General features: G+C 42.6%; 2 non-coding genes across 2 annotated transcripts; both read left to right on the forward strand.

Moving 5' to 3' along the window:
• The first annotated feature begins 23,222 nt into the window (after window positions 1-23,222).
• On the forward strand, window positions 23,223-23,295 carry trnac-aca (transfer RNA cysteine (anticodon ACA)). The gene has a single exon. It is a non-coding gene; the product is annotated as a tRNA-Cys (tRNA).
• An 18,746-nt stretch (window positions 23,296-42,041) lies between these two features.
• On the forward strand, window positions 42,042-42,133 carry trnar-ucu (transfer RNA arginine (anticodon UCU)). Its single transcript is given in 2 exon segments — window positions 42,042-42,078; window positions 42,098-42,133. It is a non-coding gene; the product is annotated as a tRNA-Arg (tRNA).
• Window positions 42,134-70,518: the final 28,385 nt, after the last annotated feature.

Raw genomic sequence — 70,518 nt, forward strand, 5'->3', positions numbered from 1 at the left:
CAAACCTAGCCCTTCACTCTTGGCCTCCAAATCGACTGGTGCGTGATCAGCGATAGCTATATTCACAACTTTGCAACACACAATAGAATGCAGAAGGGCGAGAGAGCCAGGAAGAGGCCAATCCTTGCGTGACATTTTTGTTGGTTTGAAAAAACGTGAAGTCCCTGCTGGTAGGCTGAAGACATCTCCAAATATCCACCAGCCCCAACTCCTCGCATAAGCCAACCACCTGTTTGGCCTGTGAAGAAATAGCTGGGGGCCCACAAGGCATCCTGTCCACTGTCGGATTCAAAAGAGCCATTATCATAAGCATTGCGGATCGAAAATATACTGATGGCTATTCAAGTTGGTTACTATACTAACTTTGCTATAGCTGGTGTTCCTGGTAAGTCATTCTATCTGTCTAGTGAAACAGTCTGAACTGAATTGATTCTCATGATATGAAAATTTTGCAAAAGTGCAAGTCAACGTTTTCATTTCCAATCAACGATTTCATTCCTTAGGAATTATAACTCGCAAATTACTCAATACAAATTGCTCATCAATATGCGAGGATGAAAGAAACTGTTCTCAACCTTCATGTTTCACTCAGTAAGTCACTCAGTCTGTCGATCGAACTGAATTGAAGCTGATGATATGTAATTCTTTGAAATGTGCAAGTCAACTTTTTCAGTTCCAATCAAAGATTCCATTCCTTAGAATTAATAACTAGCAAATTATTTTTTGCAAATTACTCCCCACTATGCGAGGATGAAACACACTGTCCTCAACCGTCTTGATTCATTTTCTCCTGCACAGTTTACGTCTCCATATCCTCCACACTCGCCAATCCTGTCCACTACCAACATTATGACATCCAGTCTTTTCCTCAGCCTCAGCGCAACTCCTGAATCAACCCTCGTTTGTGCCTTTGTTAATTCCGGATACATCTGTGTCAAGTCCCTTCTTACCACGTGTCCATTATGAAACAATTACACTTGAGATGTTAAACTTGTTCTCTGCACAGAATCTGAAAGATGGGAAGACAGTGTATGGTGGTCTCATCATTGGCTCATAATCTAGAGTCACATAATAATAATCTGTGGATATCGGCACACCTCGTGCTCTTTCGAGAAAGCAGTGGGTCACCCTTACTTGGTCGGGTCTCAGTGCGACTGCAAACCCACAACACTGTGTTTTACTCTTTTCTGCCCTGTGGAACAACTGAAATAACCACTCAGTTCAAGATCGGCATAAGATGCTGCTCTGACCAGGTCTGCACACATCCCGTGATGGCAAATCAAAAGGAAAGATCATTCCCTTCCTCTGCGTGTATCCCATTAGATCTTCATTAGAACTATCTTGCAAAGCAAGTTGTTTATCTTCTTAAACATGGTTTTCCTAAATGCCTCTCAAAAATGAGCAGTTCCTGAGTACTTTGCAGGCAGAATACTTGAAAGAATTTCATTCTGTTTGGAATTATTTGTTGCATTTTTAATCTACCGGTTAAAGTCTCCAATCGATGAATGCAACTGAGAACATCAGAGTCAACCTCACACTACTGTCAGAGGAGGGGAAGATAGAATCGTCTCGCACGCTGCTCTTGAGCAAATTATCAATTTCAAACAACCCAATGCGTGCAACCAGTGGGAGTGTAAATGAAACAATTAAACAGAGCCCCGTTCCAACTCTGGGAATCTTCAGAAACTATGTGAGAGGGGAATAAAAGGTGGACTGACCGACTGAGCAGAAACTGTCAAGGTACCTTCCCCTTCTTGCAGGAGCAGGGACATGAACTCTGATATTCTCGAGGCATTAACTGATCTGAGACATTGAAAGCATTCCCATCAGAGCTGCTCAACTCTCACTGTTATCAGTCAGGAACAAGAAAACCTGATTCTCTGACTAGGCACCCAACTCTGGCCGCGATGAGAAAACACCCACTCTTAACCAATACACCAGATGTGCTGCCTCCCAAACTGTGGGACTGCTTCTTAATGGCAATACATATGGCGTTTTATTTATCAGGCCATAAGTTTGAGCAAGTCATCGACTGTTTACAGAACGGAAAGAGGCCCGTTATCCAAGTTTTCAGCTCTTGGTATGTACCCTTGTGTTCCTAAATGTTTCAAGCACTCGTCGCAATGCTATTATCCAGTCACGTTTTACAATGTATGCGACTGCAGTTAAATATGGATAACCTGTGTTTACACACCCTTGGTGATCTGAACTCCATTTCACTTACAGAGGCAAACGCACAGACAAGTTCTGGAGAAGTGACTGTGGCCTCAGGAGATATCAGCCAGAAAGTAGAATTGAACTCAATTGGCTTATTTTGTCTCATTTCAGATTTCAACGCCAGAGTCTGGTTTCAGCAAAGAAATGAACCATTCAGCCTTTCATTTGTCCATGTTCCTCCCCGATCTAAGCATTGAGCTACGGAGACAGTGTGCCCTGAGAGAAGGATTCTCATTCATTTGAAACTGCAACATAATAGATGATTGAATAGCCCATGTATTAGAAAACAGTCGTAACAAAATCCAGACAGAACTGAAGGCATCATGTGCAGAAGGATGGGAGACTGTAATGCCGAATCAGTCAGTTTCCAGGGTGAAAGAAGCAGAGACCGTCCCTGGAAGTCTCGTAATTTGGATTACGTTCTCTGACAGCCATGGCCTGCAAATCGTTAGCATTTATTGATACCAATGTGTAATGCTGCCTTCTTAAACGTAGAATTATGACCTGGACATGCAAACATAAATCGTGAAATTGATCAAAATTGATGTATTGTTTCATTCCATATTTGTGCAGCAAGAATAACATGTAAACACTTAGATTATGAATAAAATCCAATATTAAAGGCAGTTACTGCTTTCAAAAAACTACAAAAACAGAGGAAGAGCTGGGAGTCGCATGACAGAAAGAGGCGACTGCTCCTGTTTTCAACCCACAACTTTTCATAGCTTTCGCCCCAAGAACATGTGCAGAAGCAAAAAATTGGCAAACTAATACATATTTTAAAAAAAAACAGAAAACGCTGGAAGTATTCAGTTTGTCTCGCAGCTTCTGAAAGAGTGGTAGAGCTCAACACCATCACAATCTGATTGTATTTACTTTGTATTCACGATAACTAATGTCCAAGTCACAACTCATTCAGATATATTTCCTCATCTTGAAAAGGTATGCACGCTGTCAGTTTGCCATGAGAAACGGTTTGTCAAATAATTGAATACTGACAGGATTGCCGTTTAAAGCTGTGTGAAAGACGTTACAAATGGTCATACCAGACAAAATGAGGTGCCACGTCACAAAATGTGTGTTTCGTTCAGTAAAGCGATAATAGAATTGTTCATAGAAAATTGTGGTGAACTTTCTGCTGATTTTATTTTTTTGATGAGGTAAGAAGAAGTCTTCATGAAGCTAATCTAAAACGATCAGATAAATATAGATTGGCAAATCAAAAGACAAAAGTTCTGTGAGACCATTGTGCCTGAAATCTGGGGATGAAGGAATATAAGGGATAATAGCAATATTGATCACAAATTGGCTGAGTGAAATGTTCCTGATGAAGGGCGCCTGCATGAAACTTCGACTTCCATGCTCCTCGGATGCTGCGTGCCCTTCTGTACTTTTTGAGCACTGCTCTCATGCTGACTCTGATCTCCAGCATCTGCAGTCCTCACTTTCACCTGCGGGAAAGGGAACGGAGTCATAATTAACAATTGTGTTTTGAACTGGAAGAATTTTCCAAGCGAACTTTGACTGAGTGTTGGGATGTGGAAGTTCTGGAAAGATTAGTTTAGCCCAACAGCATTCTATGACTGATCAGTGCCCCCAGCGCGCCCATGAGTTTCTCCGACTGTGTGGAGGACCAATGCCTCCAGCTTGGTCCTGTCGGACCCCCTTTTCTTCGCTGTTGGACATTATACGTCATTAGTTGGGATGGGTCCTGCAGCATGCATCGGGTAACTTGTTGAACATGCTTTCGGCGAGTGATCATTGGAACGAAATGTTGTTGTCTCCAATCGATAGTTGGTGAGTGAGGGCTAAAGGGGATGGAAGCATCAGGTGCTAGAGCCCAGTTGAGCTTTCATGTTTGATCATTATATGAAACTGGGCCCAAACACAGTGTCTCTGGGCTCGCTAATCAAGCAAAAGAGAGTCTGAGTCTTCTTCCCAGAAACAGACCCCAGTCAGCGGCCGCTATTCCTGGCTCAGTTTTATCTTGTGTTTTTAATTTATCAGGTCACTGTTGGTTTATTTATCTTTAGTGTGAATAGAGCTGAAAATAAAACATATTGTTTGAAATCATTGCTGTGGTTCATGAGGAGTTGGTTTGTTTGGGAGACGTCAGACTGTGTAATCGTGACTGGGAATGATAGGAAAGTGTACCCCATCAATCTGTACCTCTGCCCCTTACCTTGCTGTAAATGTTTCAGAGACGGAAATAATGGAGCAGGAAGTGGAGGGACAGAACGCCTGAGCAGGATAACGGGTCTCAGAAGTTTTGGAATTTGGGGTCATTCGGTGCCAATCCCTCAACAAAATTCTGATTCATTGTTTTCTTACTGCTCCCCTTCCCCACCCTTTCCTAACACTCCCTCCACCCAGTAGCAGCAACGTTTTAAAGACGTTTACTTATTTTATGCATACTATGTCGGTTTTATCAGAACATTCAGTAATTTGAGAATTGGATTGAAATTGAGATACAGAACAGCCAGTGTACGAACCTCAAACATTTCTTTGCACCTCCTCGAATTGCTGACATTCGTATGCTGAAATTGCTCCCCGATTGCTGTTTGGTAAGTATTTACAGGATTATTTTTTACATCTAGATAATGTGTCACCGATACCTGTGTCAGTTAAAAACAGTTGATCTTTATCTCCCACCTTTAACAGAATGGAAAAATGAAAAATTAGAACACGACTGGTTTGTTGTGTTATTTGATTCTTCTCCGTAATTCATATGATCTTGGCTGATCCTCCGCACAGTAACCTCCGACCTCTCTAGGCCTACAGCTTTTGATACATCTTGCCCTCAAAACTACTGATATCTTCATCTTGTCAACATTGTACATTCTGGCTTTTAATTACTTTCTGTGGCAGCAAATCTCACTGAGTATCCAGTATTTGATTAAAAAATGAAATCCTCATCTCAGTCTTAAATGGACTACCCCATATTCTTAGAAGTGACGCCACCTCCTCATATTCTATGGTTTGGACGCCCTGGTTATTGAAAACATTCTTCCTGCATTTAGATTATGTGTACCGTTTAGAATTTTATTCCTTTCTGTGATATCCTGCTTGTTAATTCTAAACTTGAATGATTTTCATCCTAACGAATTCATTCTGCCCTCTTACGTCAGTCCTGCCATGCCATGGATCAGTCTGGTAAACCTTTGTTATGCAGTCTCCGCATGGAGAACATCCTTTACCAGATAAGGATTCCAAAACTGCACACAACACTCTCTGTTGTGGTGTCCACAAGACCCGGCACAATCTCAGCAAGTCTTCCCTTCTCCTGTGTTCAAATCCTCTAAGTACAAAGGCTAACACACCATTTGCCTTCCTCAGCTGCTGATGCGCCTGCATGCTTACGTTCAGCGATTTGTGTACAAGAAGACAATATCTCCTTTCATATTTTAGTGTCGTAAATTTATGCTGGCTCTGATCAATTCAGTTACAGTTTTCCATTGTTAGGCTAACTTTTCTGTCATTCCATGTTTTCTCGCTACTCCCTTTTATAAATAGTGGGGTCACAATAACTGACCTCCAAGCCATAGATGCTGTTTCAGAGTCGATAGAATATTGAAATATGACAATGAATTTACTCTATTTAGACTCCACACTCTAGTTACAGAACGCCTTCGCTGCATTTAGGGTGACTTTAAGTACACTGATGTTTGATTCGCAGTTGGTGGAATTTATTGTCTTTTAATCTCATCAATTTCCAAAACACCATCTCCCTGAAAATACTGATTCCCTTCAGTTCCTCCGTCACTTTTTCTTCCCAGCACTTTAGGAATATTACTTGTGTCATCATTTGTGATGACAGGACCAATATACTTATTTCTTTGGTATGCCATATATTTATCCGACATTATTACATCCACTGTTTCTCACTGTAAGGGATTTGTTTTCAATAATCGTTTCTTTCTCACTTCGTTTAACTTCAAGAGCTTTAACAATTCATTATTTGCTTCTCTCTAGCTTACTGTCAAGCGAGATTTCGCTCTGCATTAATTCTTTCTTCATCTTGTGCTGACATCTGAACTGCTCCCAGTCTTAACGCCTGCTGCTATTTTCAGCCACCTCGGCAGCCTCCTTCTTGAGTGCAGTGCTATGCCTTCATATCCCTAGTTAGCCATGACATGGCCACATTCCCAGTTTTCGTTGTGTCTGACAGGAGTGAGAAGTAGTTGTAGTTCCTGCAAATGCGTTTTAACTACTTGTCACCCCTTTAATTTCTGTTCCCTATTTCTTTGAACTCTGCTCACGCTTCATATCAGTGTCATTTCTTCTATTTAGGTTTCGACTCATCATCTCAGTCAGCTCTATCACTCTCCACATTAATGAAGACTTCTCTCACTTACTTCTGCACTCTTCCATGAGGGACCGCATACAGGATAGATTGTCAATTATTCCTTTTCATATGTAAAAATAAAGCTTTGAAATCAAAGTTCACATATTCCCAGGCCTGCTGTCTCGTTAGAGAGAGAGAGAGAGAGAGAGAGAGAGAGTGAGAGAGAGAGAGAGACAGAGAGAGAGAGAGAGAGAGAGAGAGAAGAGAGAGAGAGTTCACGCGAGTTGACTGATGGTGCTTTAACTTGAGAGTCGTTGTGCCTCAGGCAAGGCACAGGATTGAGAATGTGGGTACTTCACTCCTCTCTAGCTCGAGGTTAAAGCAGGTATTCGTTACACTCACAACCTAATCTTCCTCATTGTTCTGAAGCCGAGATGAACTTTGAACTCCTGATATACAGACACGAGAACCTCTTTCAGTACACATCCCAGAGAACATTACAATGTCGCAGTGTCATCAGAAGTGAGGAAGATCAAATATTCCCACACATTACGAATCGGCACTTTTCAATTTCACAGAACCAACGAACCAATCGCTGTGGCTGCTCGAAATGGTAAGGAAACAAAACAAATATCTCAGTCTCATGTTGGTTGATGGAGTGCCGAGGCACCCTGTCCTTCTTTAAGAGGCTGGGACGTTGAATCTGATGTTCGTAGATACATTGTTTGATTCGAAGCATTAAGAGTAATCCTATCACAGATGCCCATGTTGTTGATGCTGAACAAAACTGCCCATACTGGAAATTGACACCGGGACTCAGTGGTAAAAGTAGCAATTCAGAGCCACGACACAAACAGGGACGAGTACAGCGGTCAGATGCACGTAGAGTGGCAGCTCTCAAACGCGTTGGACACGTTCTTGGAAAAAACAACTGCTTGACTGTCCTCATTCCTTTTTCCATCCCTTTGCCTTGTATTCCTTAGCATCACAAATACAGACTGGATGCATCTGAGGGTTGTGCTGATTTCTTCGCTATGAGTTGCAGATTTATCCATCACAATGGTGGATAAATTATTTGCTGCTTATCTACTGAAAACTTTCTGCATGACACATTTAGTCTACACCCCATGGTATTTGACCGAGAAGAAACATTTCTTTCAGCCGAACGTGCCTTAATTGTCATTGTTTTTCACATTTCAATCATGTTTCCTCACAATCACTGCTTCTCCATTGAGATTAGAATAGTGAAACTGATCGTTTAAAAAAAAAGCCATTTGCTGAATACTGCATTGTGTCCTTTTCCTGTGCCTGATGTTCCAGTGATTTCTGGTACATGACATTAAAAATTCCGAAATGAGCACTGATCTCACAACAACAGGATATCAATGGATTGACTGATTATAAGATCCTAATTGTGTGATTGGGTCACATTCGTACAAGAACATTGACTGCAGCTGCACAGACAGAACAACGTCAATGCCAGTGGTTCATTGCCATATGCCTCACTGAAATTGGCGGATGGACCTAAAGCAGGGTTACTGATTGTGGGATGGGGAGAAATCTCCGAAAATGGGTGGGTTTGAATCCTGATATATAGAAAGCAGAGATGTGAAAGGGCCTCATCACCTCGACGAATATTTTCATGTCAGAAAAGATTGATTCCATCCTGCATTTGTTAATGCATGTCTTACTCTGCATAAAACGGTAACAAATGACAATACTGGAAGTCAAATTGGAGATGATCTTCCTGCTGCCACAACGCAAAGCGCTAACCACTGCACGATACCGGCACCACATGGAATAGCATGATGCAAAAGAAAACAGTAAAGATAGTGGCAGAGGATATGTTCTGAATAGGACCACATGAACAGTAGGAATACTTGACAGACAATGAGTGAGACATGCAAGCTCATGGTGAGTTGAATGGTTAACTTCAGTATCTACAGAGCCGATGGATGTTTCCTAACTTAGTTTGTTGAAAGCGAAGATTGATATACTTCTCCAGAAAATGAAAGAGTCAGGGAATGGCGCAGGGAATTGCTGGAATGTATTTCTGCAAAATAAATGCAGTTTACCATTGGCTACTTTACCAATTTCCTCATTCAAGGAAGTGACCACTGCTGTGGAATATTGTATCGTTTCAGTTTTCAGGCGTGGTACAAGCAACTGTGTGGTGCAGCAGAGAAAACTAAACTGGAAATGTGGATAGGGATGAGCTAGTGGATATGGGTTCAGTAGTGACATCAGTGAGTGTGAAGAATATCTCTGAAAGTATAGAGTCACTTGAAATGCCAGGGACTGGGAGCTCCAAAGTTGCGTGGAACAGCTTCTGTTGAGATGGTATACGTCGCATGAGGCTGGGAGCTCCAAGCTCAACTGCAGCAGCTTCCATTGACACGAAACAGGGAGCATTGGGACATCGAGCTGGCATTTCCAACTTTGTCTGGAACAGCTTCTATTTACATCTGCACAGAGAGAAACGGAGGTTTTCTTTCGCTCTCTGAACTTTCTCATTTGACTAAATCTGCTCTGGGCAGCAAGGGATTTTTTTTGCTCATTTCATCTTATTCCATTTCTTGTAAACTCGCACAGGTCGTTAAAATGCACTCAATCTTCGAAAATTAGCGGGAATGTGATGTTGTGATTAGGCATTAGTTTATCACCTGTAATGGAGCACACTCAGTAATGTGAATTTGAACTACATCAGATGAGCGGAGATCCCATTGAATGGTTGAGTAGACATGAAGTGAATGGAAGTTGCATGAGGATGAGTGTTTTTTTCGTAACAAAACTTGCCGCTGCACAAAGAGTGGATCATTGGAATGAAGCAGTAAAGGTGGCTATCTTTCCTGGTTATTCAACTTGTGAACATGAGTACGATTGGTAATGTCCATCTATAGATCACAACTCTGCAGAATGCCAATCTTAAGCACGCGTGCAAGCACAATGTCAGAATGGGTAATGCGCTTGATGACGGTCCAGAGATGGCAGTTAAGCTTTCCACTTGGTTCAGGAGCAAGACTGGCAGGCTTCAAACTCACATGCCTGCTAATCTACCGCATTGTTCCAAAGCCGAAATAAGGTTTGAATTATTAACCTGTTGGAGCAGACATTTCCAACAATTGAATCATGCAAAACTGAGGCCTCTGTCTTCATTCCCCAACACAAACCCACTGCCTCGCAACTGAGTAGAGAGTGTGGTCTTGGAAAAGCACAGCAGGACAGGCAGCATTCGAGGAGCAGGAGAATCGACGTTTTCGGCAAAAAAGAGGCTTGTGAGCCGAGGCGGTAGAAAGACAAATAGGAGGAGGCAAGGTATCTGGGAGTGTGATAGGTGGGTTGAGGTGGGGGTAATGGTGTTAGGTCCGAGAGCAGAGTGGAGTGGATCAGTGAGAAGGATGATGGGCAGATAGGAAAGTTCATGAGTGCGGTGCCAACATGAAACGATCGAACTGGGATAAGATGTCGGAGTTGAAATGAGTAATATATTGAATTCCACATTGATGCCGTGTGGTTGAACGGCCCCAATGTGAAAGATTAAGCCTTCTTCCTCCTGGCGTCGGGTGGTAAAAGTATAGCGATGGTGGATGCCCAGGAACTGCATGTACCTGGCTGAGTGGGAGGGACAGTTAAAGTGCTCGGTCACAGGCAGTGATGTCCCTTGGTGTGGGTGTCCCGGAGATGTTCTCTGAAGCATTCTCCAATTAGGCATCCTGTCTCTCCAATGTAAAGGAGACTTCGTTGGGAGCAACGGATAGAGTAAATGTCATGTGTCGATTTGCAATAAAACTCTAATGGATGTGGAAGAATCATTTGAGTATTTGGACAGAGTTAAACCGAATGTGTGGGTGGATTTTGCAAATCCTCTGATGGAATGGGAAGGTGCCTGGAGGGGAGGGTCGTTTGGTGGGTGGCGTAGAGCGGAGGGAATTATCTTCACAGAAAACTGCTAGTCATGTGGAACGAAATACATGTCTGCTGGTGGTGTCCGTTTGCATGTGCTGGAAATTGTGGATTTCAACGGAGATTGGTGGGGTGGAAGGTAATGACCAGGGCGATTCTACCTTTGTCATAATTGGAGGGGTGAGTCTTGAGTGCGGAGTTGCTGGAAGTGGATGAGATGCTCTGGAAAGCAGCATTGACCACTTTGGTGTAGAAATTGCTTCACCATTGACTCAATTTCTCCTTTACAATTGTCTGAGTCTGAACGAGTCACGTCATGACCATGGTGAGATACCTCCCCAAGTCTACATACTTGTACCTTATTAACATCATGCGGTTCTTCGACGTCTCTGCTCTTCTGCAGCTCAAACTCTCTTCCATTCCTTTGGTCTAAACTATCCTAATGCACTTCCATCCATCCACTCATATTCCCACTCTACTCTGGTCTCACGCCCTCTGCCTGCATGCATGCCTGTACTTGATGGCTGTAGAGTGTTTTATTGTGACTTATCTGAATGATGTTTTTAGCACCGTCTATTTTCACAACCGCGTTCTGCTGCTTTCGCAGCTTTACCTTTCCACACGAGCTCCAACATGGTGGAAGGGAGGAAGTTGCAGACTGTTCACCCAATGATGCAATGCTGAGGTCTTCGAACAAATACGATGCCCGTGGGAGAATTCACAACAGGGGTTGTTCATCCATCACGGCTCAGCTAATTATCAAAGTTTTCGTCAGTTTATTCAAATCTTTTCACTGTCTCCGCTCCATCTATCGTTGTAATGTCCTACAGCCCACTCAAGAACAATTAGAGGTGGTCACTAAATGCCATCCCAGGCAGCGAATCCGACATCCAAGATTTTTTTAAATTATTGCTGTCTCAGATATCTGCATTTCCTCGAATTCCAACCTTTTGATCATACTTGATTTTAACTCTTTTTTGCCTATCGCCCGAAATTTCATGTATAAAATCCATAAAGCACGAAATCTCTTCATTAAGGCGATCTCATAATGCCATTAGGAAATGAGTTACTCACTAAGTGAAGAAGAAAAACTGATACATGTTCAAATCAACGGCAATAACATTGTATCAATACTGCATCGTGCCTTTCATATAATGGAAATTCAAAGGCTTTCCTCTGACTGGAGTTTAAGCACATCTTGATCGCAGTCGTATAACGAGATATTGCGAAGCTGACAAAGTGTTATATCAAACAAATGATCAAACAAGTAGGTTTCAAGTAGTATTTTACACGACAAATCTCAGTTTGCATCACAAACCTCGGTTGATGGAGTTTGTTCTGCGAGAGGTCATCATTGTTACTTCAATGTAAAAGCACCACTTTCGCACATGGCGCTGTAGCTCAGTGATTAGAGCTCGAACCTTGTTTGCCAGTGGCCATGAGCTCGAGTCCCACTGGGACTTTGCTGCGTTTTCGCACATAGACTGCAGCAAACATCCGAGCGTGCTTTCTCGCTGTTGTTCAGAATTAATTCTGATGAAAAAACGTGAAGCCATTTTCTCCAGGGCTAATCTATTTGAGTTTGCAGTTTCACTTCGATGAACATGAGAATAACACGCAGCTAACCCGAAGAATGCTCCAGTTAGGCAGGAAGACCAACATGTGACTGTAGAAGCCGTAGAGAAACGTGGAAACAGTGGCAGAGGAAACGTACGGGTAAGCGAATTAATGATTCTGTTCCTTATGTAGCGACTAAACAACTACGAAGTAAACAGGCAGGAGGCTGCAAGGTCACAGGAAGCCAAGCTGCCTCAGGAGGTTTACTTTCAGCATGTATCAATTCTTCATGTCTGGGCCTGTCCACGAATGGCAGCTGCCTGACTGATTACACCTTTGCTTACGTAAACAGGCTTTGGTTTTAAAGTCTAAAGTGTAGGAAGAAGAAGCCAAATGGTGAAATTCGTCATGAAGTCGGTCTCTCCTGAGGCCTTTGTCACTCTCGCCAGGTGGGTCTGCATATTTACCTTAATAGGTGAAAATGAGGTTCAGTTCTCTTTCGGGTCATGAACAAATCTAACCGAATCTGACTTCTCTCCCATATGTTGTTTCATTAGAGGTTAGTGGTTTGCAGGGAAAGTACCATTGAGATGAACACTTCAGACGCCAGACTGCGGGCCAAACACTGCAAACTGGAAATGAGAATGTATGGATGTTTGATGAGTGGAACTGACATCGTGCATTATTCTATGCTGTAAAACCACGTGTGTCACGAACATCTTTTTTTGGAAGAAACTTCTCATCGCAGATAAACAAAGCTATTATGTTTACAGAAGATGCATTTGCAAAAGCCGTGCAACCTGGTCGATTAGCCTTTTTTGATTCAGCGCTTCCACCATTGTGGTTTGGGTTCATTTTCTGGTCATGGAATCAGGATTTATTGTTCCTGTCACGGAAAACAACAGAAGTAGAGCATCTTTGACAGGGATTGCATTTCACACACGTTTGCATGTGACTTGCAATTTTGCTGCAGGACCACACAGTGGCTCACTGGTTAGCGCTACTGCCTTACAGCGTCAGAGGCCTACTTTGACTCCAACTCGGTCAACTGTAGGTAAGGTGACTACTTCAGGAGCGAATGGAGAGTCATAAGCTAGATAATTGTTTTTGGAGGGCTATTTCCTGGGGGGTTGGTGTGGATTTGTTGCATTAAATGGCCTATTTCTGTACTGGTGCGGCATGGAAACAGACCCTTCGGTCGAACCCGTCCATGCCGACCAGATATCCCAAACCAATCTTGTCCCACCTGCCAGTACCTGGCCCATATCCGTCCAAATCCTTCCTATTCATATACCCATTCAAATCCCTCTAAAATGTTGCAATTGCACCAACTTCCACCACTTCCTCTGGCTGCTCTTTCCATACACTACCGCACTCTGTGTGAAGAGGTTGCCCTTTAGGCCTCTTTCATATCCTACCCCTAGCACCCTCAACGTATGCCCTCCAGTTCTGGACTACCCCTCCTCAGGGAAAAGACTTTGCCTGTTGACCCACTCATAATTTTCAGAGTAGGGCAAAAGTGAGGAATAACAGTCACTTCCCCGTGAGGGATTGATCCATTATGCGACAACTAAATGAATCACCTGTGACTGAAATGGCTCCATCCTCCCTACACTGGTAATGGCATGATACACCATTAGAATGGATTTGCCTGCATTGAACTGGACACAGCATTCTTTCTGAAGACGGACTTTACTGGGATATAGAGACCTGGCAAAACACACGGAGGGATATGCCTGGAATCAGAAGACGTCAGGAAGAATGAATAGCGTTTCCTTGGGAAAAAATATTGCAAAGGAATCCACTGAGATCCTATGGGATAAAGCCATTAGAAAAGACAAGTCGGGGTTTCATGGGGTGGTGGAGCAGACACATAGATTGTGTGGCCTGAAACCAGGAAAAAGGGATTTATGTCCATACGGAAATTTTCCAGATGATGTGAATTTCGTGACAGTAAACAGGAAGAAAATTTCCTCACACAGATGGCTCTACAACTGGAGTTTAGAACTTCGAAACCAGTGATGAATGATAAAGAATGGTTTGGAGCACGGCTTGTTTTTTTTTCATTGTAATGTTTTTGAAATTGGGACTTATTTCTTTTTTTCAGAGAAAATTAATTTCAGGCGCGTACAGACACACAACGAATGAATTTAACGGGGACAGAGGGTCTGCTCTGTAGGGATGGGTTTGTGTTAATTGATTACCGTTAATTGGAAAGTAATTGTATAACACATACAACTGAATACGACTAAATTTGAAAATTATTATGAACGGTTTAGCAGCTCTATCTAAGTGAACTTCTATAAATTTTTAAAAGAACTGAGCTATTTGTTTTAGCTCAGCATTAAAGGGAAGCTGCTTAGCTCAGCCTGCTGCATAACTGTTTTATGATACAAAGTGTTCCCAATATTGTGGGATTAATTCTCGCAACGTCTCATTTTACCATTACGATCCTGATATCCCCACTGTCCAAATGTATTCGACGATGGCGAGAATCAAAGGGATATTATGCCATAGTGAGGTGGAACTGATCTGCTGAGAAACACACAATTTTTTTCATCTGTTGCATTGGACATTTGGTTGCAATAACAGAGGAGGTATTGAGTGAATTTGCTGCTCACTTATCTCACCCAAAAATATCCCGTGACAAGGCTCGAAACATATTCCTGTTTGAATTCTCTAAGCCTCACAGTAGTAATTTTAAAAAATATATATCATTTCGATTCGAATTTTTCCAACAACATTGAAAATATCCAAAGAGATAAATATCATTCTTTTTGTCTTGTTTTAATAACCTGTATGAGTTTAAAGCAATTGCAATAACATGAAACGATATAAGCGTCCTTTTCACAATTTAACACAGTGTTTAATGAGCGGTTTGAGAAATCGAATCCGTCCCAAACATCACCCCTGTATCTCTATTCAGAGTTGGATATTCTCCTCGGGAATATTTCTGTTTGGTCGTATGTAAAGGAGGCATTTCCCAAGGGCAGGCCACTCCACAAAATCAGAAGTTAGATCTTTAGAGTGAATGCTGCTTTATTCAACGTTCTATTGCAACGTGTGTGTGTGTGTGTGTGTGTGTGTGTGTGTGTGCGTGTGCGTGTGTGTGTCGGTGTGTGTGTGTGTGTGCGTGTGTAAGAATTCAGAACGTTGGGAATTGATGGTCAGCCAAATGAATGTTCTTCCTGTAGAATGTGGGAGGCAAAAGTCACGAATAATGTCCCAAGTATCTGCATCTGTGGGAAGTGCATCCAACTCTAGTTTCTTGGTAAGTGTCGATGGAAACTGGAGCTGGACGTTGGATTACTCGGGAGACTGAGGAGATAATTGAGAGGAATTTTCGGCAGGCTGTAACACCTCAGGTATGCTATGCGGTTATAAGCATAGCATACCGTTATAGATACTTTTGAGGGGGAATGACTTAGGAGGGGTAACACATGGGGTACAGGTCTCTCGCACAGAGTTTGTTCCTGTTGCTCAAAAGAGATGGGTGACAGGAAGAGAGCATTATTTTTGGAGACTTCATCGTGAGAGAAACAGATTGCAAATTCAGTGGGTGAGGACACACTTATGACTGGTATGTTGCCTCCCAGCTCCCAGGGCTTGTAATGTCTCGCATCGTGTTTGTGCGATTCTTAAGGGAGAGGGGGAGTAGTCCCAAGTCATGGTCCACATATGAAACTACAACATTGGTAAGAAATGCCATATAAGGCTGAAATTCAGTGGGCCAGAGTGACATCTTTGATCTAGATCAAACAGAGTTGTTCTCTCTGATTTGTTACCCATGACACGTCGTGCAGAGATGAAGAATAGGTAGAGAGCTTTTGAACATAAGGCTACCGGGATGATACAGAGAGGCAGGATTTGGATACCTGGATAATTGTGTCTTATTCTGAAGTCGGTGGTACCTCAACAAATAGGATAGTTTTCACCTGAACCACTGGAGAACCAATATTCTGGGGGTGGTGAGGGGAGGGGGGATAATTTGCTAATGCTCTTCTGGAGGGTTTACCTGAACTCAGCAGCACAATGGGAACATGAATTGCAGGTCAGTTTTACAGGAGGTTTTGAGTAGTGAGGATATAACTAGGTTTGCAAGAGGGTACTGGCAAGGATGAAGGTGGTTCCAAGTGTGTTTACTTCATCGCCAGGAGCATCTGGAATAAGGTAGATGAACTTAGAACATGGGTTGTTAACTGGGAGTTCGACGTTGTGCCCATTTCAGATACATGAATGGAGCAGTGAAAGGACTGGGAGTTCCTAGTGCCACAGTTTTGATTTTTCAGTAAGAACAAGGAAGTTGGCTAAGGAGGGCGAGGTGTGGCATGATTAGCCAAGGACAGCATTACGGGAGTGAAAAGAATATTTGATGAGCACTCTACGGAGTCCACTGTGCTAGAAAGGTCTGATATTAGACTCAGGAATGGGGAGTTCACTGTGAATGGAGTTTTCAATAGCCCACTGAAACATTCCAGAGATGTAGAGGAAAAGATTGCAAAGATGATTCTGAATAGGAGCGAAAATAACGGGTAGTTGTTATGGGGAATTTTAACTTTACCAATAATGATTGGAAAGCTTATAGTTTGAGTAAATCTGATCGGTAAGTTTTTGTCCAATGTGTGCAGGAGGATTTCCTGACATAGCATATAGTCAGGCCAACAAGAAGCAAAGCCACATTGGAATTGGTACAGGGTAATGTACCAATCTGGTCGATGTGGAGGGAAGTGAGCACTTTGGTGATCGGAATAGGTGGGACCTATTCATCTGTGTCACAATTGAAAAAAGGCAATGCTGCTGAGGAGACTATTGTGATACAACCTATTAGAATACACGAAATTAATGTTCGTAAGGAGTTTGTGTTGGCAATTCCTGAAAGTGTGAAAAAAGGTCTGTCCGTTGGGCTTGATGAGATGTATCCTAGGATTCTCTGGGAATCATGGGTGGAGACATTTAACTGTGGACTTTGTGTCATCAGCGTCTCTGTGATTAGTGCGAGAAGACTCAAAATTAGTAAATATTGACCCCTTCTCCAAGAAGAGGAGGAGAACTTTGATAATTGGAGAACATTGAGCCTCAGTTTCGTTGTAGATAAAGTGTTGGAAAAAGTTAATTGAGATGGGATTTATGATCATCTAATAAGGAAAAAGTTGATTCGGGATAGTCAATTCGATTTTGTGAAGAGTAGTTTGTGCTTCACGAACCTGATTGAGCTCTTTGAGAATTTGAGCTATTAGGCGGATGAGGGTGAAGCGATTAAAATGGTGGATATAGTTTTCACCTAGGCATTGATAATATTCCCCAAGGTAGTCTACTGCATAAAATACATAGGCATATGATTGAATGTTTTTTTATTGGTTTGGATCAGAAACTGGCTAGCTGAAAGAAGACAGAATGGGTAGTTGGTGGGAAATATTCGTTCTGGATTTCAGAAACTAGTGGTTTCACAGAAGGTTTCTTTTCCTGTCCACTGCTGTTTGTCATGTTTATAAATAACCTGGAATAGGGCATGGAATGATGGGTCAGTAAATTTCCCGATAACACGAAGCTCAATGGAGTTCTCAACAGTGCCAATTGTTTCTGAAGATTGCAGTGGGACATGAATAATGTGCAGAGCTAAGCTCAGAGGTGTCAAATAGAAATTAATGTGGGAAAATGTGAGGTCATTCACTTTGGAAGCAGCAATAAGAAGAAAGAGTTCTGGGCTCAAAGTAATATTCTTGGATGTTAAGCTGAACAGAGAGACCTCGGCGCTAGTGTGCAAAAAACGCTGCAAGTTACCACCCGTGTTGACAGGTTTGTTTGGAAGGAGCACGGAATGATTGATTAATTGGGAGAGAGGCTGAGTTTCGGAGCCATGAGGTCATGTTGCACTCCAAAATTCTCTGGTGGCCGCAATTGTGGAATTGCATTCAGTTCTGATCGTCACATCATCGGACGGATGTGCATTCATTGGCAAGGGTGCAGAGGAGATTAACTGCGGTGGTGACTTTTTTGGAGGGAAAGTCTTACGACGAGAGACTGCGGGAACTCGGGCTGTTTATGACAGAGAGAAGAAGTTTGAGAGATGATTTAATAGAGACATACAGATGATCAGATGCTTTCTTAAGTTGGACAATGAAGGACATTTTTTTTTACAAATGGTGATGGTTGGCACAAGGGCACACAGCTTTAAATTGTGGCTGATAGATGCCGAGGCACGTTCTCTTCTCAGTGAGTAGAAAAGTTGCAGAATGCCTAGGATTCAACAGTCGGAGATGCACCAACTTTTAGGGCTTTTCAATGATCGGGGATAATCTTTTGAGTCATAATTATAAAATGTCGTTCGGTTTGACATTTGATTAGGAACGCGTTGGGTGTAACATCAAGGGCCAAAGAGCCTTTCTTGTACAGCAATATTCGGTCCTCGAGCTGTTCTCAACCTGATGTTGCAATCATCCTGGCCAATATCAGTGAAATTAGCGCCTGGCGTGGATCAATCTCTCAACTTCGGCAGCTCAGACACCTCCAGTCTGCTATAGAAGCACGGCAACCTGATCAATTTCCCCAATGGAGCTGACATCAGAGGACGTTGAACGGCTCCTGTTCTTACCACTGAGGCCAGAAATTCAATTACTCAATTTTTGCTGTGGATCTGAATTGAAACACACCTCAGAGGTGGTTGTACTGATTATTGATCATCCATTATGTCACATCAGGTTCAGGAAAAGGACAGAGAAAAACGTGGTGAAAAAAGATGTTATTGAATATAATTCTGGATTAGTGGTGCTGGAAGAGCACAGCAGTTCAGGCAGCATCCGGGGAGCAGCGAAATCGACGTTTCGGGCAAAAGTTCTTCATCAGGAATAAAGGCAGAGAGCCTGAAGGGTGAGGATGGCGGGGGCGGGGAGGTATGGGGGGAGAAAATGGCATAGAGTACAATAGGTGAATGAGGGAGGGGTTACTGAATATAAGTTTACCGTGGCTTCCTGCGTTGATCACGGGCAATTTTTGGTTTCTACTGTACTGGGATTTTACTTCCATCAGTTTCAATTCGTCACAGAATTCGATTCACTGACACATCACCAAGTTCCTTTGGAAAGTTCATATGACACATTGACCAACATTGCACACAACGTCAATAATCTTCAGCATTACGACATCCAAGAGTACGTGGCATGGTTTGTATAAATAGTATACAAAGCGCAATGCTATGCAAGATCTAATTGAATTCCAGTTTAGATTAGATTACATTCCCTACAGTGTTGAAATAGGCCCTTCGGCACAACCCACCCAAACCCATTTCCCTTTGACAGATGCACGGAACACTACGGGAAATTTAGCATGACCAATTGAAATGACCTGTATATCTTAGTATTGAGGGAGGAAACTGGAGTACCCAAAGCAAACCCACTCAGTCACAGGGAGAACGTACAAAATCCACACAGTCAGTTGCCCAAGACTGTGACGCAACAATGCTAATCAATGAACCACTATGCCATCACAGTGCAAAGTAGCAAGAATCCAGAGTAATATTCAAAGTGTCAGATATTCACATTCATTACGTTGGCCAGAATTCCAGCCTTGCAAGGGCAAGTCTGCCGCTGAATCCCCAGAATCCACGTGTATGCCTGTTCCATTGGTCCACCTGGAAGCCTCTGTTCAGCCTGACAGAGCAATCAGAAATCTCCACTTTCTGATCTGAAGCTGCAACAGGATTTGTCTAATCCAGCTGAGAGGGCAGCGAGGTACCCGTGAGACCTTAATATTTCTTGATGTAGATTCATATTGCCCTCATTATGTTAGTGTTTAAAGACCTAGGCCAGAAAGAGCCCAGTTAGGACGGAAGATGAGGAGGCCATTCTTCACACCGCTCCTGCCCCGCCCCGCCATTCGATATCATCATGGCTGAGCCAGTATGTTAATGCTTTCTTTTCAGCCTATCAACATCATCGTGTTTCCTACTGGCTAACAGATATAATAATCGAGCTCTATCTTCAATAGACATCGAAATTGTTCATTTTTGCGAATAAAGGAGGTCCGTTTCACGGCATTTGGGTTCCTGCTCCAATATTGCAGGTTTTGCAATGGTGCAGCGGAGTCTGGTCTGATCACATATCAAATCAAGAACTAAACCACGTTTCTGCTGAGACGCATATCGAAGATCTTGGAATGTCAACTTCGGCAATCACTAGGAAATCCAACGGGCTTTCTCTTGCGCCACAGAGCCGCGCAAGCAGGCATTTTTAAGCACACAGGGTTGCCTTTGCCTCGGGACTCCCATCTCACGTAGGTCTGCCTTCATCACGCTTTCCAGTACCAGGTGCTTATCCAAGTGTGCTCTGGCTATTCAAGTGTTTGTCTACACACTACTGAAATATTCTACTGACATGTAGCTATGCCACACTTTCAGATAGTGAAGTCCAGACAAATACCACTGTCTGTTTGAAATTATTTATTCTAAATTTCCGCTTAGCCACTTGTCTCTTGCTTTTAATCTATGCTACTGCGTATTATTACTTCCCAAAACATGCTCATTTCTGACACACATATCTCTCTTCTTCATAATATGTGCACGTTAATCAGTTTCTCACACAGCCTTCTCTGCACTTGGATAAACAGCCACAGGCTGGCTCGTCTACCTTTGCAATGGAAATGTTCCAGCCCTTTGTCATTCTTATCATCTCTTCAAAACATCTTCTCCTGGAATCAGACGCTTCCTGCAACCTTCAATGGAAAAACGTTATCTGAAGAAAAGACAAAATTACTCAACAAAACTCAACAGCTCTTTTACATCTATAGAGAGAAAGGAGAGTTAATGCTTCGGGTCCAATGATCCGTTTTTGAAACTAATGGGACATGCGGGTGCGAAAAGAATGTGAAAGAAGGCGGACGGATCTGAAATGATTGAACTCGATGTTGGGTCCTGAAGACTGCATAGTCTGTCAGTAGAAAATGAGGTGCCGTTTTTCCAGCTTGTGCTGTGCCTTGAAGGAGCACTGCAGCAAACCGGAGTCGGAAATTGTGCCTTGGCAACACAGTGTAATATTGAAGTCACAGGAGACTGGAAGATCAAGATAATTTTTGTTGATTCCATACAGAACGTCGGTGATCTCAGCTTTGTCACTGACTCTGTTTTGCTCTCCCCATTGTGCAGTGATAAAATTCAGAGGAGGAAATACAGTTGCCTGGATTGAAAGTAGTGCTGACAAATCACTAAAAACAGTGTCTGGAAAGTCACACAGTGAGGAGAGGTATGGTAACCCAGCAGGTCCTCTAGCTTAAACATTAGAACGTTACAGTGCAGTTGGCCCTTCGGTCCTCGATCTTGCACTGACCTGTGAAAAAAATGTGATGCCCATCTAACCTTCATCGTTACATTATTATCCGTATATATGTCCAATTCACATTCAGTGAGTCTCCGACTGTTGCAGGCAGGCTGATCCACGCCCGTACTACTCTCTGTGTGAAGAAATTAGCACAGTTATCTGTCCTAAATCAATCGGCATTCAATTTAATGCTGTAGCTCCTCGTGTTGGCCTTCCCTATCTGAGGAAAGAGGCTCTCACTCTTCACTCTATCTAACCTTCTGATAATCATATAAATCTTGATTAAGTCACCTGTCAACCTTCTTCTCTCCAACGAAAACAACCTCAGTCTCCTCAGACTTTGCTCGTAAGACTTTCGATTCACACCTGTCATCATCCTAGTAAACCTCCTTTGAACCCTTTCCAGAGATTTCACATTTTTCCAAAATTCAGTGACCAGAGCTGCATGCAATACTTGGTGGTGCCCTACCAGGTGGTAAAGCCGCAACTTCTGTGATTTTATGGAGTGGTGTTTTCTGGGCAAATGTTGGCATGCAAGGAATTCTGGTCCAGAGGGTCGCGACAGAAAATGTCCTGCATTTTGCTGGCAAGTTGTGGAGTTCAGTGAGATGGAATATTGGTGAAAGTGGAAAAGAATGTATACTTTCCACCGCTTCCAGTCACCAGTAAGCATATCCAAGTCACATTCAGACATTCAGACATATTTCCTCATCTTTAAAAGGTATGCACACTTTCAGTTTGCCATGCGACAGTTTCGTAAATTAATTCAGTACTGACAGGATTACCGTTTAAAGCTGTGTGACAGATGTTGCAAACGGTCATACCAGACAAAATGAGGTGCCACGTGAAAAACAAATGTGTTTCATTCAGGAAAGATAAAATACAATTGTTCATATAGAATTGTTCATAGAAAACTGTGGTGAACTGTCTGCTGATTTTTTTAGATGGGGGAAGAAGACGTCCGCATGAGCACCACTCTCATGCTGACTTTGATCTCCAGGATCTGCAGCCCTCACTTTCACCTGCGGGAAAGGGAACAGAGTCATCATTAACAATTGTGTTTTGAACTGGAAGAATTTTTCAAGCGAAGTTTGATTGAGCGTTGGGATGTGGAAGTTCTGGTTAGATTAGTTGAGCCCAACAGCATTCTATGATTGATCAGAGCCCCCAGCGCGCCCATGAGTTTCTCTGATTGGTTGGAGCACCAATGCCTACAGCATGGTCATGTAGAACTGCCTCTTCTACGCTGTTGGGCATTATACATCATCAGTTCGGATGGGTCCTGCAGCATGCACAGGGTTAATATGATTGGACAGCATGCTTGCGGCGAGTGATCATTGGAACGAAATGTTGTCGTCTTCAATCGATAGTTGGCGAGTGAGGGCGAAAGGGGAGGGAAGCACCAGGTGCTAGAGCACAGTTAGAGGTTCCATGTTTTGTCATTATATGACTCTGGACCCAAAAACAGTGGCTCTGGGCTCGCCAATTAAGCCAAAGAGAGTCTGAGTCTTCTTCCCAGAAACAGACCCCAGTCAGCCGCCGCTATTCCTGGTTCAGTTTTATCTTGTTTTAATTTATCAGGTCACTGTTGGTTTATCTATCTTTAGTGTCAACAGAGATGAAAATAAATGATATTGTTTGAAATCATTGTTGTGGTCCAGGAGGATGTGGTGTTGTTGGGAGACGTTTGGCTGTGTATTAGTGATTTGGATTGATGGGAAAGTGTACCCCATGAACACCTCTGTCCCTTACCTTGCTGTAAATGTTTCAGATACGAAAATAATGGATATCCGTATCCTTTTTTTGGAACAAAAACCTGCTTTGAGAGGTGGTGAAGATTGGACTGAAGCAGTGACAGTGATGATCTTTGTTGCTTGTTCAATTCGTGCACATCACTGCTATTAATCATGTCCGTGCTAACATCACGGCTCTTATACAATGGTCTGTTCGTCGGGCCAGTGGCGCAATGGATAACGCGCTTGACTACAGATCAGGAGACTGTAGGTTCGCGTCCTACCTGGCTCGAGGGAAATGCAGGCATTTATTACGCTTTGAAAACTGATTTCTCTTCAGCCGAAATAAGGTGTGAGTTTTTAATCTGCAGGAATAAGAATGCCTTCATGAAATGTCCACGAGAAGCTGAGGGTCAATATTCCAGCGTCATCACCGGAAGGAAGCCGAATAGTCGCACACGTTGGTCGTGGGTACCTTTCCATTTCACAAAGCCACGGATCACATCACTGTTGCTCGCGGGAATGCTCGGCTTTGAGCATTTTTTTTTTGAAACTCCTTGGCCCATGCATTCAGAGAAGAATGGAAAGTTCAATGTCCAACTAATCTTTATAGAGAGTGAGTTCCAGAGTCTACCACCTGAAGACTGATAAAGTTTTCCGACAAATCTATTCAAAGCTTTCTGCATCTTGTCTGAAATCTACAAACCCTGGTGATCGATCAAGAGCAACTGTTTCCTTCAATCTGTAATTCCATGCTCCTCATTATTTTGTAGACGTCAATCATGTCTCCTCACATTCAGCTCTGCTCTGAGAAAAATAACTCCCGTTTTGCCGAGGCCAGACCACTAAAAACATTCTTATGCAGGCAATCCAGAGTGTAACGTCGCTGTTTGTTTTGGTGAGTGTGTAGTAAGATTTACTTAGAATACTTTAGCTAGGTTGACTTCCAGTTTTGAAAACAGAGAGAAAATTATTCACAAAACTAAGGAATGAAACACAATGAACAGAATATAAAATACCCACAGATCTTAGCTATCTAAAGTAGACTTACTTATGCTTTTCAAAAAAATACACAACAGTCCTGATAATTAAACCCCATAAACACAGAATACAAATGAAACTGGTTTACAGGTCGATATTAGAGGGGCAGAAGATGAGAGACATTCACATCACTGGCACACTGAAAACCTTCGTGTAATTAGGTGTGGCTGATACTTTGGCAATGGTTAACAAAATATTTAGGCTGTCAAATAAATTTTGAAATTCTTGTGTTCGCTGAAATTTCTTGCCTGTCTTGAGCAATTCGGTGAGTTGAGCAGTCCCACTTCTAACAGTCAGCACAAACTTTCAGAAAAAGTCACTCAATCCGGTAAACCGTTGTACTGCTCTCTTCGTCAACAATGTATAAAAATACCCCGTAACTTTCGTTTTCACATCCCGTGGGGCTATTTGTCCGTGTTCAACGACATAGTCCAGGAAGGTGACTTTGGCTTTGGCAGATATACTTTCAGTTAGGTTTACAAATCAGTTTGACTTCCGTATTCGATCAAACAAGCCCGAGAAATTCTGTAAATATTGAATTCATGAGAGACTGAATGTCCCAGGCACACAACACACCAAACTGTTGTGTATCCAGCAATTACCTTGTCCGTTAACCTCTGAAATACGAGTGAAATCTTTTTCGCACAAACGGCATTACTTTAAATTTATGCAGTCCAGTTGGCGTTACAAAATTGCCTTTGATCTTTCCGACAAAGTTTACTGTCAGTAACCTTTGAGGAATTCCAACTTGGAAATGTAAGTTGCTCTTCCAATCTCTTCCACATAGTCCTCCAACTGCAGATGCGTAGATGCACCAGTCTTTCTAACAACATTGACTTTGTGATAGTCCACACATAACTTTTGGGTCTTACCTGACTTTGGCACCATGATGATGGGTGAACTCCATTCATTGAAACTCACATTGGTTATGCCATCTTGGAACATCCGTGACATCTCCTTATAAAATTGCACCAACTTTATAGGGTTATGCCTGCAAGGATGTTACAAAATCAGAACAGCAACTCCTATATTTACATCAACTACAAATAGGTTATTAATTCCCAGTTTATTTCAGCATGCAAGAGTAATAACTCTTACGATTTTCTTCTGGAAGAGAACTGAATAACTTTACCAATATTGGACAACTTTTGCATTGTCCAATTTTGTAGCAGGAACGTCCGTTGCAGAATTCGCTGAAATTGGTTCTTCCCAGTGTGTTGTATTCAATAACACATTCTCCCCTTGCGTTCGTTCTCCGCCAAAATACCATTAGCGCATATTCCCATCACACATTCTGTGAGATTCCTTCATGCCAGGAGTTCCTATTAAGTAGCTAACCTCACTCGATTTCCTCTTAATTTGATAAGGTCTTCGAAACCTTGCTTTAAAGTTTCACCAATTAATGAAATTTAAATAAATACATTGTTCAGTGGCAAAATTCTGATTTTTTTGTTTCTCATACACTTCCTGCTTCACCATTTGCTGCGATAATTTTAAGTGCTGTGTCGACAACTCTCCAACATTATTTAGTCGAATTCTAAAATTTGATACATCGTCCAAATGCGTGGTCTCTGTAACCTGACTTATTAATATTTCCTTATTAAATTTTAATGGTCCTCTTTCTTTATGCCCCAAATTGGTCTCAGATGATCTTAGTTTTGTGGATTCTTTCGATATATCTCAGATCGCAAACAGCACTGACGCAACTCCCTTATGGAAATAATCTGGCTACTCCGAACCATAAAACCTCAACATAGTCTTTAATAATTGACGTCGCCTTTCCAGTGCACCATGTGATTCTGAATGGTACACAGTGGATTTGATTCGTTTTAATCCGAAGCTATCTATATACTCCCTGGAAAGTTGGATGTGAAGTTGGACCCTTGATCTAATTGTATCTCTGATAGTAGTTTATATTTAGTTTTTTTTTAATCGTAATTTTTCCTCAATCCTTTTAGCTGTCATCTTGCAGAATTGAACAGCATTTGGAAATCTCGTCAATACGTCCATTTATGTTAATTAATACTTATTTCCATCTTTTATTGAATGTAGGGAACGTACACAATGCATCAAGACAATTAAGACATATTCCTTGAACGCTGCAGCAGGTATTAAAGGTGCAGGCTTTATTTTTTCCCATGGTTTGAAATGTATGACACGTCAGGCAAAATTCAATTACATTCATCTGCAATCCAGGCCAGTAAAAATGTCTTTGTATTTTAGCCTCCGTTTTCCTCACGCCTAAGTGACATTCAATTTTTTGGCACATGTGGCACTCGCAGCACCACTTTTCTGTACCCTACTAGAAAAAAAAACCATCCTGCTCATTTCTCACATACTTGAATATATGTTGGTCTCCATTTCCTCCTTAACATATCATTTGCTAAGTAGTATCACACAGGGATGCATTCACTCTCCTTCCGAATATATGTCTCTGATCCAAGTGTTTTAATTTTTCATCTTTCTGCTGTAACTCAGCAGCACAGCTGAGCTGAATATGCTTGCATTTTCCCCTGCTGTGTCCAACTTACTTGATATTAAAAACATTGTAATCTTGATGCATTGTGTAGATTCCCGACATTCAATAAAAGATGGGAATAAGTACTAATTAACATAAATGGATGCAATCATTTTTCAGCTTCCTAATCCATGCCTTTTGATTTCTCCTGCTTTCGATTGTGACTCTGTGATCGCGTAAAGACACAATCTGGGAAAATTCCTTGATCAACGTCCTGCATTGCTAGTCTTGCCTGCAGCTCGACTGGCTTTTCAACTGGAGTATGGAGCAGGCTAACCGGTGATTGAGCTATATCATTTGCAAGCACAAATTCTTTTCTTGGAGCTGAGAGTTTGTCCAGAACTCCCACTACAAACTCCCCACTCTGTTCTGCCCACTCTAGCCTCACTGTACATCACTGAGCAATGTTTCGTCCCACCATGAATTCCTGTACACATAGTTCTTCAGGACTATATATTTCCCCATCCTTCTGCATCGCAGACTGAGACGATCCTGTGTCCCTAAATACTGTTACCTGTCTATTTGCTACTCCTCGCCAAGGTAAATAACCTTTAACTTTGCAGGTATATTTTTCAAGCAGACATGGCACTTCCCCCTTACCAACCTCTGATCGGTTTGTGCACTCTGATGAAGCTTTCCAGCCTCCACTGTGCTTTCTATTACCATGCCAACAAAACATCCAGGCTTGTTTTGTTTTCCTGCATTTGATTTTACAGTGCTTTCCATAGTTCTCCAATACTGATTTCATGTGGCCTACTTTATTGCAATGAAAACCTCAGATCTTGTTCCCTTCAAGGTTTTCCTATATATCCTGTGATAAGTTATCCTCATGATCGTAACAGAGATTTAACTTTCCCGTTCCACGTGAGGATTTCTCTTTGCCCAATTTCTATCCCTCAGGCGTAAAATGATTCTGGAAGCCCATCCTTGTTTTATGGATCAGTTCATTACAATCAGCCATTTCAGCTGCTCTTTGTCGTTTTAAAAATATGCTCTTCCAGTGTAATCTTATCTTCAGCATTTATCTCCAGCGTTTTAATGTGAATTCCTTTAGGAATTGCCAATTTCTGAAGTTCAATCTCTGTCTCCCTTTCTCTCTGCTCTTCAGCTCTCTCTTCTTCGAATCGTGTCTGAAACTGTTTGAAATCTGGTCTCTTTTCCTTATCTCTCGCGTCTAACTCAAGCTGCTTCATATTCAATTAACATTTAAACATCTCTGCAAATTCTCATGAATTTTCCAGCTGGGTGAAATGCTGAGCTACTGCGGGGAGTGACTTCTCCTTTTCTCACAGAAAGAGGCAAATACAACCCCAGCATTTTTGCTTATTCCAGAAGCCTGGCCTGAATCAGTTTTTTTGTAAAAATGCCAACTTTTCATCGTAAATAATCAAACAACCCTTTGTACCTAAATGAGACATGCTTTCCCAAGAACTGTCCACGACAATCCAAATCAACACCCGAAATGAAGACGCAGGCACATATCGGTTGCTCTTTTAATCCATCAACTATCTTCCAATTTGTTATGAGCTAGGCTAAATCATTCAAAATGTTATTAAGCAGACAACCCAGATCGTAACATTATATTCTTTTTCGTTAAGTGTACAGTGATAATTACCCAATTAGCTAATTATAAAAATTCATAAAATCACGCATAGAAAAATAAAAAAAATATAGAATACCCACAGGACTTAGTCCTTCCAAAATAGACTGAATTATGTCGTTCTGAAAGTACACAACATTCCGAAAAAAAGCACCTTAAACACAGTGAAAATGAAACAGAATCTTACGATTAAAAATTAGAACGGCAGAAGGAGAGAAGTTATTAATTAGTGCACCACTGCTGCTGAAGGATCTAAAAACTGGAATTCAGCATTCCAGATTGACCACTCTGTTCCGATTATACAGTTCATTTCTAAAACATAGAGTCTTTGGCCACAAGCCTCAGCTGTTGATGGAGAAAAAAAAAAGGCCTCACAGTGAAGAATTACATCACTATAACACTTCATCTGATTCAGAGCCTGAACTGATTTACAATGCCTTTGATAAAAAACAACGTCAAGACACATAATCCTTGAGGAAAAGTACAGCTCGTTGTTTTTTTTAAAAGAGAGCATCTTTGTGACAGCGCAGTCTGTCCAAACAATCTTCATAACTGAAATTCTACGAACAGACAGTGTCCTGGTAAATCTGGTCTGCACAGTTTCCAGTGCTATCACATCCCTGCCATAATGATAATTGCAGAAAGACACTCAATACTCCATCTAGAACCGATTGAGCAAATGAAATTAACAATTTAGAAATCCACAGAAACTGCACTTTTTCAATGACTTTTGCACAAAACTGCGCCATGGAGAAAGTGAGAACTGCAGGTGCCAGAACTCAGAGTCGACAGTGTGGCGATGGAAAACACAGTTGCTCAGACAGCATGCGAGGAGCGGGAGAATTGCAGTTTCGGACATAAACACCTCATCAAGAATGAGGTTTGTGGCCGTGGGGACGGAGAGATAAATGGGTGGTTTGGGAATTTGGGGGCGTGATAGCTGAGAAAGTGATGAGCAGATAAAGGTGGAAAATAAGATGCGAGTTCTGACAGGAGGTGGAGCGGGTAGGTTGTAAAGGTGATGTGCAGGACATAAGGGCAATGCTGAGTTGGAGTCATGAAACTAGAATAATGTGAGCGAAGGGTGATTGAGTAAACTGGTGATCCCATGTGGCATCAAGGTCCCAAGTGGAAGATGAGGCCTTCTTTTTTCAGGCGTCAGGTGTTTAGAGAATGTCAACGAGGGAGGCGCAGGACCTGCATGTGCTTGGCAGATTGGGAGGTAGAGAATGATTTGCATCAGTGATGAGCTTCCAACTGCATATCCAAACTATCATTACGAACATGTTGTTACATCTCAAGAACAGTATCTGACACTACCCCCATCGAAGTAGAAGGCGAGGATTGCAGATGCGAGAGATTGTAGTCAGGAAGGATAGCGCTAGAAAGCACAGTGATGAGGCAACATCTGAGGACCAGGAATGTCAATGCTTCGAACATAACTAGCGAAGAACTTATGCTCGAAAATCGATTTTCCTACTCCATGGATGCTGCCTTACTAGGGGTACTTTTCAAGATCCACGCTTTTAACTTGACACCACCACCACTCAACTGCTTTAGAAATTTAAGATGCACCTGTTGCCACTCATTTGTTTCTTCTGCCGCATGCGAGGTAAACTGCAACATTCTTTTCCCCATAAATATCAGGTCATGCAGATCACTAAAGAACAGAAAACTGCAGAGGCTGATTAACTGAGGGAAAAAAATTGTAGAATTCTGCATTCTCTCAGTGCAACTGAATGTTTGAATATAAAGTTGGTAAAGGAAAAGAGAAATCTGCAGTTTGATAACTGCTACATTCTGTTACTCAAAGGAAAAACGAGTTTCATGAACCGGAATGTTTCGATCAGGCAATGCATGCTCACCCTGTCAGGTTCTGAGAGGAATGGTGGAATAGATATTGGCTTCGCCATTGCTGAACAGATGAAAAATATTAATTTGACTTCCAAAACAGTTGATGCTCCTGCAGAAAAGTCAATGAGACTCATATCCCAGCACAGCCATTTCGGTGTGCATTTCAGAGTCCTGCAATATCACATTTAATTTAAAAGATCTTTATTGATTGTTCCTTATAAATACGGCATTCTCCATTTCAGAGTTCATTGGACAATATTTTACCCACTCACTTATTCAACGGTACATCACTCAATTTTAATACCCCTAATGGTCTATTCACGACTTATCTACCAAAATGTTTTCACGAAGAAAATGCTTATTTTTAAAACCAAAGACTGAGCTTAACCAATGCCTGTTGGAAATCAACCATCATTCTGTCACTCTCTATCCGTTGTTTAATGTGACTCAGTGCCTGTCACGTAAAACCTGTGCCCTCTAGTTTTGAACTTCAGCATATTGCGCAAACGATTTAGGCCAGTTGTCGATCCATGCCCCTCATGATTTCATAAACGATGAGAACGTGACACACTGGCTGGAACATTCCAGCGAAAAAGCCCCTGCTGACCCCATCTCCATGCTTATCTGAAGCTCTCGGCTCCCCGCAACATCCCTGTAAATCATGTGTGCACAGTTTCAATTTTCACAAAATCCTTCCTGTAGAAGTTGACCATAATTGTAAACAGTATTCTAAATGTGATCTCACCAATGCTCCATATCGCCACAACATGACATTCCAACTTGGATAATCGACTTTCTGACTAATAACGAAAAGCGTGCCAAGTGCTTTCTTCACCACATTGTCTCCTTGTGGCACCACTTTATCTGCTTTTATAAATTTTTCCTTGACTGATAAAGTTGTGATTGTCACTATGTTCTGCTGCCTTCACGGATATGTTGACCAACATGCAAAGTCTCTCTGTTCCCGTGGGTTTCCTCGTGTCCTGTCAATCATTGTGTAATCAATTGATGTGTTACTTCCAATGTGCATCACCTCATGTTTTTTATGGTTAGTTTCAACGTCGCCTTTCTGAATGTGACATTTGATAAATCCATTTCTGTGCTCCTCCGTCCTAAAAGGATCTTCGTCACTATTAACCACTTTGCTAATATTCGTATTATCGACAACTCTGCTTATCATTTCCTCCTAACTTGTTCTACATTCTTTACACACATTCACAAACGACATGGGACCCAGCATTCATCCTTGTGTTACATCATTGAGTACCAGTTCCAGTCACAAGAAACAGACTTCTATCACCATCCTGTGTCTCTTACCACCACCAATTATGTTTGTATCCAACTGCCAGGGAACCTAAAATCCCTTTTCACTTGCATCCTCCTACCAATCTTCAGAGTGGTGTCGTGTTGAAGGCTATGTTGGAATCCACACAAATAATATCAACTTCACCACCCTCGTTCAAAAAAAAACCTGATCACTTGCCAATAAATTGTATTTAATCCAATCTGTTAGGTATGACATTCTGTACCAAAACCGTGATGATTCTCCCTGATGAAACCTTGCCTGGTGAAGTGGCAGTTAACTCTTTCCTTCAAGGTTTGCACCAAAAGGTTCCCTTCAATTGATGTGAGACTCACTGCTGTGTGATTCTCTGGTTTATCTCTCCCAATCTTGCTTTAGTCCAGTCCACTACAAACCCAAAGATGAAAGTAAACCATTGCTCAGAACACCTGCAATTTCCTCCCTTGTCACAGAGAGGAACATAAGATACAAGTTTATCCTGAATTGGGAATATGCCCACTTCAATCTGGAAAACCGCGAACACTTCCTCAGTCCCTATGTCAAACTGCTTAAGAACCTTTCCATCCCTCCTCCTGCATTCTGCCCGTATATCTTGCCACAAGAGGACTGTTTGCTCACTGAACAAGTAAAGTGATTCAGTCAGTTATTCCATTTGCAGACATAACTGTACTGTAACTCTGGAGGATGATCATTCAGATATTTTAGCTTGAAAACGCTGTATTCAGCATTCGTGGTTATAAAATATTTTGCTTTGATAGCCACAGGCTATTACAGTGAGAAATGGTTTGAAATTTCTCCAACTGAAAAACATTTACTTAATTCCAACTCCTGTGCAGATTGCTATCTGTTCACATCTGATATGACGGACATGTTGCTCTCTTGTTGTTTATCATATCCAGAACAGAGCGGCGGCACAAATCCCAAACACATGATTTCTATTTTCATTGACCTACGAAGTCGATGCCAGTGGCAAACATTGTAATGGGATTCATCAACAAGAGAAACTTTCAGGATGAAAACAGTTCTGTCTTCTGCGCAGGGGGTCATTGCAGAAGCACAGTATCCAGCCTCCTCAGGGGAAAGACGAGAAGATGCTGAAAAGAGAAATCGAAGTTAACATTTTTGGTCCAGTGACCCCATCCTTGGCACTGATGATTTCCAGGAAAACTTCGGTCGATATGCAGAAGATATGTGGGGGTGCAGTAATTAGGAGGAAACGAGATGTCAGGATAGAGACGAAAGAGAGAGACGGGCATTTAGGCATAGGAATTGATAATGATCTGTTTGGAGCATTAACAACTGCTCACAGAGACTGTTTATGACTAACCAAAGGTAGTGTGTGACTAGGCCTGGTGAGTGCGTCGGGGGCCAACACATGGGAAACTTCAGGCCTCTAAAATGACTGAAATTGATCTGGAGGGTCGTGGGGTCCTCAAGCAGAAAATGGTCTGCTGCTTATTCAGCATGCGCTAAGCTATGGTGCAACACTGCAGTAAGACTGAGATAAAGACGTTCGCTACGGAACATGGTTCTGTGCTAAAGGAGCAGTGAACTGAAAGCTCAGGGACACTTTTGGCGATAGAACTTGGCATTCTGCAAAACACTTCGTTTCCTAAGGTAGTGACGACCACAATATGAGCTGTAGACTAGATTGTGCGAAGTGTAGGGAAAGTATTGCTTCACCTGGAAGTTGTATTTGAGCACTTGTATGCTAAGCATGGAGGTCAGAAATGGACAAGGGAGGAGAAGCAAGAAGCAAGGATACCGTGGAAGATATTATTGTAGATGTTTTTTAATCAATGAGTAAGAATGCGACCATAAAGGTACTATACCTGAATGGTCGTACTTTTTGGAAGAAGTTTGGAGATATAACGGCATAAATCATCACAAATGAATACGATTTAATATACGTTGCAGAGACATGGAGACAGCATAGTCAAGACTGGGAGGTATATAATCACTGGTATGAGACAATTTGGAAGGACAGAAAGGATGGTAAGGAAGGTGGTGTAACTCAAATATTGAAGGACAACCTCAGACCGATGCAAACAGATGATTTAGTTTCTATGGAGAATGAGTTTGAATCAATTTGGGAGGAAATTAGAATTTCTAAGAAGAAAATGTCACTGTTTGTCTGAGTCTATCCGCCTCCAAATTTTAAGATGACATTGGGGAGGGCAGTGAACAAAGACGTAAATAACAAATGAAAAATTGAATGGCAATTATCATGTGGGAATTTAATCAACATGTCGATCGGTCGAAGCAGCTCAGTCAGGGTAGCCTTGATGGGGATAGTGTTGAGTGTATCTGCGATAGATTCCTTAAATAATGTGTAATCGAACAGGCCAACAAGGGGAGAGGTTAAATTAGATTTAGTGCTGGGTAATGAACTCGACAAGATGTTAGATTTGGCAATAGGTGAGCACTTGGGTGATAGTTACCAAAATTCAGTTATGTTTATTTTAGATTTTCATAGGGATAGGTATACATCGGAGTGCAAGCGCTATTGCTGGAGGAAAGAAAATTGCAATGCGATTAGATAAGATTACGCATTCAGAGGTTGGCAAAGAAATGGCACGGAATGGGCAGAATGGAAATGTGGAGTTTATTCCAGGAGGAGGTTCTGTGTGTCTTTGATAAGTATGTACCTGTCAGAGGGGGAGGAAATTGTCAAGCGCAGGAGTCAAGATTACTGAGGAAGTTGAATCTCTTGTTGAGAAGGCTTGTGTTCCCATGAGACGTGAATGCTCAGTTAAGGAGATTGAGAGTTACAAGTTAAATAGGAAAAACCTGAAGAGAGACTGAAGACGAGCCAGGAGGGGACAGAGAATTTGTTGACAGATAGATGAAGGGAAAATCCGAAAGCTTTCCATCGATATGTGAGGGCTAAAGGAATGAATAGAATAAAATATGGCCAATGAAGGACAGTCGTGGTAAGTAGTGCGTGGAGTCAGAAGCGATGGGGGAAGCGCGAAAGCAATGTCTTTAGTCAGGATTCGCACCGGGAAAACAAAATGTTCTCTAGGATAATACTGAGAAACTGGCTACCAGACGAAATAGGATTGAAGTTCCCAAAGACAAGGCGTCATAAGCTCTGAAAATGTGAACATATCTAAATTCCCCTGGGCCAGATCGTATTTATCCTAGGACTTTCTGGGAAGCTAAGAATCAGATTTATGATTCTTCCACTTTGATATTAATGTTGTTATTGTCCAAAGTTAGAGTACCAGAACACTACAGGATAGTAAAAATTGCTCTCTCATTCAAAAAAGGGAGTAAAGAAAACCCTGGAAATTATAGACCCAAGTGTTGGAAAAGTTCCATGAGATAAGATTTGTAATCATCTCGATTGGCATAAATTTATGAGGGCAAGTCAAGCCGGTTTTGTGAATGGGTGGACGACACCTACAAACATTATCGAGCTCTGTGAATTGGTAATTGAACTGCAGGTCAGTTTGCTCACTGAATTGGAAAGTTCATTTCCAGACGTTTCGTCACCCTACTCGGTAACAATTTCAGTGGGTCTCCAGGCGAAGCACTGTTCATGATTCCTGCTTTCTCTTGATATGTTTGGTTTTCTTTGGGTTGGTGATGTCATTTCTGATGGTGATGTCATATCCAGTTCTTTTTTTCTCAAGGGGTAGTTGATGGCATCGAACTCGAAGTGTTTGTTGATGGAGTTCTGGTTGGAATGCCATGCTTCGATTAAATCTCCTGCATGTAGGTGTTTGGCTTGTCCTCGGATGGATGTGTTGCCTCAGGCGAATGCAATGTTTATCAAATGCAATATTTGTCAAGTTCTTGCATGGCATTTTGTAAATGACATCAGTTTTTGCATATGGACAAATCGGCAGAAAACGAGCCACCAGGATACATGAACACCAACTAGCCACAATACGACGTGACCCTCTCTCACTGGTATCTTTACACACAGATCAGGAAAGACACTACTTTGACTTGGACAACGCATCCATCCGAACACAAGTGAAACAGAGACACACAGGATTATTCCGAGAAGCATGCAATCCATCAAAATCACATCGATTTAGACTTCATCTACAACTCGCTGAAAAACAGAACAGGAAATTATATCACTACAGGAAATGACATCACCAACCCAAAGAACCGCAAGCATATAAATAGAAAGCAGAATTCATGAACAGTCCGTCACCCGTAGGCACACTGAATATATTAAGCAGGAGGGTAACGAAACGTCTGGAAATGTGCCTTCCAGCTCAGTGAGCAAATCTTCATCTGGGAAGCTAAAACTGAGCTACAACTCTTGTCAAAACTTGCCAGGTCACGGAACAGATGTATGAGGATAAAGCTCTTTATGTAATGCACGTTTGGGTTTCAGTTAGCCGTTTGATAAATTTCGCCACGGCAGGTGACTCACAAAATACTGAGGCATGGGAATGAGGGGGATGTCGTGCTTTGTATCAGAAATTAGCCAGCTGAAAGAAGACAGAGGGTGTTACTTGATGGGAAAACATCATCCTGGAATTCTGTTGCTTGTGGTGTACTGCAACGATCTGTTTTGGGTTCACTGCTTTTTGTCATTTTTTGGTAAACGAGCTGGATGGGGGAGGAGAAGGATGGGTTAGTAAATTTGCGGACGACACTACGTTTGGGAAAGTTGTACACAGTGCTGAAAGATATTGTAGATAACACAGTGACACAGGTATGCAGCAGAGTTGGGCTGAGAGTTGGCAAATGGAATTTAATGCAGAAAAGTGTGAGAAAGAACATGGCATTAAAAATATCACAGAATATAAAGATTGATAGCAGAAGTTTCTAGTAAAATATAAAATGAAAAAGAGAGGCAAAAGTAAACTTTGACCCTCTCGTGGATGAGAAGGGACATTTACTTATGGGATATGCGGAAATAGCAGTGACATTGATCAGGCATTTGCGTCAGTCTTCACAGTGGAGGATATTAATAACATGCCAGTAATTGACAAAGAGATGATGTTTGGTGATGACATGGGAACAGTCATTATAACAAAAGAGCTAGTGTTGGATTGTTGAAGCTAATATTGCAAAAGATGGTTACGTCTCCAGGACTTGATGGAATGCATCGCAGGGTACTAAAAGCAATGGTATGTGCTTGCGGTAATTTTGCAGAATTCGTTGGTCTCTCGGCAGTCCCAGCAGATTGGAAAACACAAATATGGCGTCACTGTTTAAAAAGTGAGGCAGACAAAATATGAGTAATTAGATCAGATTACTTAGAGTATCGAAGCAGGCCCTATGTCCCAACAAGTCCACACTGACCGCCAAAGTGCAACCCACCCAGACCCATTCTCCAACATAATAGACTAGTTTGTTTAACATCTGTAGTGCATAAATTTCTTCAGTCTTTAATCGAGGAAAAAATAGAGGGGCTTCTCCGTAGAAATTTGACAGATGCAGTCTGGATTAATGAAGAGCAGGTCATTCCTGCAAAACCTTTTCGAATTCTATGATGGCATTACGATCATGGTGTACAAAGGGACCCAGTGAATTGAAGTACTTAGATATTCAAAATGGCCTCGACAAGGTGCTGTTCAGGGGCAATATTCTGGCAGATGGAATTACAGATTTGAAGGTGTTCGCTGATGACAGGAGAGTATGTGGAATAGGCTTATTTCGAAAATTCAGAAGAATGAGGCCGGATATTATGGAAACGTATAAGATTATGAAGGTCATGTGTGAGATAGAACTCGAGAGCATGCTTCCATTTGCAGATGAAACTAGGGCAAGAGGGCACAGCCCTAGATTAGAACGAGATATAGGACTGAATTGAGAAGGTATTTCTTCAACCAGAGGGTTGTTCCTCGATGGCGTGCTTGCCCAACGATGTAGTTGATGAGACATCAATCAATTTTTTTTTTAGCTCGGGCTGCTTTTGTTTTGAACAATAAAGGAAGTAAAGATTACCTTCAGAGTTTGCTTAAGTGGATGCGTGTCCATGGAAAGATCAGGCATGAGCTGAATGAATGGCGAAGTATTCTTTAAGGCCTGTGCGGCAAAGCCTTGCTCCTCGTTCTCATGTTCTATGAATGTATGTGTCACATATTCCGTGATTTTAGGGAAAGCTTCCATGGAGCTGTTGGGGGAGGTGTTGAGAGAGAAGGCGCAGTGCACCACGATGCCCCAGAGGGAATGGTTCCTGGGGAAGGCGGACAAGGGCGGAGAGGGGGATGTATGTTTGGTAATAGCATTTCGCTGGAGGTGGTGGAATTAGGAAATTAGAGCAGGTCATAGTCAGAGATTTTCTTGACTCCTAAAGCCTGGATAACACATAGCCTGCGATTACACGCCGCCGATGATTTGTCACTGGCAGTCTCCATTAACAGCTATTCACTCTCAGAGCCAGAGCGTTATTCACCTCATTGACCAAATGTTCTTCTCTTTCTTTTCTTCTTTCCCTACCAACTGTTTACTACTTTACAATACAGAATGAGACATGATGGGATAGTGCCTTTTCGCCTGGATGATTGCAGTGTGAAAGAAACAATGTACAGGAGAAGCACAACAGATTAGTTTGCATCTGAGTAGCAAGAGATATTTAAATTGCAACCTTCTTGAGAATTCCTTACTGCAGTTTAACAATATTGAAAAGCTCAAACCCGTCCAGAACAGAGCAGCTGAATTGAGCAGCAACTCATAACTAATAAAACATCGACAAACATCAATTCCCATCATAACCAAACGCTCAGACATGCAGTCTGCACCATCCACTAGATGTACTGCAGATATTCACCAAGGCTCCATCAAAAGTACATTACAAACTCACAACTGCATCCATCTAAAAGGAAAAGGGCACTAGACAGATGGGAAAGACCTACAACCCACCGACCATCCTGATCTGGAAATATATTGCCATTACTCCAGAATCACTGGGTCAAAATTGTGGATTCCAATTACCTATAATTTGGATCTGCCGACAGCACACAGAAACGATGGTTCAAGATGGAAGCTCATCATCACATTACCCAGTCAAATCAGGAATGAACAATAAATGCTGACCTGTTCTGGAATAACCACATCCGATGGAGAATGAAAATCATATGCTTTGGTGTTCTGAGGATTCTGTCTTACTGAGATATTTCTGGATTTATTTGAGTGGTATCGAAGATGAGGATTTGCTGTTGGGAAACTGAAACGAAGCATTAGATCAGAATTTGAAGTAGTTGCTTTGTTCCATTTAGCCTGAAGCTTACCCGCCTTTGAAAATGAAAGCAGAAAGCTACATTCACAGTGGAGTGAAAGTATTCACGATCTGAAATATCGAGGCATAATTGGAGGGACGCTGGAGAGAAACTGCGGAAATGTGATGACGATTCAATTACTTGTCTGCCCTGAAAATTCATCAGGGCAACCACACCGGGGGAAAACAATTCAACTGTTCTGAGTCTGGAAAGGGAGTTGCTCAGTTCTCTAACTTGCTGACTCACCAGTGGGTTCACACGGACAAGAAACCATTTAATGGTCCAGAGTATGAAAAAGGCATTAAAAGGGCTCACGAACTGCTGTACCATCAACGTGTTCACGCTGACGAGAGACCATTCAAGTGCATTCTCAGAGGGAATACATTCAGGCCGTCATTTGATCTCAATTTACATCTGCGAACTCAGTGGAGAGAGGCCGTTCGTCTGTTCTAAGAATGGGAAAGGATTCTTTCAGTCATTCTGTCTGCTGAGGCACCAGTGAGTTCAAACAGAGGAGAGATCATTCGTCCGCTGTGATTTGAAATAATTAATTGATTCCGGCAATCTGCTGAAATACAAGCGAGTTCATACTGGAAAGAGACCATGCAACTGAATGTATACGATTTGCCTTTGAATGGAAAAGTGAGCCAGAATTGACTTTCTGGGTGTACCGCTACACTAAAGAAGGCATTTGCTATATCCAAAGCAGAGAACCATTTACTGTCCTTTGGAATTTGGGCTAATATATTACTAGGATCAGGAACATTTGGTCCAGGCAGAACAACAGCATAATTGACAACCTGCTGGTCTTGAACAAACTTCCATTTCCCCGATACACCTGGAATGTTTGCCTTATAGATTGGAAGAATGGGGGCTCTTGCCGGTGATCATCCACAGTGGATTATCACTTCACCCTTCAGGATGGATTCAAAGACTGGAGTAATTCCTTTTCCAGCCTCGGGTTTTAACGAGTCTTGTGTTCTGCAAGGACGATACTGAGACTTCGGGATTATTCTTTTCGTTTCGCAGCTTCGTATGAACCCCATATCACGTTTGCCTTTTGCCTTGCACTCAGCAGGGACATTCTTAATCTTGGGTGCGAGACATCTACCACAGCTCAATGCCAGGCTACCCTCTTGGCGGGGGTTACCTGGACTGCCCTATCTGCCTGAGTTAGCCAATTTAGTTTCTCCATGTATGTCTTTATATCTGCATTGAAGCAGATATGCACATCGTCCCTGAAGACACAAGCTTTTTTTGTGTGCCAGTAGTACCCATGGTCCCAAATCCTGCCAGCTGTCACTGGATGTGTTCACCAATGGTACTTGAGGAAAGGAGCGTTCCACATCAAAAAGATAGGGTCTATTTGCCTCACAGATATTTTGGATAAGTTTACACTGACTGCACATCTGTGATCGTTCTAATAAAATTCGCATAATAATAACTGACCTGGTTCAAACAATCTCCTGAAACAATCCTTCTCATATGATTACTTAAGGGCCAGTGCTGTGCAGTGCCTCATATCTCCAGCAAGTAAATCGGTGTTAATAGGATTAACATGCTTACTTGCTACCTAGGCGAGCGAATCGCTCACTGAACTTATGGCTCTCCCGGTAATCATCACTCATAGCCAAGCATCAGGGGTCGTGAGTCGGATTTTACAGCCTGCGCTGGTAAATCTTCTTTTTGTATTACCTGCAAGCCTGTCGGGGTATTGCACAAATCCGACCCCAGTCTCACTATGAGATCGCCAGCCATCAGATTTAAAGGGCAGAATTCCGAGAAATGAAATGAGAATTGGAATGTTTCACAATTACTGGTTTCACAAAATAGGGGTGCGGTTAATCTCTCTCGTGTCACGAATCCTGATGCATCCATTGTGTTGACTCTCTCAACTGCCTAGATTTAAGGACTGAATATGTTGTCCCTGTATCTACCAAAAAGGTAACTGGTGTACCTTCCACATATAATACATTTTCCCTTGATAATAGAATTCGCTTCTTCTTATCAACACCTCAATATCAGGGACCTGAAACATTCGAGTTCCTTTCCAGATACGGAGTTGCTTTTTTCCCATTCCTTGACTGGTGATATGGTAGTTTACTGGCTTGTAAGTCTGCTATCAGTTCGGTTTAACTTTACATTTTTTTTCTTTCTAACTGCAATACTTGGCTCTGCAAAGTCAGGTTCTTACTTCTTTGTTTCCCTGTGCTTTTATTGGTTTCGAAATAAATGCTAATTTTCCATTACAATGGACATCACATTATTTTTACAGGTCGCTGCAACAGCGAGGGCCGAAGTGCCTGCACTGCATTGTAACGTTCTATGTAGTAAGCTACATTTCCTGCTGGTTTCTGATGTCTCTCCTCACTGTGGAAGCTTCCAGTCACATCTTCCAGAGATTTGTCTGCACTTCATTTAATAGAGGCAACTGTATTTCCTGCTCAGAATGTGATCTCTCTACAATGGAGAGAGGAAAACAGAGTCGGTGACAAAATTGAGATCACTTACATTCTTTCCAGAATCAACAAAAACTATCCCGATCTTCCAGTCTCCTGTAACTTCAACATTACACTGTTTTCCCACCCTTCAGGCTCTTTGCCTGTATTCCTGATGAAGGACTGTTGCCCGAAACGTCGATTTTACTGCTCCTCGGATGCTGCCTGAACTACTGTACAATTCCAGCCCCACTCTAATCGTGACACTGTGTTCCCAGGCCACTATTCCGGTCTCTGGTTTGCTGCAGGGCTCCTTCAAGGAATAACACAAGCTGGAAGACCTGCAACTCATTTTCTACAGACAGACTATGCAAACTTTAGGTCCCAACATCGAGTTCAATCATTTTGGAACCCGTCCGCCCTCTTCCATATTCTTCACCCAACCTTCCATCCCGACAGTTCCGAAGACAGATCATTGGACACGAAATGTTAACTTTCCTTTCTCATGAGATATGGACACGAGCTGCTGATTTTGGTCAGACCTTTTGGCTTTACTTCAGGGAACTTTGCTTGTCCGTTGTAATCGCCAGACTGCTGGAAGCTTCTGATTGCAGGATGAGATATTCAGAGGAGATGACAGGAATGGCAAGGGCTGGACCATTCCCATTGTGAAGGTAGACGAGCTGGGTTGGGGAATGTTTATCGAAGAGCAGAGAAAGCTCTTTGAGTAACCGATTAACGTGCACATTTTATGAAGAGGATAGATATGTATGACAGGGATCAGCCTGTATTTGGAAGGAATAGAGTGACATAAATGAAATACAGGAGACGAGATGTTTTGAGGAGAACTTGCAAGAATGCTTTCACCAGTCGAGTGTTGCTTATCTGGAAATCATTATCTGAGCATGTGGTAATGCTACGTGTCATGAGAACGTTCCAGCAGTCTGTAGCCGAACACTTGAAGAGCCAGAGCACACGTGGATAAGGAACAGGTACTGGAAAGTGTGACCAGGACAGACAGACGCGAGATGGGTGTCCTGAACGCAATGGGTCAAAGACAAATTTGTGTGCTAAAAGGCAGCTGTGGGTGCGGCTCTGTGGCGCAATGGATAGCGCGTTGGACTTCTATGTCATTGCTCAGGTTATAATTCAAAGGTTGTGGGTTCGAGTCCCATCAGAGTCGAATTTTGGTTTATGGTTTGTAAGGTGGTCAGAGCAGACTCGGCTTCTCATCTGCAAAACCAACAGTATTCATGCAGAAACTCAACTGTCTCGAAACGGAACATTTTCCTCTCACAAGTTTAAATTTTCGATGTCTATTTATGATAGAGATCAATAAACATCTGTTAGTCAGTAGGCAACACGATGATGTGTATCGGATGGAAAAAGACACAAAATTGTTTTGTTAGCCATGATGATATTGAATCATGGAGCGGGACGAGATCGGTATTAACAATGGGCTCCTTTGTGTCTGTGCCATTTCTGGCCCAATTTTTAAACAATCATAATAATAACAATATGAATTAAACACCACGAAATATTTTGGTCTCACCTCCACATCCCTTCCCTTCCAGCTGGAACAGACAGCTCTTGTTTCAGCTGTAGATCAGACAGCGGAGGGATCTGACAAGTTCTCCTTCAGACTGAGTTTTGCTTCGCATGGGTTTCAAAGCGGACACTTGGAGCAAGCAATTGCATGGATTCAGGGGATTCAGGGACAGATTTCCCCTTTGCTGGGCTGGAATTCTGGCCAACGTAATGAACGTGAAGTTCTGACATTTTGAATCTTACTCTGGATTCTTGCGTCATCATCAATTAAATTGAAATTCACGTTGCCCTTGCATAACATTATTCAATCTTCACTGTTTATAAAAATCATGCCAAATTCTCGTGGGTGCAGTATGCTGATATTGTTGTCGTTGTGTGCAGTATGGGTCGATGTGTCATATGAACATGCCAAAGGAAGTTGGTGAAATTTCACTGAATCGAATTCCCTGACGAAGTGAAGCCGATCGAAGGAAAACCCCAGTCCAGTGGCGACATAACATTTCTGGTGATCAACGCAGGACACCACAGTAAACGTACGCAGCATTCAATAAAGTCGATTTTCGCCACATTTTTCTATGCCACATTTTCACCACATTTCAGGGACATTATTGTGATCTCTAAGCTCTCACATTCTACAGGAAGAACATTGAAATGGCCGACTATCCATTACTAATGTCCTGAATTCACACACACACGCGCATATATGCGCATATTTATATATCCACACAGATATAAATGTATGTGCGCATGCATGTATATGTCTGTGCACATATATTTAAAATTGCAAAAGAACTTTGAGTAAAACAGCATTTATTCTAAAAGAAATATGATTTTTTTTGGAGTTGGGACTGTCCTTGGGAAATGCCTCAGTTACTTAACACCAGCCATAAATACTCCCTGAGTGAATATCCAACACTCAATAGAGATACAGAGGTGATTTTTGCAAAAAATGACGTGTTTCATACCGCTGAGCCTGCGCTGTGTTAAATTCTGGAAAGGATGTTTAGCTCTTTTCACATTACTGATTTTGCTGTAAGCTCGCACAGGCCATTAAAGCAATCCACAAAATATTAGATTTATCTCATTGGACATTTTGACTGTTATCAGAAAAACTGGAATCGAAACGATAACGATGTTTTTAAGTATTGCTGTGAAGATTACAGAATTGCAGTAGGAATATTTTTCGTGTCTTGTTAATGGATATTTTGGGGGGAGATGAGTGAGCGGTATATGGACTCACTCCCTTCTCTGTGATTGCAGCCAAATGTTCCAATGCAACACATGAAAGAATAAAGGTGCATTACATTGGCAGGTCAGTTCCCACTCACGATAGTATAGTTTCACTTTGATTATCGCCATCGTCTAAAGTATTAGCTGAGTTGGGAGATCATGATTCTGAGGGTATGCTGAGACATTGCGAGAATTAATCGCACACTGTTGGCTTCACTTTATATCTTAAACCAGTTATGCAGCAGACTAAGCTGACTGGCTTCCCTTTCATGCTCAGTTTTTTTTTACAATTTATAGAAGTTCACGTGAAACAAGCTGCTGAACATTTCCTCACAATCAGCACATTCAGTACTTGGTCGTACTCAGTTGCAGGTGTTATGAAGTTTCTTTCCAATTAACTTTAACCAATTACAGAGTGTGCACGTAACGCGTACCCATCATGGCCGCACAGACTCCCTGTCACGGTGAAATTCATTCCTTGCATGTCTGCACGCGTCTTCACAAATATATTAGGATCAGCTTCTTAATAATCTTTTCAGCAAAAAAGTAATCATTTTCGAATTCAAATGCTGTAGAAGGAAAAGCATAACTTTCCAAACTTCTCTTTATCATTCATCGCTGGTTTTGAAGTTCTAAAGTCTTGATATAGATCCATCCGAATGAAGGAATTTCCCTCCTGTTTAATCTCACAAAATTCTCATCGCCTGGAAACCTTCCATACGGACACAACTCAGTTTTACCTTGTGTCACGCCACATGAACTCTTCGTTTTTTCCACCAACCCATGAAACCTCGCCTTGTCTTTTCAAATGGCATTACCCCTCACTACATCGATGGCTTCCTTTCCTTTTTTTGTTTCCAAGTAAACGCTGTCCATTCTTCCTGACGTCTTTTCATTCCAGTCATCGCCATCCATGTCTTTTATTATCTCTTTATATCCCTGTATAGTCCATGTTGGGAAAGGATGCTAGGTCCAATGCAACACATTAAAACCCGGTCTAATGCTGAAAACTGCCATTACCAATGTAGGGAAAATGGGAGCTAGTTCAGGCAAAAGGGAATCCGTTGGTTGTCGCGTAATGGATCAATCCCTGACTGGGAAGTGACTGTTTTCCCTCACTTTTCTCTCTGGTCTGAACATTTGCTAAAGCAACACACTAAGGAAACATAGAATGTCTACAGTTCAGAAACTGGATATTCAATGCAACCAATGCACACCAATCCTCCAGGGATTAACCCTCACCGAACAATTCCTTACCCTTTTTCTCTTCATTTGCGCCTGAAGTAGGCACCTTACTGACAGTCAACCCAGTTGTAGGCAAATCATATCTCTGGCGCTGTGAGGCAGCAGTGATAACCAGTGAGCCACCTTATGGCCCTGTACAATATTGCAAGGCACATGCGGACTTTGTTGTTGCCCTTACCAGGAACAATAAATTTTGATTCCCTGACCAAGAAATGAACCCTAACCACAGCGGTGAAAATGTTGCATCGGAACCACTGGTCGACCAGGAAGGACGGCATGTGCAATTGTGTCTTATCTTAACAGCATAGCTTTCTTTTCCTGTGATGAGACATTTCTATCGAAAAAGAATGTTCGTGACACCGTGCTTTTACAGCACAGAATAATACATCATGTCAGTACCAGTCATAACCACGACTTGGCCCACAGCCACAGTAATGGGCGGCACGTTGGCACTGCGGTTAGCACTGTTGCCTCACAGCGCCCGAGACCCGCGGTCAATTCCCGACTCAGGCGACAGGCTGTGTGGAGTTTTCACGTTCTCCCCGTGTCTGCGTCGGTTTCCTCTGGGTGCTCCGGTTTCCTCCCACAGTCCAAAGATGAGCGGGTCAGGTGAATTGACCAAGCTAAATTGCCCTTAGTGTTAGGTAAGGGGTAAATGTAGGGGTATGGGTGGGTTGCACTTCGGTGGGTCGGTGTGGACTTGTTGGGCCGAAGGGCCTGTTTCCACACTGTAAGTAATCTAATCTAGCCTGACGTCTGAAGTGCTCATCTCAATGAGACTTTTAATGCATAGGTTTAATTTCAAATGAACCAGCGACAGAGATTAAAGTCAGATACCGTCACATTTGTTCATGACCTGGGGGAGAACTGAACCTCATTTTGACCCCATAGATGGAACTATACAGACACACCTTTTGAGAGTGACAAAGGCCTCCGGACATCCCAACTAACATAAAATGAGGAATTGAACCGTTTGGCTTCTTCTTTCTTCATTACTAGATTTAAAACCCGATTCTGTTGACATAAGCAGAGGGGTAAACTGACAGGTGGCTGTCTTTCGAAGACTGCCCCAATCGTGAATATTTGGTATCTGCAAACCGTTGATGTCTCCTCCTGTGAGGCCGACTGGCTAGCTGTGCTCTTGCAGCCTCTGACCGGTTTAATTTGGATTCCAGCGCATTCCTGTCTCTACATAAGGAACAGAAGCACACAGCCGCATCCCTGTAAGTTTTCGTCCCCCGCTGTTTCACCGTTAGTTTACTGCTTCTAATGAGTCACGTTTTTCTTTCTGTCAAACGAAGGTATGTCCCCTCGAGAGGGCGGACCAGATTCAGAGAGTTGGATTTGGGATCTGGGTGGGTGAGGGTGGTTTGGAAACTGATCTATTCAATGTTTATGCCTTGTGTTTGTAGGCTCCCGAGACAGAAGATGAAGTGTTCATGGTGACAACCTGGTAAATCTCTTCCCAACCCTCTCCAGCTTAATAATATCCCTACTGTAACATTACGACTATAATTGCACACAATACGACAGAAGAGGCTTTATCAATGTCCTGCACAACCTCAGCATGATTTCTCAGCTTCTAATCTCAAAGGTCTGAGCAATGAAGTAACCTCAAACACTCTGCATCACAAACTTCAAAGAATTATACCTGCACCCCGGGTCCCTCTTTTCTACATAACTACCAAAGCCCAGCATTGATTGTACAAGCCCTCCCCTTGTTTGATTTATCAAAATGCAACACCTCTCATGTATCCAAGTTAAACTTAATCTGCCACACATCAGCCCAGTGTGTGATATTACTACCCCCTCTACATTCCCCCTTCGGATTAAAATGACATTCCCCTCTCCAGTAGGTCCACAAACAACAGCCTTGACGTTCCCAAAGATGCAGAGCTTGGTTTATCTTATGCAGGCGGAGGGAGGAGTGGGTAAGGAGAAGCTGGATAGTGAACAACTTCCTTGAATGACTTCATGATTTTAGGAACAGGAAAGCCAGATGTTAGATATTTGAAATATTGACCGGTGTTTTGGGCCCAGACTTGTGCTCTTTCCTCCTCTCTGGTGTTCAGTATTGATATCTACTCCAGAGCCTTCATAGTGCAGAGTGTCTCTGCAGGATTTAATTCCCTGATATAGCAGACGACTGGTAAGAGCCATTTAAACCGGCAACCATAGCCAAGCAATTAAAGATGTTCATACATTATCTCAATGGAACAGCGAGTGCACTCAACATCCTATAGTTGAGGCTAGTAACTTGTACGTTTTTTCAGTGAGGAATATATAATTTGGTAATATTAACCAGAATTTAATAAATTCACATTAAATTAAAATAAGACCCAACGTCTAGGCATGGTTTAGGCCTTGTGTAGTGGGTGGTGCCCACGTTTCTGAGCGGGAACTCTGGATTGGATTCCAGTCAATGACTGTCTGTTAATGCCCCTATCTCTGGAGACGGTGGAGGTTCAACAGGCTGATGAACAAACAAACAGGACCATCATATTGCAGCATTAGGAGCTAATGCTGAATGATGGTAGTGTCCCTATCACTGGCCGAAACTTCCAGTTTCAAATCCCACAGAGCTGTTTTGTAATATGTCTGAACAAGTTGATTAAACATTTTTGGAATCGTGCCATGATGGAAAAGGAAGAGGTACGACTACTGAATTTGAGAATTTAGACCGAGAATGACTGAAAGCACAGCCAATCATCTTGATTGGAGTCACATTTACACTTTCTAGAGGTTTATGAAATTATGAAGGGCATGATAGGGTGAGTGGTCAAGGTTTCCTCCCACCATGGTAGGAGAGTCTAAAGCTAAAACACATATGTTTCAGGTGGAAAGAGAAATATTTGAAAGACAATGAAGAACAACTTTTTTTCCCTGCAGAGTGTGGTGCTCCTATAGAATAAGATGCCAAAGAAACTGGTGGTGGCTGGAACAATTACAGCATTTAAAAGGCAACTGGGCGGCTTTATGATTAGTGGGATATGGGCCAAATGATGGCAAATGGGAGTGAATTGATTTATAAAAATCGGATGGCATGAACGAGTTGAAGGGTCTGTTTCCCTGTTATTCGAATCTATGAATCATTGATTTAATTAATGAAGGTCTCTTTGTGACCGTCAGTTGTTCACCATTATACAAACACTGTCCACTGTTCACTCAAACTTGATGTCATGGCAAATTTGCGAAATATACCTTCTATAACTCTCATCTAAATCATATATATAAATGACAAACAAAAGTGGACCCAACAATTTTGCCTCTGGATCATCGATGTCCACAGGCTTCCAGTTCAAAAAACATCCATCCACCACCCCGTGTCTCCTGCCATTAATCGGATATACACAGAAACATACACGCAATCACACACACACATACAGAGACAGCGATGCAACCATGTCTTTAAGACAAATGTTAGATTAAAACTACGATCAAGAGTTACAGTGAGAAGGCAGGAGAATTGTGTTGAGAACACAACAAACAGGATGAAAGTGCAAAGTAGACCTGGTGGGCCAAATGACCTAATTCCAATTTCTGTGGTCTTAAGGTGTCAGGATTATTTTCAAAGGGTGCAGTAGAAGCTAAGTTTGATAAATACTTGACTGAACATTCAATGGGACTGTGAGATGCGTTTGAGGGGCTGAATGGTATATGCTTGTTCCTATTTGCTGTGCCCTTGTTTCTGAAAAGAACCGGTGACTTGCTGTGAGGTTAAAAGGGGTCTCCCATTTCCATTTGAGATAACGTTACTCTTTTCTCCTTTGGATTTTGCGATCGGTGGCGTTCTCATCCCCAGGAACAGTGAAGACTGGGTCATTGAGGATAATCAAGGCTGACCTTTACTGACCTTTGATGGACATGGAACAGACAGGAAAGGGGTATTCAGCTACATTCAGACCAACCAAGATGTTTCTAAACTGAGCAGCAAGTTGGAGGGGACGAATGGCCAACTGCTGCTCATACCTCGCCCGATGTTCTGTCAATTCACGCCTCGAGGCTGTTACAGAGGGAGAGAAAGATCCCATTCAGTCAGTCAGCATCGTGACAATACAGCAGGGGGAGGCCATAATGCACCTCCACGGGGTTAGACAGGAATACAATGAAGTATTCAAGTCATTTCAGTAAGTTGCACAGTACAGGAGGACACCATACAACCCATCGCAGGATGTTACGCAGGAGCAGAGGCGCCTTGGGTAGCGTCAGGAAATACAGAAAAGAGATCATAACTCATTTTGTGTTTGGAAAGCTGTACCGAGTGGAATACTTCAGGGATCTGTGTGAGGTCATCAACAAATTACAATCCATTTCAATGAATTGGATGAAGGAGATGGAGCTCAGTTTGCTCATACATCAGGATAGTCAATCAATATGATGTCAAATGGACTCAGAGCGTCTCAAATGAGATACAGACAGGGGAGGGCAGAGCGTCTGCAATGGGATACGGACAGGGGGAGGGCAGAGCATCTGCAATGGGATAGAGACGGTAAGGCCAGCGCGTTTGCATTGGGATACAGACATGGGGGAAGGCATAGCATCTGCAATGGGATACAGACATGTCAAAAGGCGTAGCGTCTGCAGAGGAATACCGACGGGGAGGCAGAGCGTCCGCAATATAATACAGACAGGTGCAGGCAAAGCGTCTACAATGAGATACAGACAGGGGAGGGGCAGATCGTCTGCAATGGGACACAGACGGGGGAGGGCAGATCATCTGCAATAGGATGCAGACGGGAGGCAGAGCATCTGCAATGGGATACAGACAGGGGGAGGCAGAGCGTCTACAATGAGGTTCAGATAGAGGGGGCAGAGCGTCTGCAATGGGACACAGATGGGGGAGGGCAGAGCGTCTGCAGTGGGATGCAGAATGGAGGGAGAGCGTCTGCAATGGGATACAGACAGTGGAAAGAAGACCGTTTGCAATGGGATACAGACGGGGGAAGAGTAGGGCACCTGCAGTGGAATACAGACGGCGGAGGCAGAGCATCTTCAATGGGATACAGACGGGGAGGGCATAACATCTGTATTGGGATACATTCAGGGTGAGGGAAAGCGTATGCAAATGGATACAGACGGGAAGGCAGAGCGTCTCCAACGTGATAGAGACGGGGGAGGGGCAGATCGTCTGCAATGGGACACAGACGGGGGAGGGCAGATCATCTGCAAAGGGACACAGACAGGGGGAGGGCAGAGCGTCTGCAATAGGATACAGACAGGGGTGGCAGTGTGTCTGCAATAGGATACAGAAAGAGGAGGCAGAGCATCTGCAATGGGTTATGACAGGGATGGCATAACATCTGTATTGGGAATACAGACAGGGTGAGGGAAAGCGTCTGCAAATGGAAACAGACGGTGAGGCAGATCGTCTGCAATGGGATGCAGACGGGGGAAGACAGAGCGTCTGCAGTGGGATACAGAGAAGGGGAGGGCAGAGCGTCTGCAATGGGATGCAGACGGGGGAAGGCAGAGCGTCTGCAGTGGGACACAGAGAAGGGGTGGACTGAGCGTCTGCAATGGGATAAAGACAGGGGGAGGCAGAGTGTCTGTAATGGGATACAGAGAGGGGGAGGGCAGAGTGTCTGCAAAGGGATACAGAGAGGGGGAGGGCAGAGCGTCTGCAATGGGATACAGACAGGGGGAGGCAGAGTGTCTGTAATGGGATACAGAGAGGGGGAGGGCAGAGTTTCTGCAAAGGGATACAGAGAGGGGGAGGGCAGAGCGTCTGCAATGGGATACAGACAGGGGGAGGGTAGACCGTCTGCAATAGGATGCAGATGAGAGGCAGAGTGTCTGCAGTGGGATATAGACAAGGGAAGGCAGAGCATCTAAAATGACATACAGACGGGGAGGGGAAGAGCGTTTGCAATGGGATACAGAGAGGGGGAGGGCAGAGTGTCTGCAATGGGATGCAGGCGGGAGGCAGACCGTCTGTAATGTGTTACAGACAGGAGCAGGGTAGGGCGCCTGCAGTGGAATACAGACAGGGTATGCAGAGCGTCTGCAATGGGATACAGACGGGGAGGACAGAACATCTGTAATGGGATACAGACAGAGTGAGGGAAAGCGTATGAAAATGGATACAGACGGGGAGGGCAGAACATTTGCAATGGGATACATACAGGGGGAGGGGCAGAGTATCAAGCAATGGCATGCAGACAGAGGACGGTTTTGAGCAAACCTTCAGCAGAAAAAACCCAGCACAATATATATGTGATGGGAATTTTCTGTTTTGGGGAAAAGACAAAACATCAGAAATTTATTTAAATGCAAGGAGAATGCATAACTCAGTGGTACAGAGAGATCTGGTTGTCTTAGTACATGAATCACATTAAATTACTCTGAAGATGCAGCTAGTGATGTGGAAAAAATGGATTTTTTTCTGATTCGTGCAAGGGAAAAGGGTAAAAGACAATACCACGACAATGATAATATCCGATTTACTTCCACTCCTCCGTGCTAGTGAGGGTAAGAACAGGAGGACATGGCAGCTGAATGCGTGGCTAAATAATTGGTTCAGGAGGTAGGGTTTCAGAGTTTTAGATCAGGCGGATCTTTTGTGGGGAAGACATGACCTTTTCAGAAAGGAGGGTTGTATCTGAATTGGAAGAGGACTAATATCCTGGCAGGCAGGTTTGCGAGTCCTACAAGGGAGTGTTTCAACTAGATTGGCTGGTGTGGGGGATGGCGTGGGATCCTCAACAGCAGGGTTGCAAGTGCGAGGCTGGAACGAGATACCATAATCACAAACCGTAAAGTGCAGAGATAGATTAGGCAGGAACACGACAGGGAAGAAGGAATGCCTGTTGGATTAAATTGTATCTGTTTCAATGTAAGATGTTTGACAGGTGAGGCTGATGATCTCAGTGCGTGGATAAGTACGTGTGACTGGGATATTGTACCCATTACAGAAACATGGCTAAGGGAGGGACAGGACTGGCAGCTTAATGTACCAGGGTTCAGGCGCTTTATGCGAGACAGAGATGGTGGAAGGAGGTGTGGGGGGTTTCATTTTTGATTAAGGTGAGTATCACAGTCGTAATCAGAAATAAAATCACTGCAGGAATATCCAGTGAGCATTTGTCGGGGAGCTTAGAAATAAGAAGAGCATTGTCATATTATTTGGGTTGTTCCATAGGCCTTCAAATAGTAAACGAGGAATTAGCGGAACAAGCATGTGCAGAGAAATTGGGGAGACTTGCAGGGCCAATGGGGTTGCCATAGAAGGAGATTTTAATGTTCCTAACATAGATTGGGAATGACATAGAATTAAGGCTGAGATGGGGTGCATCTGTTACGTGTGTTCTGGAAAGTTTCCCCAAGCAGTATGTCGAGGGTGCAACTCGGGAAGGGGTAAAACCTGACCTACTCTAAGAACTAGGGCGGGACAGTTGACTGAGGTGAATGTCGGGGAGCACTCTGGGACCCGTGACCATAATTGTATTCGTTTATAAATAGTTGTGGTTAAGGACAAAATTGGTTCATATTTCCAAGTTCTTAGTTGGGGCAAGGCGAATTTTGTTGGAATTAGATAGGAGCTCGTAGGGGTTGGTTGGAGGAATTTGTTTGCAGGCGAAGGGACCTCCTGCAGGTGGCAGTCCTTTAAAAGTGAAATATCTAGAGTTCAAGGTCTATATGTTCCTTTGAGGTAAAATGCAAGATAGGCAGGAATAGGGAATCCTGGATGTCACGAGATATTGAAGCTTTAACCAGCAAAACGTGGCGTGACTCAGGTCGATGCAGCTGGAATCGAGGGAATTCCTGGAGGTATATAGGTATATATTCAGGAGTTTACTGAAGAAGGAAATCAGGAGGGCGAAAAGGGGGCAAAAGATAGCCTTGGCTGAGAAAGATTTGGGTGAATCCAAAAAGGTTATTTTAGTATATTAAAGAAAAAAAAAGAATAACTAAATGAGAATATGATCCCTCAATGTACAAAGTGGACATGCATGTCTAGAACCATAGGAGATGTGTGAAATTCTCATTGAATATTTCTCCTGTGTGTTTATCTGGGAGAAATACATGAAGACTTGGGAGCTTAACAAAGGTCGTTGTATTATCTTGGAGTGAGTCAATATCACATGAGAGGACATGTTGGATGCATTAGAATGTATGAAGGTGGATAAATCTCCACAGATCTAAACAGATGCTTCCAAGAACACTGCAAGAGGTTACAGAAGAAACTGCGGGGACCCTGGTTGATATTTTTGCACCATCGTTAGCCACTGGATATGATCCAGAATATTGGAGAGTAGCAAATGTTGTGACATAATTCAAGAAGGGAAGCAAAGAAAAATCTGGAAACAATAGACCAGAAAGCCTAACATCGGTGGTAGGTAGGTTACTTGAGAAGACTCCGAAACGTAAGATATCCATGCATTTGGAAAGACAGCGTTTGATTAGAAATAGTTTTTTTTTCAGATTATCTACAGTTGTGAAACAGGCCACTTGGCCCAAGAAGACCACACCAACCCTCCAAACAGTAACTCACCAAGTCCCACTCCCTTACCCTATATTTACCCCTGACTAATGCACATAACACTATGGGTAACTTAGCATGGCTAATTCACGTGACTTGTGCATCTTTGGATTGTGGGAGGAAAATGGAACACCCAGAGGAAACACACAGAAACACAGGGAGAATGTGCAAACTCCACACAGAGAGTCACAGACAGCTGGAATCAAGCCCGGATCCATGGCACTATCAGGCAGCAGTACTAGCCACTGAACCACCATGCCACCCTTGCTTTTTGTCAACATAGTTCAATGACACAAGTACAAATTCTCTTCTGCCCTTCACCCATGATACAAGTTCCAATACCACACAGCGTGGTATTTGTTCTCCACTAAAAATGTCATCTTTTTAATACTTATTATTGTTTGTTATTATTTATTTAAATAATCATTATTAATAGCTGTTTTTAGACTGGAAAGATTGCATGGCTTTGTGAGTGGGAGATCATGCCTCACAAATTTGTTTGAGTTCAATGATGAAGTGTCCAAGAATGTCGATGAGGGCAATGCAGTAGACATAGTCTGTATGGTTTCCATTAAGGCCTTTGACACAGTTACCCTTGATAGGCTGGTCTGGAAAGTTAGAATCGCATGGAATCCAGAACGAGTGGCAAATTGGAAACACAATTTGCTAGATGGTAGTTAGCAGAGGGTAATACCGGAAGGATTCTCTCGGACTGGAGGCCTGTGACACATGAAGTGCCTCAGAGGTCAACATGAAGGGCCCATTGTTGATTATTATCTATATCATTGATATTCTTGAGAATATACAAGGCATGACGAATAAATTTGAAGATGACATTAAAATAAGTGGTATCGTGGGCACTGAAGACGATTATCTGAAATTGCAGCAGGACCTTGATCAAACTGGAGAAGTGGGCTGAAGAATATGTTTGCAAAGTCAGATCAAGGTAGGCGTTTCATGGTGTATGGTCGGGCCTTAAGGAGTGTAGATGATCAGAGGGACCATGGAGTTCAGTTTCACCGTTTCTGGATACCAAAGTCAGTCAAACAGTCATTGAGTAATTTAGCATGGAAACAGACCCCTTGATCCAACCACTTCATGGAATCACAGGTAGACATGGCTTTTGCCACACTAGTAGTCATCGGTCAGGACATGGAGGGGAGAAGATGGGAACCTATGTTGCAGTTATATATGATGTTGGTGACGCTGAACTTGTAGTGTTGTGTTCATTTTTGGTCACATTGCGATCAGAAGGATGTTTCTAAACTGGAATGTGTGCAGACGGAATTTACAAAGATGTTGCCAGGACTCGACAGTATGATATATAGGGAGAGGTTGGACAAGCGAGGACAGTTTTCTTTCGAACGCAGAAGACTGAGGGGCATCTTACAGAAGTGTACAAGATTATGAGAGGCATGCATAAGGCGAATTGACTTTGCCTTTTTTCCCCCAGAATTGGGGAATTGTGGACGAGGGAGCATCAGTTTAAGGTGAGAGGGGAAAGAACAAAAGGAAAACTGATGGAAACATTTTTACACAGAGAATGGTACACAAACGGAACGAGCTGCCAGCGGAAGTGGTTGAAACATTGATATTAACAATATTTAAACGGCATTTGGACAAGTACATGGACAGGAAAGGACAAGTGGGCTATTGGCCAAGTGCTGGGAAATGGGGTAAGTGTGGGTGGACATTTGGGTCAGCGTGGACCAGTTTGGGCCAAAGGGCCTCTCTCTATGCTGTAGAACTTGATGTCTCTATATATAGTACAGCCTTTGGGCCAAACTGTCACATTTCCTTTTGCCAAGAGTTCGAAGACTATTTGGACAAAGTTCTGTCAAGATAAAGCTGCAGATATTTTGCTTTTCAGTTTGTTATCAAATGTGTGTGTGTGTGTGTGTGTGTGTTCCACTGTATTTTACAAAGGGAAATATCAATGTAAATATTTGCAATATTCTCTCGTCATTTCTCTTTCCATCATAGTTTGAGTAACTTTTTTTGGTCATAAACGTGTTGTTTTAGCAGATTAAAGAAACCTGCCTAACTTGTTCCTAACACTGACCCTGACACTCTCTGAGAACTATATCATTGGCCATATCACCAACCTAGTTATAATTATTTTTTTTTGTGGCTAGTGGAGGAGTGGGACTAGAAAAGGGAACAGAGATCCAAAAACACAGGAAATTATCAACTCGGTCAGCCTAATGTCAGTGTAGAGGAGTTTGTTGGAGGGAATTCTGAGGGATAGTACTTACATCCATTTAGAAAGATAAGGACTGATTGGGGATAGTCAACATGGGTTTGTGTGATGGAAATCATGTCCCATTAATGTGATTGAGTACTTTGAAGAGGTGACAAAGAAGCTTGAATAATTTGCTGTTGTATCCATTGTTTTCACAGATTTATGCAAGACATTTAATAAGGTTTCCTATCGTAAATCAAAAAAGTGGTGCAGTGGACAGTGAACAAGATTATTTCAGAGTACAATAGCACCGTTGACCATGAAAGGACACAGACTGGCAGATTATTTAGATTTTTGTGAGGTTTTGCATTTTGTTAAGTTAAGCAAGGTCATTCCCTGGGGTACGTTACTGAATGAGACCTACGGGTGCAGGTTCCCAGTTCCGTGAAAGTAGAGTTGCAGATAGACATGGTGGTGAAGAACGTAGTTGGCATGCTTGCCTGAATCGCCCAAAATATTGAGTATAGGAGTTGGGGTGACATTTTGCACTTGTACAGGATGCTTCGAGGCCACTTTAAGAATACAGCGTACAATTTGGTTGGCTATGCTAAAGGTTGGATGTTGTTAAGCTTAAATGGTACATCTCCAATTGTAAAGTTAGAGGTGAGGGAGGGAGATGCTTTCTCTTCTCAATTTACATGATTATATTGTGTTTTGGCAGGGTAGGAATTTCTGGCCACTTGATGCCATCTGTGTCTGATCAGTAGGCCTGCTGCACTCTTTCGGTTTATGCAATTATATTTAACTTTATCATATATCTGACCATCATTTAATGTCTGAGGTGGGATTAAGCATTTTTGAGAGGCGACTACAATGCCATAGATGGTGTAGATACAGTCCATTCCTTGTGGCCCTTGCAGCCACGGCCTAATCCTGTGGAGTGATGGTTAAACTCTCCCAGAACCAGGATTATTAGTTTAACCTTTCGCCTGTTACTGCTGGAGTCTCAGCAGGGTTGGAAGGCAGTGAAACTCTCTGTGCTGCTACACACTCTCTCTCTCTGAGATTTCTCTCAGAATTGTTTTTTGATGATCTTTCGTCATGGAATGGAGAACTGCATGTGCGACAATCTGTTTCCTGAACTTGTTTTCGACACGTGAATGTTTCTAGGATGTTACTACATTAGAACAGTTACTGTTAGTTGAATAACTTATTATTCTGTTAAGTTTTTCAAAAGAATTAAGTTATTCCAAGATCCTGTTGTTTTCGTTATGTTTTGTCCACTGTGTTTGAATAGATTGCGTTTTGCTTAATGTCGAATATTTTGACCAATCGAATTGTATCTGAAACACAGCAACTCACATTTACCTTTAAAATAAGAAAGCGCTAGGGTCGAGACTAGCTTCTCCATGTACTTTGAGGGGATCTACTCTGCTCCATAACAGAGGGACAGATATTCATGTTTTACTTGGGTAATTAATTAATGGACAACATGTTGCAAAAATATCGAGTTTGGCAGCAGAATGGGCCGAGCTGGAGGAGTAACAGTTAAGTCAGGAGTTATATCGGATACTCATTCCTCCTCACAGCTCCAGCCCGGACACATGTAAGGCAAGATGAGATATCTGTTCATCACGAAACACTGCGTAGACAAGTGTACTGCTAGTGTACTGCCAACAATCCATCCAGGATCGAAGAATGTACAGAGCTTACAAATTGAGCACTGGTGCCATTGTTAAATGGCCAACGGGCACACAGTTGAGTTTTCTCAGTTCAGAGCTGCCCTGCATAATTTACACTGAGCATGGCAGATAAGGGACAATTATACCACGGTTTGTCGACAGGGACACGGTGGATCGGCTGGTACAGAAGAGAACCATTCTCTTCCCAGAGGAACGGCACAACCAGGCCCAGCGAACTTGGTCTGAGCTCACCACCCAGCTCAGTGCAGTATCTGCAGTCTGAAGAAATATCCAGCAACACTGGATAAGCCTCAGTAACATTCCCCAAACTGTCAGGATGAAGGTCACCTAATTCCCTCCGCTCCCACAGACTCACTGTATCTCTGTTATAGCACCAACCCCCGAACAAGGCTCATGCTCCACCACTCTGACTACAGCATGCAGCACCTACTCCCTCCCTCGCCTATTCAATACCCCGACATGGTTATCAATTCTTCTGGAAAATGCAGTAACTAAAATGCTCAGGTTCAGGCAAATGTTTGTCCCCCAGTTTGTAACACATCAGTAGAGGGAGAAGATTTGTTTTAAATCACTCAAGATGAAAGTATATCATGAGACGACATTCGGCCTCTCAAATATACTGCACCATTCACACAAAGCAAGCACATAAACAGTTGAAGACTCACCCCTTTCTTGAAGACGGACGCCACATTAGAAGTTCTCCAGTTTCGCTGGAACTCTCCTGTAATCCAGAGAGTTATGGAATATTTTTGCTCAGTGCCACCAGTCACTCTGTAAGCACTTCTTCTAAAACCAGCTGTGAATTACTGCTGACCTTTCTACCCTTATTCTTACCTGTTTGTTAAAAAACGTTCCTTTTGTGAAAGACTGTTCAAGAACTTTCATCCGACTACAGTTTTATTTATATTATTGAATTACATTGTGATTTCCCCTGTGAGGAACGATGTAAAATTCTATTTTACATTCTCTGCCTGTTACCTGAAACCAGTTCCCAGTTATATCCTCCAGGTGTCCCACATATACTTTCCTGCCTTTCTTCCAAAGGTCACACGCACATCATGAACGTTTTATAATTGACATGGAAAAGCTCTTGCTAATAATTTTATTTTTTCATATTTCTTGCCAGTTTTGGAATATTTTTCTTTATATTTTACTTTATCCAACCTGTTTCTGATTCCAAACATAAACTTCCTAAATGTGGCCAATGCTAGAGCTCACGAACCTGAATTCTTTAGTTTGTGATTGATTAGTTATCCTTCAAGCCTTTGTGCATCATTCGGGGGGCGGGGGGAGCGGGGGGTTCATCTTCACATCTTCATTTCATCTTCCTTTTGACCAGAGTCAATCATTGATGAGCGTTGTGATGTATCTGCTTAAATGTCTCCCCCACACATCTAATGACCTTTACATGAGTCTATTTTCACACCCCGTTTTAGATCAGATATAATACAGAAATCTGCAATTGAAATGTCTGGCTCTTTTAAATCATTCAGGGGGAACCTCTGTATGCAGGTGAACACATGATCAGTTGAAAGTGACTTCATTCTCCTAGTTTCACTGGCTCTGCCTTTTTATGTTCGATGATGGCACATTCCAGTGGGAAATTTCCTACATGAACAGCTTTTCTCTCAGAAAAGAAATCCCCTAACTCCGGTGGACAGAGCCTTCAGATGTGACTTCCCAATCTCTCTCACTTCTGCTCTCCCTCTGTCTCCTCCTTCCCAGTACAATGATGGACTTCCCCTTGCCCTCACTTCTCACTGCACTAGAATCCATATTCACAGAATCATCCTCCGCTGCTTCCATCATCTCCAACAGGACAGCACCATCAAACACATCTTCCCCTCCCGTGCACTGTCAGCATTGTACACGGACTATCCCCTCTGTGACAGCCTCTGTCACCCCAAACACTTTCCCACTCCCCCATGGCATCTTCCCATGCGAATGCAGAAGCTGCAACACTTGCCCATTCCCCTCTTCCCTCCTCACTGTCCATGGCCCCAATCATACGTTCGAGGAGAAGCAACATTTCACTGTCCACTTTCAATCCAGTCTTCTGTCATTGCTGCTCACAATTCAGTCTTTTTCTCACTGGGGAGACCAGAGACTGCTTTGAGGAACATTTCCACTCTGTCTGTAGGAATGACCCAGACCTTCTGATTGCTCCCCATTTCAATTAATACCTTGCCCTCAAGCTAATGAGATTTCTTTGAAGAGGTAACAAGCAGGTCAGGTCAAGGAGAGCCAATGGGAGTTTCTAAATGGACTTCCAGAAGGCCTCTGATGAAGTGCGGCACATGAGGCTGCTCAGTAAAATAAGGGCACATGGTGTTAGAGGCCAGTTATTAACATGGATAAAAGGTTGGCTGTCTGGCAGAAGGCAGGGTGGGGATAAAATAGTCCTCTGGATGGCAGCCGGTGACTAGTAGTTTTTCACAAGGGTCAGTGCTGGGACCACAATATTACACCTTAGCGGTTAATGATTTGGACGGCAGAACTGAGAGCATTCTGGCTACGTTTACAGATATTGCAAAGAAAGGTGGATGGGCATGTAGTATTGAGGAGGCAGGGAGCATGCAGAATTGTTTAGACAGTATAGGAGAGAGAGAAAAGGAGTAGCAGATGGAATATAATGTGGGAGAGTGTGAGGTCATGTACTTTGTTATGAAGAATACAGGCATGGACTATTTACTAAATGGGAAGAAAATTCAGAAATCTGAAGTTCAAAGGGACTTGGGATCCCAAGTCCAGGATTCGCCAAAGATAAACTTACAAGTTGAGTCATTAGTTAGGAATGCTAATACGATGTTTTCATTCATCTTGAGAGGACTACAATGTATAGATGGGAATTATTAGCCTTTCTAAGGCTATGGTCAGACCACATGTCTAGGATTTACACTTCCTGATGATTGTCTTGCACTTTGGATGCTGCCCGGCCAGCTGTGCTTTTCCAGCAACACACACCCAACTCTATGAGTATCGACATGTGGGTGCAGGTCTGACAGTCTCTATTGCTCTTAAAATGACACAATCTATCCCTCAGCTGACCTCCCCACCCTACTGCAGCGACAGTGGCAGAGTGTGATAACCCTCAAGTATTCAGTCTGGGAGGGGGAGAGGGAGGGAAGCAGCTCACAAAACCAACAAAACTGACAGCACCATCAAGGCACACAACTTAACTCCCCTACACCTCAGACCGGCCCCCACACCCCCCTACCACCACCCCCCTTCCCCGCGCACACACACAATGCTTGTAGATGGTCCTTACAAATATGCTTGGGCCTGGCAGAATGGAAATGCCCAACTCCGAGTGAAACATTTTGACAGGAGATGAGAAGAATGTAATTCTCCTTCTGTGTCTTCCAATACTTAAACGTTACGTGAGAAACTAATGGAAAGTCCTGATAAAGGCCTAGCAGTGGTTGTAATATCGCTTAGTATTGACGAAACTGGTCTGTGTATCCAAATATATTATTTGAAAAACCAAACAGCCACACAATTTCAGAGATCATAAGTAAAGGATTTGTTCTCTTCTCAGAGAGTTAAAACAAACTCTGCCACTGATGCAGTGGCGTGGGGAGACTAGCAGAGGGTAGTATTGTATGAATCTGTCCATAAAACTCAGTGGTTCTCACTGCTGCCTCACAGCGCGAGGCATTCGGGTTCAATTTCACCCTCGGGAACTGGCTGTATGGAGTTTGCACATTCTCCCTGCGTCTACGTGAGTTTCCTCTGGGTGCTTCGGTTTCCACCACAGTCCAAAGATGTACAGGTTAGGTGAATTGGCCAAACTAAATTGCCCATAGTGACTGGGAATGTGGAGATTAGAGGCTTTAGTCATGATTAAACGTAGGATAGTAGGGCAACGGGTCTGGGTGTGGTACTCTTCGAAGGGTCAGTAAGGATGTGTTGGGCCGAAGGGCCTGTTTCCACACTGTCGGGATACTATGAACTCTATGAACAACAAGGACAGATAGAGAGAGAGCAGGAAGGAGACTGATTCCAATTTCAATGTATTTTCTTCAAAAACAACATTGCAGAAAAATGTAGACAATGGTGCACACGAACTTAGATTCTGACACGAACACACATAACACATGCACACAGAGATACGCACGTGGACATGGACAGTTACACACAAACAAACGGGCACACACCCCACGGACAGGCACAGACAAATTCTTTAATACAGAGAAGTATAAGTTTTATTAATAAGCAAGTAATGGTCAGTCGGAGAAGGCAGGAGAATGGAGTTGAGAAATATATCAGCGGTGATCAAATGCCATGACAGATTAGATGGGCTGAATGGCCGAACTCTGCTTCAGTGTCTCGTGCTGATATGATCTTGTGGTGCCTGGGATTGTCTTCCCATAAGTTCAGTGGAGATTCAAATTGGTAAGTATGTGATTTTGGAGAGTTGATGGGAATATGGACAGATTTCAGGGACTGAATGATCAATATCTGTTCCTAATTTTCATCCCTTTTTATCTCAAAACAGTAGCGACTTGTTTGAGGGTAACACATTTTGAGACTAAGGACCTTCCCATTTCAAATTGAGACAGGGATGTTCCTTTCTCTTTAAGATTCTGTGATCTCTGGTGTTTTCATGCCGAAGTAGCAGTGAAGACTGGGTTACTGAAAACACTCAAGGTTGATTATCATAGATCTTTGATGAGCAAGAGAATCTATGTTTATTGGAAACAGAGAGGAAAGGAGTGTTTAATTACAATCACATCAACAATAGACATTCCGAATGGTGCAGCAGGCACGATGGGCTGAATGGCCAGCTGATGCTCCTGCCTCATGTGTTGTTCTCTCATGCACTCAGTAATATTACAGAGATAAAAGAATATCCCATTCCGCCAGTAGCATCGTTATAATGAGACCGGAGGAAACCATTCTGTCCTCTAAAGATTTATGCAGGAAGAGATTGATGTCATTCAGCCTGCTTAGTATATCAGACAATGACCCAAACCCGGTCTTCAAACCCACGACAACAGATGGTGGAATTTGAATTCAATAAAATATTTGGAATTAGCCATCTAATGAAATATTGATGGCTGTCCAAACTAAAAAAAAACCCTGGCTCATTATTCTCCTCCAGAGAAGGAAACTTGCTATCTTCACTGGTCTGACTTACATGTTACTCCAGACCCTCAGCAATGGCAGACTCTCAAATGCCCTTTGAAATGGCAAAGCCGGCCATTCAAATATCACCCTACAACTTCTCAAAGAAGTGAAACCAGACAGACCTGAGCACTGGCAGCCGACAGCACATCGAAGTGTTCGGACAGTTCTACAACAGCTTCTCGAGAGCAACTCGGTAAGGGAAATAAATCCTGGCCCAGCCACCAACACCCATGTCCCATTAATGAAGGAAAGATGTCCACACTCAGGAAAGAGAGATGGAGGGGACAGACCTCACTTTAAACAGGGATTTGGATATATAACTACAAGTGCATGATACTCAGGAATATGGGAAAAGGTGGAAAATACATGAAAATAACCTCACATTTTATTTTCGTCGCAGCTGATTACCAAAAATCCTTTTTTATCGCTCTATTTCTCCACATATTCCAATCATACCACCAACACACATTATACTATTTCCCAGCTGCTTTCAGATCTGATGCATGGTGAGTGGATTTAAAATGTAAACTCTGTTTTTCTCATGACGGAGTCTGCCAAAACTGCTCCGTTTCCCCAGCACTCTGATTCTTTTTGCTTCAGATCGCCAGTAACTTACTTTGTTTGATTTAACCGTTTCTTTATTTTATGGGACATTGGCCCGTCTATTCCACACTGACCCTCTGCAGAGCATTGCACACTGAACCGCATCATACCCTACTTCTGCACTTCCATTGGCTAACCCGTTTCCTACTCTATCCCGGCATTTCGCATCGCTAACACACCTAGTTGCACCTGATGGGTAACTTAACACGGTCAATACACTGAACCTGTTTGGACTGTGGGAAGAACCTGGGAGCACCTGGAGGAAACACTAGCAGAACCGGGGCGAATATCAAAATTCAGTACAAACAGTCCTGAGGGTGGAATCAAACTGTGTTCCTGGTCCTGTCAGACAGCTATGCTCATCACTGAGATACCATGCTGCACTCCCCCTCCCCGCCAAAACGGGTCCCTGGTACTGTGAGACAGCTGTGCTAACTACTGAGACACCATGCAGCCTCCCCTTCCCCCTCCTCCCAAACCGTTTCCCTGGTACTGTGAGACAGCATTGCTGAACACTGAGACACCATGCCCCCTGCCCCTACCCCCCAAACCGGGTTGTGGTGACTGTTGAACATCCGTGCTAACAACTTAGACACCATGACCCCTCCCCCTCCACAACCCCAAACCGAGTCCCTGGTACTGTGAGACAGCCGTGCTAACCACTGAAACACCATGCCCCCTCCCCCACCAAACGGGGTCCCTAGTGCTGTGAGATAGCCATGCTAATGCCTGAGACAACAAGCCCCCTCTCCTACACCTTACCCATCACTCAAACGATGTCACAGTGCTCGGAAATACTGTGGAAAATGCAAACCTGAAATATAAACAGTAAACAGGGACAAAACCCCACAGATGTTTCAGGGTCTGGAGAGAAAAGCATAGGGAGCATGTTGAGTCTGATATGATCCTCTTCTGAAAAACGTATATTGGACTCAAAAGGTTAATTGTGTTTCTCTCTGCTCAGAAACTGCTTTGGTTTTCCAGCACTTTCAATGTAGTTACTCTTTTGGACTGTGAATAGTTGTCTGATCTGAAAGGGAACAGTGAAGCTGCCATTTCTGTTGTCTCTCCAGTATTTGAATGAAACATTAAAAACTCTGTGCGTGACAACTCCCTGAATATCGATAATTTATTGCCACTGTCATAATGCATTTTGAAAATGTTGAACTCGGTGGTCATGACATCATACGATCAATCTTCTGAAAGAAACTGATTGAAGTACTGGTCCCAATTGTTTTCAATGTCTTATCATGCTCCTGATGTCACTGCACATATTCATCCAGGGTTTGGGAAGGCACGAGCAAGGGCAGAGTTTATTTGTCATCCCCAAAGGCTCTGAACTAAGAGACACAGAGTTGCCCTGTTTTACCTCTTCAATCCAAAGTGATGCAGACAGAGCAAGATTCTTAACATATTCTTGTGAAGGAACAGCAAATTAGTCCCTAGTCAGGATGACATGCAGTTCAGAAGTTACCTTGCAGAGACTGTTTTTTCTATTGTTCCCGTTACCAGTGCAAAATGTTCTCTTATTCCCATTAATCACAGTTTTACTCAGGGCCCTTGATTCCACCCTCAGTCAAGTCCTGCTTCAACTGAAAGGGAAGTCACTCTGATCTCACCTCAAATTACATTGGAAGATCAGTTTAAAGAACAAGGAGCGAAATACAAGAACATTGTTTGTTTGAACAATGTCCTCACAATATTCAAAAGAAAATTGATGCATGGTCTTCCTTAATGCATTACTTCATGACATCACTTTTTAAACAATGTTCAAATCGGTGGGTATTTGTTATTTTAATTAGCTTCTAATTCAACGTAGAAATGAGAGCGGGAATTGATCATCTATAGTGTGTTAATAATCCAGAATTTAAGTCAATCTCTATCATCATTGATTTTGCTCTGTCAAACAAAATTAATGAATGAGCATGTGTCCATCTTGCAGATAAAAAAGATCTTTCTCTGACGACTGATAAAGCTCTGACGACTGCAGCGAATATTGTAAAGAATAAGCTCCAGGCCCACATAAAATGGAAATTGTGCAGGGCAAAGTGCCAAAAGCTAGTCCAAGGTTAATGATTTCCAAGCCTTATGAATAATGCATGCGGAGGGGCGTGGTATTAAAGCAGAATTCAGCTCCTTGCCTAAAATGCTATTTGTTGCCCCCTCATAAAAGACCACAACTGATTCACGCTGTAAATTTACCAAAATAGGGTAAACAAGAGAGTGGAATTCCCAATTCTGCAACAACATCTGTAGAACAGGAAGAAAATCAAGGTTGTTTCTGAAATTCTTAAATGTTGATGATCAGAATATGGGAGATGGTGGGGATATTGGACGATGATAAACCATGTTATGGATGACACTATGATTAACCGGGTGGATTACAGTGACCAGGAACGTGTTAGGGTACAGGTGGGTACAACGGATTGTCCAGATGGCTAGATCAATGGCTGATAAAAGGTAACACTGACATATGTGAGATGCTGCACTTTGGAAGATGTAACAAGACAAGAGAGACCCAAACCATGAAGATAGGCTTGATTTGCTTTTGGAGCAGAGAAGGGTGAGGGGTGAACCTGACAGAGGTGTATAAGAGCATGAGATGCATGGGAAGAATGAACATACAACAGCTGTTCCCCTTAGTCAAGGGTCAAAAACAAGGGTACATACGTTTGAAATGAAATCAAAGATACTAAGAGAGGATTTGTGGCATCTGTTTTGAACCCAGAGGATGAGATGTGTCAAGAATGCATTGCCTGGGTGGATGGTTTTCGAATATAACATCACAAACGTTATAAAACACTTGTCTCAGCACTGCATGGTGCAGACTCGATGGGCCTAGTCTTTATTACATGATTCCATGTGGTGGCAGCCATGAAAGCTTTGATATATTGTGAAGCACGAGCCAATGGGATGTTTTAGTTTGTTCCATCGAACTGTGCTCAGTAGGTGGCGAGATTACAAACCAGCATGATCCCATGGAGTATCAGCACTTACTCAATCTAGGACAGCCAGCCCTCTCTGAAAACAGTCAAGATAATTCACATGCTGTTGCAAGCATCGTCCATCAAAAGCACTAACGTTATTCCAGCTGTTTGACTCCATTATTTCAAGTAAACCAATAATATAGAAACAAACTTCCCTTCATTATTAAACAGATTTGTATCTGTAAGGTTCCTATTTCACTGAACAATAATAAATTCCATCCCATTCGTTCTCTTTGAGAATGAGTCCGTTTTCCTTTGTTTTCCTGCGAGCTTCTCTTCACAGCGTGGCGGCTTGTTTATCACTCCATCCACCACCAGTAATATTTACTCCCAGCTAAATAAGCACAAGAGATGCACAGCTGGCACTCCCTCTCAACAGCTACTTGGATGGACCAGCACCAACTGGACTGGAACGTCTCAAGGGTAATTAATGCTGGTCTAGCTCCATTAAAATTCGAAATGAATTGAAAAGACAATCCGACTTTCTAAGAGTTATTGACCAATGCAGACATTTTTTTGGTCTGATGTGTTTGTTGCTGCATTTGAAATTGTGTGATCTATTTCCACGAAACCATTTTGCAGATGTATTGAAAGAACAAAAAGCTCAAGTCATAGGTATCATAAGATAACGCAGCATTTAAGCACAAATGACAGGGAATAGTAGGCTAATGATCTTCAGGTAACTGGGATTTATGTAGGTTGGTGTTTTCTAGCTGGCGTAGATGTAAAGGCCAGTTTGTATGCTCTGTAACTCTACCACTTAAATTGTTGAAAACGGAGAATGTAGTCTCACTATTTCCATAGATTGTGAGAATCAAATGGTGAAGAATACAATCTCCAAGGTCACACAACACACCGACTTGAAGCTATATCATTCTCCTTTCACTGTCAAATGGTTCAGGAACCCGTTTCTCTCTTTGTAACATACCTGTTCGTGTTCCTGCACCACGAAAAGCCCTGGGGTTTATCACCATAGTCTGAATAGAAATTAGACATAGGCCACAGAATGCCGGCCTTGCTAACGAAACTCACCTCCCAAGAATAACTGAAAGGAATCTGTACTATCAAGGACATCCATTTGACCCAAACTGATTTCTAAAGCAGTTTCACTTTGCCCTATGCTCCTGATCTTTCTCCAAAACCATGAAACTTTCCTGAGTGCTTTTTCCAGGGCTGTTTAAAAAGTCACATGTGGAACGATGTGCCTAATAACCTCAAAGGAGCAGTCTGCGTGTTCATGAGAATCGTCTCATATTTTTTCAGTATCTAAAAAACAACAGAAATGTCGAAACTAGCATCAGGAGTAAGTCACCAATACAGCTCCGTCATGCGATAAGATCGTGGATGATCTGATTGTGACCTTAAACACACATTTCTCCTTTACCCTTACAACGTTAGTGTGTCATTTTTCGTCAAGAATCTGCCTGCCTCTGCCTTAGGAATATTCAATGTCTTATCCTTCATTGCTATCTGGGAAGAGAGTTCACAAATACACGACACTTTGGGTGGGTTAAAACAACGAACATCTTCTTTATTGAGATATTCTTCTGTTTTATTGTCCATCCACTCCTGGTAATCTCTCTCACAAGCTGAAAAATTGTTTCAGAGTTCAACTGACTGAAAGGACTACTTGGAATAATCTGGGGTTACCAAGATCACATGTTGTTCGCCTAAACTCCAGCAGATCGGAGTCAGTCAGTTCAAGATTTTGTACTGAAATAAACGTTCCTCACAGGAGTTAGTTGAGTGAATCTTCTCTGAACTGATTTGCCTGTCATTATGGCCATCACTCTTCGATGTAGACTCGCCACTACCCTGCAAAACTGTGGAAAATCTTCCTGATTTTGAATGAATTTTGTTTGAGCAAGCTTCTACATTTATCTTACCTCCCTCAAAACTTTATGTACACCTAAAGGTTTTTATTTTGTAATCCAAGTGCCCGGTTCCTCTGTGCCTCAACCCAATCTCTCACTTAAAAAACACACTGCCGTTCAATTCTTCCCGCCAACATCTTTGAGCACACAGACAGTTTTTCTTACGATGCTGCAGACAAAAATATTTGTCTGTTCACTTCACCCACCTTAATCTATTTATAGACTCATGTCCTCTTCATACATTGCTTTTCGAACAGTTTCAAATGTCTGCATTCTTCACGAGTACAGACAGAATATTTGGCCGAATAAATAGATTGTGGCTGATGGAATTGACAATTTTATATTTTTAAGCAATATCTAAACTATGAATTTGTGACAATGCTAAAATGTTTTACATTCCCATCACTTAGTTCCCAAAACTCAAAATAGGGACAGACGGTGCAGAATCTGTGTGGTTACAATTGAGGAACGGAAAAGGTGAAAAACCATATTTGGAGTTTTCTACAGGCCTACAAATCATAGTCAGGAGCTGGGGCGGAGGACACATCAGGAGATAGAAAAGATGTTTAGGAAAGGCAAAGTTACAGTGATTGGGGGGATTTCAATGTGCAGGTGGACTGGGAAAATCAGGTTGGTAGTGGTTTGCAAGAAATGGAATTTGTGGAATGTCTATGAGATGGCTTTTTGCAGCAGCTTGTGGTGCAGGCAACGAGGGAACGGGCAATACTGGATTTAGAGTTGTGCAATGAGGCAGACTTGATAAGGGAGCTTATGGCATTATTTACAATGATGGCATTTATTTTGAGAGGACTTGAATATTAAAGCATGGATGGATTTCTGAGTCTTTACAAGACTCTGATCGGTACACATTTGGAGTATTTTATGGGAACATCATTTAAGATATATCTAAACAGATACATGAATGGACAGGTAGCAGAGGGATACAGATCCTTAGAAAATAGGCAGCAGATTTCGATAGAGGAAATGGATTGATGCAGGCTTAGAGGGCCGAAGGGCCTGCTCCTGTACTGGAATTTTCTTTGTTCTTTTCTTTATTATTCATTCTAAAATTGCAACTTTTCAACTTACTGTATGCTACAATTTAATAACACAAAACATTTATTTATTTGACAGTGCATGTTAAATTATTGTCATTTCCAAATTAGAGTCATAGGGATGTACAGCATGGAAACAGACCCTTTAGTCCAACCTGTCCATGCCGACCAGATATCCCAACCCAATCTAGTCCCACTTGACCGGACCCGGGCCATATCCCTCCAAACCCTTCCTATTCATATACCCATCCAGATGCCTTTTAAATGTTGCAATTATACGAGCCTCCACCACTTGCTCTGGCAGCTCATTCCATGCACATAACATCCTCTGCATGAAAAAGGTGCCCCTTAGCTCTCTTTTATATCTTTCCCCTCTCACGCAAAACATATGCCCTCTACTTCTGGACGGCCCCACACCAGGAAGAACACCTTATCTGTTTTCCCTATCCATGCCCTTCATGATTTTATAAACCGCAATACGATCACCCCTTAGCCTCCGACGCTCCACTGAAAACAGCCTCGCCTATTCAGGCTCTCCATACATCTCAAATGCTCCAACCCTAGCAACATCCTTGTGAATCTTCCAAGTTTCACAACTTCCTTCTGATGTGAAGTAGTCCAGAATTGCACGCAATATTCTAAAAGTGGTCTAACTAACTTTCTGTAGACCCACAACATGACCTTCCAACTCCTGTACTCAATACTCCGACCAATAAAGGAAAGCACACCAATCATCTAATTCACTGTCTTACCTATCCGCTATTCTACTTTCAAGAAACAATGAAACTGCACTCCAAAGTCTCTTTGTTCAGCAACACTCCTAGCATCTCGCCATTAAGAGTATACCTCCTGCTAAGACTTGCTTCCAAAAATACAGCACCTCGCATTTATGAAAATTAAACTCCATCTGCCACTCCTAAGCCCATTGGTCCATCTGATCAAGTTCCTGCTGCAATCCGAGGTAACCTTCTTCGCTGTCCACTACACCTCCAATTTTTGGTGTCATCTGCAAACTTACTAACTGTACTTCTTATGCTCGCATCCAAATCATTTATATAAATCAGGAAAAGTAGTGGATACAGCACTGATTCTTATGGTACTCCACTGGTCACAGGCCTCCAGTCTGAAAAACAATCCTCCACCACCACCCTCTGCCTTCTACCTTTGAGCCAGTTCTGTATCCAAATGGCTATTTCCCCTGTATTCCTTGACATTAAGCTGGCTAACCAGTCTCCCACGGGCAACCTTGTCGAACGTCTTACTGAACTTGAAATAAATCACGTCCACTGCTGTGCCCTCATCAATTCTCTTTGTTACTTCTGCAAAAATCTCAGTCAAGTTGTGAGACATGATTTTACACTCACAAAGCAATGTTGACTATCCCTAATGAGTCCTTGCCTTTCCAAATACATATACATCCTGTCCCTCAGTGTTCCCTCCAAGAACCTGCTCACTACCGCTGTCAGGCTCACTGGTCTATAGTTCCCTGCCTTGTCCTTACCTTCGTAAACAGTAGTAGCATAATCGCCAAC

Source organism: Hemiscyllium ocellatum, chromosome 29 (genome assembly GCF_020745735.1).
Source record: "Hemiscyllium ocellatum isolate sHemOce1 chromosome 29, sHemOce1.pat.X.cur, whole genome shotgun sequence".
In the NCBI taxonomy this organism is placed as follows: Eukaryota; Metazoa; Chordata; class Chondrichthyes; order Orectolobiformes; family Hemiscylliidae; genus Hemiscyllium; species Hemiscyllium ocellatum.